The sequence below is a fragment of the Miscanthus floridulus genome, chromosome 15 (genome assembly GCF_019320115.1).
Source record: "Miscanthus floridulus cultivar M001 chromosome 15, ASM1932011v1, whole genome shotgun sequence".
In the NCBI taxonomy this organism is placed as follows: Eukaryota; Viridiplantae; Streptophyta; class Magnoliopsida; order Poales; family Poaceae; genus Miscanthus; species Miscanthus floridulus.
Window position 1 is genome coordinate 57673278 of NC_089594.1, and position 72089 is coordinate 57745366.

The 72089-nt window shown below is 43.8% G+C and overlaps 1 long non-coding RNA gene and 1 pseudogene across 3 annotated transcripts; both read left to right on the forward strand.

The window, feature by feature from the left end:
* The first annotated feature begins 36226 nt into the window (after nt 1-36226).
* Nucleotides 36227-41922, forward strand: LOC136508988 (uncharacterized). Of its 3 annotated transcripts, none has more exons than XR_010772174.1 (3): nt 36227-36524; nt 38931-40360; nt 41091-41922. It is a non-coding gene; the product is annotated as an uncharacterized lncRNA (long non-coding RNA). The 3 variants fall into 3 exon arrangements; XR_010772175.1 differs by having other exon boundaries at nt 38931-39377; XR_010772173.1 differs by lacking the exon at nt 41091-41922 and having other exon boundaries at nt 38931-39377; nt 40249-41079.
* A 7209-nt stretch (nt 41923-49131) lies between these two features.
* Nucleotides 49132-50563, forward strand: LOC136507495 (uncharacterized; annotated as a pseudogene).
* Nucleotides 50564-72089: the final 21526 nt, after the last annotated feature.

Below are 72089 nucleotides of genomic sequence, written 5' to 3' on the forward strand. Positions count from 1 at the left end.
TTTGGAATTTAGAAACTTTTTACTTGCTAGGATGCAATACAAAGGGCAAGGTTATATGATGCTAAAAGATACCACATGTAAACATCTTTGGAAACTTATCTTGTCCTTGCAAATGTCTCCATGTGGCATTATGGATTTAAGCCTCCCCCTAACTCCATAATCCACTATCCTCCCTTTCTTGAATCATTACCAATTGAAAACTATTACTATTACAACTTGTAAATTATTATGATCGGGCTTGCTTTTGGTCCTACAAATTCTCCTCCTTTGGAATCAAACACCAAAAAGGAAGACATTAGTAGCACAAGGGAGGGTCAAACTTTGTGATCCTTTGTATGTGGAGTGAAATAGGTCATAAAATTTGACTCTCACATTATATAGACTAAGCTCCCCCTAAATATATGCATACATATGTTGGAGAATGTAGTTTATGCATAATTGGCAAATTAATGCTCCTGGGAGATTAATCTATATAATGCATGGAGAAAGCATATAAATACCAAAGTGAAATCAACATGATGATATCGGTTTAGAAATACCACATGTGGAAACCAATTTGATTTATACCACTCGTAATAGGTGGGGGATATTTGAAGTATGGTGCTTAACTCCGGGGACTCTATTTTCCTTGCAATGAGACTACTATACACATAATAGGCTTGAAAAGGTGTTAGTCTCAAAGCATCCAACTTGTAGAGTAACCTCCTCCTAAATTTGTGCACACAAGTATGGAATACTTGTAGGAGACATGCACATTGATTTTTGAATAAAAAATACCACTTGAAAGATGACATCACATGAATGTGAGAATCATTTTCGAAGGTGATATTCAAGAGAAATTATTTACAATTTGGACTTTGGTACATATTAGATGAACAATTGTAAAACAAGCTATGTGCCGTGCTCCTAAACAATTTAAACCATGTAGGTTTTCTACAAGGGTTAAGAATCAAACCGAGTATGCCTACCATAAGATATACCTAGTGTATGCAAGACAAAAGATAAAACATGCAAATGCAAACCTAGGCATGAAAAGGAACTAGATGCTCATTGAAATTGCAAGAAATTAAATCTAGTTACCTAACATGGGAAACGGAATTTGGGTCCATAGTATTCACTAACCCACTTGGCAATTGACATGATCAAATGTGATGCACCCCATGAAATGCACCCATACTTTGCCAAGTCTCCAAATTCCTCGAAGTCCATCGGACTTCTCACTTCTCTTTCAGGATCCAAATCTTCTTGGTGCTCTTCATGTTAGAAATGATCTCCTTTGGCACCCAAATGCATTTGGCCCCATTGTTGGCTTGCTTGTTCACCTTGATGGCCACCACCTTGTCATTTTTCTTCTTCTTTAACAAGTATGGTGTGGAGGACTTCTTGTCCACCTTGTAGGTGTAGGTGTTGGAGAACTTGCTTGTTTGCTTTTTATTTTTCTCTATCTTCTTAGCTCCTCCCCTATTCTTCACCTTGCACTCATAGAACTTGTGACCTTCCTTGTGGCATACGTAGCAAACCATGGGTTGTCCTTCATCAAGTTTCTTCACTCACTTGACGATGTTATCTTGATGAAGTTGGGCTTGCTCCATCGTGCCTTTCACTTGAGTCAAGTCCTTGGTGAGGCGAGCCACTTCTCGCTTGAGTTGCTCATTTTCCATTACAACCTCTTGTGTGCATGTATCTACAATAACTTTCTCAACACAAACTGTAACACCCCGGTGTTACGATCCTTTTAGCGCCGCAATTTAGGCCTAGGTAAAACTTTCGAAACGAGTTTCTCAAATTTTTGATTTAAAACATACGTGAAGTGATAAGTAAATCTTGTGTGACTTAGTTTCGTGGACGCGAATTAAGCGCTCAAGTTAAACTACGACATACGTAGGAATATTATGAATGTCCGACGACGATTCTAGCAAACAGTTTGTTATATTAGATTAAGCATAAGAAGCAACTTTTATAAATAAAATAAAATCCATTAATAAATAGAACGACATGCATATATAGCGTTTGACTCAAATTTGAATTCGAGCTTTGCTGAAATTTTTCTATACCTGGACGTTACAATTGGTGTAAATTAGTAAACCGTATATATATATTATGATCGAACATGCAGTTGTTGCTCGCCCTGCTTTTGTTTGCCACCGATGCGACCGCACCCTATCGCAAGCAAATGCGTGCCGCCCTGCCCTGCTTGTCCCGCTAGCGCCATCGGAGGGCATTGCTCGGGGTTGACCACTCCATTTTTATGCGCATCATGCCAAGCCCTGCCTGCCTCCGTTGTCCTGTCGAGTTAATGCCTTGTCTCGATGCCACTACTCTCCCCCGCGTGGTCTTGTGCTTGGCTCCATGCGACCGCCCGAGACATGGCTGCTGTTTCTTTGCCGCAGTTCGCGTTCTGCCAAGGCCGAGCTGTCTCATCATTGCCCCCATGGCCGGTTCCCTCTGGGCCTCACCCGTGCAGACGCTCTCGCTTAACTAGCATAGTTGGCCATAGTTGGCCGAGCCCCGTAAGGCCACTGTCCCGTCTATTGTTGTCACCACCCGGAACCACTCGAGCCGTAGTTCCCCACCTGTGCCGGTCCTGCCTCGTAGCGCCGCACCCCACCTGGTACCGTGCTGGAGTCGCCAGTGCCAACGCCGTACTGGAGCCAGCCGCACCGCCGAGTCTCGCGCAGGAGCCGCCGGTGTTCCACGCTGCGTCCCCACGCCGGACTGCGTTTCTGAGCGTTTGCCTCGCCGTCGTCTGCTCCAGCGCCACGCCCGCTGCCCTACAGCACGCCATGGCCACGCCGAGCCTCCAGCGCCTTCCTCTTCCTTCTCCGCGAGCGAGTCCCGACCGCGTGCAGCTTTGCCCGCTGCTCCGTGGCTCTTCCCTCTGGTCGCGCCATGGCTACGCACCGAGCCGCCGCGGCACCTGCTGCCCCGTCGGGACCCGCGTCGTCCCGCCGCAGCACCCGCTGCTGCATCTTCCGATTTCCTGCGCACGCGCACGCCCTCAGTCAGTGCCGCCGCTTCTTCCTTCCTCCGGAGCCGCCCTCTCATGCTCCCAGCCACAACACCTCACCGCCCGCACCTAGTTGCGGCCACGCCGTTGCATGCCCGCAACCACCGTGGCTGCGATGTCTGCCGTCCTCATCGTGGCCGCGCCACCACAGTGGCCATCCAGTGTCGTCCCGTGTCACCACCATGCCGTACCACGGAGCCGCCCGATCACGAGCACCGACGCATGTGGCCGGAGCTCCACGCTCTGCCTCCGGCCATGCTATGCCCACCTGTGGATATGCCCGGCAGTGGTCATGCCGTGATGCCTCCTCCTCATCACCGTCGATGGTCTCACGGCCGGATTTGGTCACCGACCGGATCTCCTGGCAGTGCTCTGTTCTTGTGAAGAGGAGAAGGTGAGGACGTAGGAATGCAAATACGAGATTGTCGGAGGGTCTAGGTGTAAATTACAAGACTCATATAAATAGTGCTCTGGACCTCGGGCTGATTAGCGAATAGAGCAGGGTTGTTTTCGCATAAATCTCCAAGTCGGTCTGTGGGCAGGCCACGCTAGGCCGATAGGCTACCGTCGCGTCGGGCTGGCTTGCTGGGCTGCTGCTTCCTCGCCTGGGCCGCCAGTATGGCTGCTAGGCCACCTGCATCGCTGCCGCGCCCTGCTGGGCCGCCTGCCCCGTTGGGCTAGCTGCTTGCCCATGCGCTGGGCCGTCTGCGCCTGCCCCACTGGGCTGGTCGGCTGCTCACCCACGCGCACCCATGGGCCATCTCCACCTAGGCCGCTGCTTGTCAGTCTGCCTGGGCTGCCTTGTTGCTGGGCTAGTTTAGGGCCATCGGCCCTTTTCATTTTGAGGTAATTTCTAAATTAGCTTATAAAAGTAAACTTGTAAAATTCGTAGAAAATCACAGAAAAATCATAAAAATGTCAAAGTAGTTTTGTTGAGTTTATAAAATGGTGGTCTATCTAATAGTGTATTTTGTTCGCATAGGTTCGGTGTGTTTTTAGGATTTCTCTAATTATTTAAACATGCTTAATATTGTTAAAAGATGAACTTGTAGGAATTTCTGGGATAAATCAGCAATATTTTTTACTCTAAAAATTTGACAATAAACTACTAATATTATTATCTACTCACTATAATGTTTGTAGCTCAATAATAATTAGTTTGCTAAATAGATAATGATGTCCGATTGCGAATAAAGATTAAATTGATAAAATAGAATAAAGAAACACCTTGGTGTATATAACTAAAATTATTGTTGGGAAATAACGCCTTATCCGACAACGTGTATATGTAGCCTAAGTACGGTCATCGTTAGAACGAGCCTGTAAGCTTGAGAGGCATAAATTGTACTTTATGAGTCACGATTGCAGTCGATTATGTCTTTGCATTTGCATCGCATTGCATCTCATATAGGTACGATGATGGATCAACGAATCAATTGAAAGATGATTGGGAATCCGAAGATGGTGTAATGGTATTCTCTTTAGGAGATGATGCAATGGGCTTTCTGTTCAGTTGATGATGGATGATCTGAAGATGCAGATACTAACTTTTTAATATATCTTACCTAGGCAAGCCCCAGTGCATAACCCCTACTTTTTGTAGTTTAAATTGTATTTGTGCATTAAGTTTTAAGGAGTTGAATGAAACCTACTTGCATATATATCTTTATCCTATGAGTCTTACTAGTATGACAGGATCGTGTAGAATGCTATGCTATAGGACTCCAGTAGAAGTAGAGTGATTACCTATCACTCGCGAGAGATAGGAAATATATTATTGGATCATTATCACTTGGAATATATAAAATGGTGGAAAGGAAAAATGGTGACCGGGCAGGGATATGATTTGGGTATTGGTGGGTGTAAGAGGTTGTGTCACCGTGGATGTGGGGCATGGCTTGGTTACACTGCTTTCCCTGTCTGGTCGGTTCAGGACCGATCGTTGCATAAGATTCTAGGCAAGTCACTAACTTAATATCTCGAGCACATACTTATGTATGGGCGCTTGGAAGACTTGTTGCTCTCTTATTGTGGATCCAGCTCTTTCTGGACCGACTGTCAGGGTTTCATTTTGGTGGAGGAGGTCCTTGCACCGTACTGAGTCCAGGACTCACGGGCGGGGGCTTGGAGTCCCAGTTTGGATGTGGACCTGGACACCCAAGATAGGAGAGTGATGGGTTGGTCCTACTTGTGCCTAAGGTATAAGAGGGGCATGTGTTTTTGGGGTACCCAGCTGGGGGCATTGATTCACGAATCGCTGGGTAATCCAGTACGACTTGTCTACGGTTTAGCATCGTAGTAAGAACTGAAAGATGAAAGATGGAATGGAAAAAGAAACTCTGATTGCTTACCACCTACTTGAAAGTAGCATAGGTGCTTACATAGAATGGTTAGTTAATGAACCAATGTGGCTATTAATAAAAATCAGATATAAGGACGCACGCTTAGTAATGCTTCCTGCAAATGCAACCCACAAGCCAGATAGCCTTGCATATTCTTGGAGTCTTTTCTTTTCTCCTATCGGATAAGTCTTGCTGAGTACAATTGAGTACTCAAGGTTTTATTCCCCCTGTTGCAGGTGACAGGTGGATGCTAAAGCTGACCTTTGTGTGTGGATTCCTCCTGGTGGGCTCAGCGAGGATTTCCTTTACGATGCGATCGTAGTTGTTATTTATAACTCTCACTAAATGTTTTTATAAATGAAAGTTTCATAATCTGTTGTCATAGTTTAGATATCAATACTTTATCATGTCATGATGAGGTATTTATTTCCGCTGTAATTCTGATCACATATTTATATTCCGCTGTTAAATTAAATTATTCATAACTCTGATAATATGATTACATTCCGTTGTTATAATAAGAAATATTATACTCTGATGTTGTATTAAAAGTGATGTAAGAAATGGTTAAGAATGATGTAAGCTTTATTCTCTCCTTTGTGATCTTGATGGCAAAAATGTGGACTTTCGGGTTCTCCACTGGGGTGTGCCCGACGGAACCGAGTAATTTAGTGTTCTCCCCCGAGTGCTTAGTGTCTAATAAAAGACAAGCACTCCTGTCAGGCATTAGATTAGGTGGTTCTGCCACATGTGGTATCAGAGCCAAATATGAGAAAATAAGGCTTCAAAAACCTTTTCTAAACTAAAAATTGACAACCCATTTTTGCAAAAAGTTAGGACGTTTTTATACGAAGTTATATAAGTAGCCCTATTACTATGGTTATGTATCCAGGATAGATGGCACTCTGCTGACTTAGGTAGACTTAATCAATTTTTCTGTAGGTACACTGACTCGAGCATAGTCCAATAGTATCGACTAGCTACAGGGAGAGAACGATGTGCCAACAATCTAAGAACGGTTGCCCTATATGCGGCAACAGTGCAAGGACGTATAGGATGTGCATTCATGCATATCCTATTGTGTAGCACTCGTATTACTGGTAGATACGCCATCCATAGGTGTCACGCGCGTCGTATTGTGCATGACTAACTCATTCCTATTCTAGAGTTATGTCTGCACTATGGCTTCGTGTTTCGCGTTCGCCCGTGGTTCGCGCCGGTCGTGACCCATGTCTCCCCGTACCCCTTTCTGCGCTCTTGTCGGACCCTTGCCCTGCAGTCGTACTAGTCAGTAATGGCATCGCACGTCGCTCACCTCGAACGCGCGGAATTTGGTCGATTCATCGTAGTGATCTTGTGCGGGAACCCTGGCGAACCGCACCAGGACCACTGAACATTTTGCCTTTATAAGTAGATCCTGGCTTAGCCATTGGTACCACCACTCGGCGCACTTTAGCCCGCTTAGCTTTTCCTTTGAGCCACCATTTCGCTCAGCCTTCCTTGCAACCACCACTAGAAATGGCAGGAGCCTAGGTTAGTACCTACTGCCTGAATGTTGAGGGTTTTCCCAGAATCCTGCATGCCACCCTGCAAAAGCTCGGAGTTAGAGATCATCCCGAGTATGAGGGCCGTGAGTATGAGGAGCATGGCACCGAGTGGTGTGAGGTTACCATCTACATCGGGAAGAGTGAAGAGTTCCCCGACCTCACTAAAGCCTAGAGTGTGACCGCAACTAGGTTTCGCTTCATCGACACCTACCAGGTTGTGGCCTGCAAAGCCTTGCAGTACCTCTACCAGATCTATGAGGAGCCCATTGCTCGTACCCCCATGCAGTTCTTTCCTCCTTTGGACAAGAATCGGTGGGCATGGAGGGCCCACATGGAGGCTTTGCAAGGACGAGATGTGCAAGAGGATAGTCCCACCGTGGTGCACTTAGCCACATACCTGCTCACTTTGGATGAGCAGTACGACCGTCAAGCCTTGGAACTAGGGGCGTGCCTTCGGCGCGCTGAGGAAGCCAAGATCTTCAACTGGATGCTCCAGGTGCAGCTCGCCGAAGCGCATGCTAGTGCTACAGCTACTGAGAGCCAGGAGACTGCCATGTCGGAAGCTCTAAAGGAGGCCGAAGATTGGCATGTTCATCAGCAGCGGGTGGCCTATCTTGTCACTAGGGCCGAACGGAGGACGTTGGCTGCTGGAAGGCAGAATGTCCTGATCTTGGAAGGGATCCCTATCCACCCGCCAGAAAGAAGAAGAACTGGTGTTGCAGCACCGCCAGCACCTCCACCCTCGGAAGTGTCAAAAGTCGAGCCCTTGACTCCTCTAACACAGCCACTGCCACGAGAAGATGTAGATTAGTTGCCTTGAGATGTTGTACCCATAGTAGTAGTGTTTTTCATTGCTGTCCCCTGGTATTGTACTCTTGCCTGTTGATCGTCATCCATAGTTGTTGAGATCATCTGACCATAGGCGAATGCTATGTCGTGAATGGAGCCTGAATGCATGTATGATGTACCCGTATCAGACCGTTGGAACCTGCATGTTATTTAGTTCGTTGTGTTTATTGCGTTCATCTACTTTAGTTTCGCTAGCCATGCTTAGAGTTGTTAAGGGAGATAGTTAGTAGGTTACCAGAGAAGTTGACATTTGGATGCCAGCAGATCAGCCGTGATTGGATAATATAGGACACTATATCGACTAATTGTGAATGTCCCAGCAGAGCACTTGAATCTCTTTAAAACAAATCCACCATTGGATTTGAATTCCTTGTCCCTTGTTGTGAAGGGAACCCTTGTTGTATGAATTTTTCCCTTGCAATACTCCTCGTATTCTGTGGTCTATGACCCCACCGCCTTCATGGCGTGTAAGTTGGTAATAGTTGCCTGGTTAAAAGCTTATGGTGCCGCAATGAAACCGAAGGCTCCTGGTGGAACATCTGCCACATGTGGCGCTGCTCGGCACACGCTAGTATCAAAGTTATTAACCAAGTACCTTTACCAAATTACACCACCGTACCATTTTGTTTTAAAAAAAATCCTTGGAAATGTTCAGGTGTTCAAACGGAAGTCCACAACAGGTTGATGACATAGTGTTCTCTCAAGGTAAATGAGAGGAGATGGTGTTGGAGGAAGAAAGTATGACATGGTCTCGGTCTACATGAAAGACGAGCGTGGTCGAGTAAAGGAAAGAAAAAGAAGAGTAGTAAGGAAGGATAGTCTTGAGTAGTAGGGAGTGCTTGTAAAAGCCTAAGTGGATGTCATGTCCCAAGCCTTGTGTTTAGTTGACGACGCTATGTATACCGGGTTATTTCGCTGCATGCCCTGTGAACGCCATCGGTGTCAGGTCCATTATCGTCCTGTTTTCGTGTGGCCGCGGCATCATGCCGTGCTCGCCGTCCATGTGCACTATGTGCTTTTCCTTTTCCTGGTGTCCGGTCGGCTCTCTACCCCGCACCGTCGTTCCCCATACTAGACCCCCCATTTCCCCTTTCCTCTCCTTTCTTTCTTCTTTTGGTGACACGACCGCTCACACGCCTGCCTCATTGAGCGGACCCCTTCACCTCTCCTCTCCTTTATTTCCCCCTCTACCGCTTGTGTAGGAAGTGCACCATGTTTTCGATCTTATCTGCACCGCATGCACCATCTGTGTACCCTAGCCCCGCCACATCCGCCGTCAGTGTGTTGCTTCCCCTCTCCATCCGCCTATATAAGATACCCTTGATCCTTGCTCTTCTTCTTCATCCCCATTCCTCTCGCATTCATAGCAGAGCTACGAAATCTAGTCAACGTTGTGAAGCTAGGTTTGTCTGTCTAAGGTGATGGTGTGATCTGAGAAGAAGAAAGGATCCGGTTCGTCAAAGAAGTTCAAGTTCCCTTGGTTAGTTGGCCTTAGGATTCATGATGTTTTACTTCTCAGTCGACTATTTCTGGATCTGTTGGTGCTATGCCATGATTTGGATAATCATCTTCTTGTTGTTTCTCCATTGTCCTCGTCTATCTCGACTTCTAGGGTAAGTCTCGGTTGTATTAGTTTGCTTGTAACCATGTATCCTTAGATCCCCATGTGGTTTAGTATTCAAAGTTGTGTAATCTTTCGTGTAATCCCTGATCTATGAATGTAATCATGTTTCCCCTTTTCTGGTTCTAGCTTCGAATCTCGGGATGAGATTCTTTTTAAGGGGGGTTGGTTGTAACACCCCGGTGTTACAATCCTTTTAGCACCATGATTTAGGCCTAAGTAAAACTTTCGAAACGAGTTTCTCGAATTTTTGATTTAAAACATACGTGAAGCGATAAGCAAATCTTGTGTGACTTAGTTTCACGGACGCGAATTAAGCACTCAAGTTAAACTACACCGTACGTAGGAATATTATGAATGTCCGATGACGATTCTAGCAAACAGTTTGTTATATTAGATTAAGCATAAGAAGCAACTTTTATAAATAAAATAAAATCCATTAATAAATAGAACGATATGCGTATATAGCGTTTGACTCAAATTTGAATTCGAGCTTTGATGAAATTTTTTCTGTACCTGGACGTTATAATTGGTGTAAATTAGTAAACCGTATATATATATATATATATTATGATCGAACATGCAGTTGCTGCTCACCCTGCTTTTGTTTGCCACCGACACGACCGCACCCTATCGCAAGTAAATGCATGCCGCCCTGCCCTGCTTGTCCCGCTAGCACCATCGGAGGGCACTGCTCGGGGTTGAACACTCCATTTTTGTGCGTGTCATGCCAAGCCCTGCCTGCCTCCGTTGTCCTATCGAGTTAATGCCTTGTCTCGATGCCACTACTCTCCCCCACGTGGTCTTGTGCTTGGCTCCATGCGACCACCGAGACATGGCCGTTGTTTCTTTGCCGTAGTCCGTGTTCTGCCAAGGCCGAGCTGTCTCATCGCTGCCCCCATGGCAGGTTCCCTCTAGGCCTCACCCATGCAGACACTCTCGCTTAACTAGCATAGTTGGCCATAGTTGACCGAGCCCCATAAGGCCGTTGTCCCGTCTGTTGTTGCCACCGCCCGGAACCACCCGAGTCATAGTTCCCCACCTGTGTCGGTCCTACCTCGTAGTGCCGCGCCCCACCAGGTACCGCGCTGGAGTCGCCAGTGCCGACGCCGTACCGGAGCCAGTCGCACCGTCGAGTCTCACGCAGGAGCCGCCGGTGTTCCACACTGTGTCCCCACGCCGGACTGCGTTTTTGAGTGTTTGCCTCACCATTGTCTGCTCCAGCGCCATGCCCGCTACCCTGCAGCACACCATGGCCACGCTGAGCCTCCAGCGCCTTCCTCTTCCTTCTCCACGAGCGAGTCCTGACCACGTGCAGCTTTGCCCGCTGCTCCACGGCTCTTCCCTCCGGTCGCGCCATGGCTGCGCACTGAGCCACCACGGCACCTACTGCCCCGCTGGGACCCATGCCGTCCCGCCGCAGTGCCCACCGCTGCCTCTTCTGGTTTCCCGCGCGCGCGCACGCCCTTAGTCAGCGCCACCGCTTCTTCCTTCCCTCGAAGCCACCCTCCTATGCTCCTAGCCATAGCACCTCACCGCCCACACCTAGCTATGGCCACGCTGCTGCACGCCCGCAACCACCGTGGCTGCGATGTCCGCCATCCTCGTTGTGGCTGCGCCACCACAGTGGCCATCCAGCGTCGTCCCGCCTCACCACCATGCTGCACCACGGAGCCGCCCGGTCAGGAGTGCCGACGCACGTGGCCGGAGCTACACGCTCTGCCTCCGGCCGTGCTGTGCCCACCTGTGGATATGGCCAGCAGCGGTCATGCCGCGATGCATCCTCCTCATCGTCGTCGATGGTCTCACGGCCGGATTTGGTCACCGACCGGATCTCCTGGCAGTGCTCTGTTCTTGTGAAGAGGACAAGGTGAGGACGTAGGAATGCAAATACGAGATTGTCCAAGGGTCTAGGTGTAAATTACAAGACTCATATAAATAGTGCTCTAGACCTCGGGCTAATTAGCGAATAGAGCAGGGTCATTTTCGCATAAATCGCTAGGCCGGTCTGTGGGCAGGCCACGCTGGGCCGATAGGCTACCGTCGCATTAGGCCGGCTTGTTGGGCTGCTGCTTCCCCGCCTGGGCCACCAGTACGGCTGCTGGGCCACCTACACCGCTGTCGCGCCCTGCTGGGCCGCCTACCACGTTGGGCCACCGCTTGCCCCGTTGGGCTGGCTGCTTGCCTACGCGTTGGGTCGTTCGCGCCTACCCTGCTAGGCTGGTCGGCTGCTCACCCGCGCGCGCCCATGGGTCATCTTCGCCTGGGGCACCGCTCGTCTGTCTGCCTAGGCTGCCTTGTTGCTGGGCCAGTTTAGGGCCATCGGCCCTTTTCATTTTGAGGTAATTTCTAAATTAGCTTATAAAAGTAAACTTGTAAAATTCGTAGAAAATCACAGAAAAATCATAAAATGCCAAACTAGTTTTGTTGAGTTTATAAAATCGTGGTCTATCTAATAGTGTATTTTGTTCGCATAGGTTCGGTGTGTTGTTAGGATTTCTCTAATTATTTTAACATGCTTAATATTGTTAAAAGATGAACTTGTAGGAATTTTCGGGATAAATTGGTAATAGTGTTGACTCTAAAAATTTGACAGTAAACTACTAATATTATTATCTACTCACTGTAATTTTTGTAGCTCAATAATAATTAGTTTGCTAAATAGATAATGATGTCCGATTGCGAATAAAGATTAAATTGATAAAATAGAATAAAGAAACACCTTGGTGTATATAACTAAAATTATTGTTGGGAAATAACACCTTATCCGACAATGTGTATATGTAGCCTAAGTACGATCGTCGTTAGAATGAGCCCATTAGCTTGAGAGGCGTAAATTGTACTTTACGAGTCACGATTGCAGTCGATTAATTATGTCTTTGCATTTGCATCGCATTGCATCTCATATAGGTACGATGATGGATCAACGGATCAATTGAAAGATGATTGGGAATCCGAAGATGGTGTAATGGTATTCTCTTCAGGAGATGATGCAATGGGCTTTCTGTTCAGTTGATGATGGATGATCTGAAGATGCAGATACTAACTTTTTAATATATCTTACCCAGGCAAGCCCTAGTGCATAACCCATACTTTCTGCAGTTTAAATTATATTTGTGCATTAGGTTTTAAGGAGTTGAATGAAACCCACTTGCATATATATCTTTATCCTATGAGTCTTACTAGTATGATAGGATCGTGTAGAATGCTATGCTACAGGACTCCGATAGAAGTCGAGTGATTGCCTGTCACTCGCGAGAGATAGGAAATATATTATTGGATCATTATCACTTGGAATATATAAAATGGTGGAAAGGAAAAATGGTGACCGAGCAGGGATATGATTTGGGTATTGGTGGGTGTAAGAGGTTGTGTCGCCGTGGATGCGGGGCATGGCTTGGTTACACTGCTTTCCCTATCTGGTCGGTTAAGGACCGATTGTTGCATAAGATTCTAGGTAAGTCACAGACTTATTATCCCGAGCACATACTTGTGTATGGGCGCTTGGAAGACTTGTTGCTCTCTTATCACGGATCTGGCTCTTTTCGGACTGACTATTAGGGTTTTATTTTGGTGGAGGAGGTCCTTGCACCGCACTGAGTCCAGGGCTCAGGGGCGAGGGCTTGGAGACCTAGTTTGGATGGGGACTTGGACACCTAGGATAGGAGAGTGATGGGTTGGTCCTGCTTGTGCCTAGGGTATAAGCGGGGTATGTGTTTTTGGGGTACCCAGCTGGGGGCATTGATTCATGAATCACCGGGCGATCCGATACGGCTTGTCTACGGTTTAGCATCGTAGTAAGAACTGAAAGATGAAAGATGGAGTGTAAAAAGAAACTCTAATTGCTTACCACCTGCTTGAAAGTAGCACATGTGCTTACATAGAATGGTCAGTTAATGAACCAATGCGGCTATTAATAAAAATTAGATATAAGGATGCACGCTTAGTAATGCTTCCTGCAAATGCAACCCACAAGCCAGATAGCCTTGCATATCCTTGGAGTCTTTTCTTTTCTCCTATTGCGTAAGTCTTGCTGGGTACAATTGAGTACTTAGGGTTTTATTCACCCTGTTGCAGGTGACAGGTGGATGCTAAAGCTGACCTTTGTGTGTGGATTCCTCCTGGTGGGCTCAGCGAGGATTTCCTTTACGTTGCGATCGTAGTTGTTATTTATAACTCTCACCAAATGTTTTTATAAATGAAAGTTTCATAATCCGTTGTCATAGTTTAGATATCAATACTTCATCATGTCATGGTGAGGTAATTATTTCCGCTGTAATTCTAATCACATGTTTATATTCTGCTGTTAAATTAAATTATTCATAACTCTGATAATATGATTACATTCTGCTGTTATAATAATAAATATTATACTCTAATGTTGTATTAAAAGTGATGTAAGAAATGGTTAAGAATGATGTAAGCTTTATTCTCTCCTTTGTGATCCTGATGGCAAAAATTTGGACTTTCGGGTTCTCCACTGGGGTGTGCCCGACAGAACCGAGTAATTTAGTGTTCTCCCTCGAGTGCTTAGTGTCTAATGGAAGACAAGCACTCCTATGAGGCATTAGATTAGGCAGTTCTGCCACACAAACTTGGTTGCACAAGGGTGAGTCTAAATATAAATCATTGCAAGAAGTAGAGGCATCCTTTTTAGGCATGTCAAAGATAGAACTTTTCTTTTTAGGTGCCTCCATGGGGGTAGAACAGATGGCTTCAAGATTAGTAACTTTATTAGTTAGCTCATCACAATGTTTGTACATAGTTTCTATTTTAGCAAGCAAACTTTTAAAAGCATCTTATGAGTTAGCTAACTTTTTCTTTAATTTTTTATTTTTCTTTACAAGTTGCTCATCATTGATTGTGCAATTATTTGTATTTGCACTAGTCTCAAGTTGCTCAATTTTAGTAGATAGCTCCATATTAAGATTGGCAAAAGTTTCATATTGTTCAAGCAAAGTAGCATAAGCTTGTTATGAGCTATCTAGTTTTTCTTTTAATTTTTCAAGATTCTTTTGTTGACTTGTGTAAACTTTAGCAAAGTTAAGATTTTCTTACACAATTTCATCATAAGAAGGTAGCTCATCATCACTATCACTATTATTATCTCTATCACTTGGGATAGACTTTTTGTTACCTCATGCCATAAGGCACACACGTGAGGTGCTTGATGATGAGTGCTTGTGCCCTCGTCTCTTGTAATGGTCTTCTTCTTCACTTGAAGAATCATCCCATGACCTTATTGATGTGTGGACTTTGTCCTTGCACGCCTTCTTCTTTGTCTTGGGCGTGGGCTTGTTTGGACAAACTTCCACATAGTGCCCCATCTCGCCACATCCATAGCATCCTTTCTTTCTTTGCTCATTTCTTTGATTTATGAAGATGAAATCTTGAATTTGGATGGGCACACCCTTGACATTAAGCCGTTGGATCATCTTCTCCACCTTGTTGATAAGCTTGACTGATTCTTCATCAAGGTCGGAGGTGGAGGAGGAGGATTGATCATCATCACTTCAATCATCATCATCTTCTTCTTCTTCTTCTTCACTTGAGGAGTTTGAGCTTGAGCTTGTCTCAACTTGCTTGCCCTTCATCTTCTTTTTCTCACAACATGTGAGAGCTTTGCCTTTGCTTGATGAAGATGCTTCTTCTTGACCCATCTTGCGTGACATTTCAAATGCTACTATCTTGCCAATGACTATGGCCGGGGTCATGGTGCTCAAGTCTTCCATGTTGTGAAGGATGGTGATGATGCTTGCATATTTCTTTTGTGGTAGCATGGAGATGATCTTCCTCATGATGTCCACATTATCTAGCTTCGTTAATCCTATTGAATGGAGCTCATTGATAATTAGATTCAATCGTGAATACATATCACGAACAAGCTCATCATCATTCATTTTAAAGGAATCATAATTTTATTTAGCTAGACAATGTTTTTGCTCACAGACATTAGTTGTGCCATCATGGAGCTCTTGGAGTTTTAACCAAATTTTATGTGTCGTATTTAAAGTGAACACTTGATTAAACACATCCATGCTAAAAGATTCAAACAAGCAATTTTTAGCTCTAGCATTAAAATGAATTTCTTTTTCTTCACTCTTTGTGAGTTTATTGAGATTCTTAATGGGTTTCATCCTATCACGAGTGACTCTCCAAATACCCAAATCTACCACCTCAAGGTGACAAGCCATTCTAGCTTTATAGTAGGGGAAGTTAGTGTAGTCAAAGTACGGAGGCCTAGAGGCATCCATCCCAACCACTCTAAATAGCATTAGCTCAACGACGGTGAAGCCAAAAGTCCAAATTGAGCCAACTGGCTCTGATACCAGTTGAAAAGGGGGACCGTGACACCTAAGAGGGGGGGTGAATTAGGCAACTTAAAACTCTAAACTATGGCCTCTTTTTCTAACCTTAGCAAAACCTATGTAAAAGATAAAATATCTAAATGCGAAACTAAGGTTTTGCTAGTGTGTTGCTATCTCTACCACAAAAGGAATTATGCAAGCAATGTAAATGCAGAAGCTAAAGAGTAAGGTAGAGATATGCAAATTCCCATCGACGACTTTGATATTTTTACCGAGGTATCGAGAAGCACGCAAGCTTCCCCTCAGTCCTCGTTGGAGCCCCTCGCAAGGAATCCCTCGCAAAGGCCAAGCTCCCGGTCGGGTAACTCTATGGATAGCCCCAGGCCTTCTTCACATGCAAGTGGGCCTCTGGTGTGCCTTCCGACAAGCCTTTCCTAGACCGCTCCCCGCCGTCTTCACTATCAAGCTTTCAATAGAACCGCCGTAGGCCTTGTTCCCTCTGGTATACGGTGGTGGCCACACCACAAACGCGGTTGGTGTGATCTCACAAGACTACAAGCCCCTCTGATGTACAACAATGGTGCGCGCAAGCACTGAGTGGTAAGAGGTATCCAAACCTCACTAAACACTAGGCCTAAACCTAGAGCAAGCGCATAAGCGGTGGTCTAATCAACCTAAGCATTTCGCAAAGCACCTACGCTAATCACATAATGAAACACTAAGCACAATACAAGTGGATATTACTAAAATAGTGTATCAACACCCTTGGTATGTTTCATCAGCTCCACATATCTCAAATGGCTGGTTGGAGGGTCTATTTATAAGCCCCACTAAGAAAGTAGCGGTTAGGGGTGAAACCTGTAACACCCTCGGTGTTATATTGTACAGTTTTTGCTAAAACATTGCATGAGCATCATACTTGTGTGTAAATGTGTGTAATATAGGGTATAAATCAATATACGACACTTGAAATGTTCATCTGAAAAAAGAAACGAATCTTACATTTCATGACGCGTTGTATCACTTAAGGTTCCAAACGAATTTTTATTGATCGGAAATGCTATGGAACACATATGCGGAACATTATAAAGTTTGTAGCACGAACTTCGTAGGCGACGATGAAATACATGCGGTCGAGGATGGGGTTCGCTAGCTAGTGTATCAAGTAGCTTGGAAATGGAATTCAACGCGAAACCATTTGAAGCTTAGTCAAATCTCGTAAGTCTGAAAATGGGTCTACAAAGCCATGTTCGACAATTTTTGTAGAACGATCAGGTTAAGTAGTGGCAAGACGTTTTGTCTTAGTTTGATAGCCCTATGTACCCTCTTGAGTATAGAATAACTAGTTTGGCGTTTGGATCATCAGGTTTGAGTTTTTGAGCCGCTTTAAAAAGCGTGTGTGTCACGTTTTGAGCAATGCCAGCGCCTGGGCACGGTCACCCTACCGGCTCTCGATGTGCTGTGCTGGACCGCCCGTCGTGCTTGCGTGTGCATGCCTGTGTGCATGGCCACGCTGCTAGCCATGGCTCCTACTACCACACCCTAGCTCATGCTCATGCTTACACACGCACACGTCCAGTCGCGTGGACCCACCATCGTTGTTGCGCTCTAGCCGTTCGGCCACCACTACCGCTCGGACCGCTTCACTGTCGCCGTGCTTGGCATGCGACTCATGCACACACACATGTGCTGGGGTCCAGTGGTCCTAGCTGCTCTGCCTCCTCCATCAGGTCCGTCTACGCTCGCTTCCCGTCGTCGCGTCTACCTACGCTTTTGGCTCACCACGCTGCACCCACCCCGAACCGGTGTCGCCGCTCACCCAAGCGCGCTCACGTGCCTTGCCTACATGGCTACTACTCCTGTTGATGCTTTGGCTGCACACGCATGGGCTGGCCCCATCAGTCCTTGCCTTCACGATTACGCGCGTGGACACGCCATGTTTCCCGTCGTGTCATCTAGAGGGTCACCGGCCGGCCATGCCACACCAAGGCCTAACTCACTAAGCCGGTCCCCTCTTGCAATTGCCCACATTTGGAGGATGAGTGGGGGTACAACTTCATGCCTAACTTGCCCCTGGGCGGTGGTACGATGTTGGGCGCCAATTTAAGTTTTCGCTGTTGCCGTCGACCCCATTAAGCCGAATGTCGTCGCCCATCAATTGGTCGTGCGTAGTCCATCTCTTTCCAATTCACCATGCACCCAACTAGCTAGGGTAGTTAGCTTTCAATTGGAGTCATCCCGATGAGCTTCCTTCCTATGGTGAGGTAATGTGGAGAGTTTTCCCCGCAGAGGTTCGCCATGGCCAGCGAGGCGAGTGCTCGGCCGGGGCAATGCTCCATGCTCTTTTGTCTCAATCGAGCAGGGCTTTTGCCTCTCCTTGACTTGTTTGCCTCACCCATGTAGTGGCTCCACCGACGGAGCAGCATGGCACTGGGAACGCCTCCACCATGACCGGTGTGAACCGGAGCAACCTCATGCACATGGCCAACCCATTGCCAAGCCTCGTGACTTCATCTAGCCCATCCATCACATCTCTAGTGAGGCCCTCTTGCTCCTAGGATAGGCGATTGAGCCAATTAGGGGCTAGGTCATCCTCGACGCATTGGCTGCCACCGGCGAACTGGCTTAGATGTTGTTCCTGTGGCCAGTGAGATTGGGAGTGGTAGTGATTCAATTAGGGCTTCGATGTTGTTGCTCTTAGCCTATAGATGGATACCAGGTAGCAGTAGAGGCATGGTGTTTGGTGATTTCACCAGTGTCAGGTTGCCATGGCCAGACCCTGCCATGACGGATGGCCACGCCTTCGTGCTGCGCCATTCTTGGCGTTTGTTACCTTGATTTGTTGCGCATTGCACGTAGAGGCTCATGGTGGTGCTGGTTGGTGCCGGAGAGGTCTATGCTCGCCGGCGTTTGGCAGCCAAGGCCGCGACCTCTGTTAGTCTGGCCAGGGACTTTGAAAAGCATGAATTCAAATAGAAGTAGGGTGCTAGACGCGAAGACATTGACTCATTTAAATAGTGCTCGGGTGAGCTTTGCGAATAGGAGAAAGAACGGGGACTCATTTGCAAAAGTGCCAGCCACGCGTGGGTCTCCCCACGTTGGGCCGCTATCGCAGGAGCGGGCTGCCACATGGTCCACGCTGGTGTGCGCGCGCGGGTCGCGGTAGTGGGCCGAGCCACGTCGCGATTTGGGCCGTGCAGTAGAATTCATTTTTCAATTCTCTAGTGAATTACAAATGTTTATTCAATATAATTTTTAGCTAAACTTTGATAAATTGTAGTAAAATTTGTATTTGTCCAAAAATAGTGAAACCAAGTTTGTTAGGTTCACAAAAATGACATCTATCTGTTAGTATAGTTAGATTACAGTTAGCTGTGATAGTGATGAGGTCATAAATCCAAACTAGAAAGCTTAGTATTATATAGATTAATATTTGTAGGAATTTTTGTGATAAATTGGTGATAGCTATAGCTATGAAAATTTTTTAGTAGGCTCACTGGATTATTCTGTACTTGCTATAAATTTTGTAGCCCTAGAGTAGGTTGATAAATAGAGTAACTATTAGCCTTGTTTTATCATATATAGCGTAAATCAACATTAGGAGTAAGAATACATGTAGTTACTATGATAATGTATGTCATGCTTCATACTTGTTATTGGTAACAATAGATAACTTAGTACCTAGGTCGGTAGCACTTGCTTAGTAGTTAGATAGATGTATTTTGATTTTTAGAGTTGCTGTTGCCGTATTACTAAGCATTGCACCACCATTTCATGCATGTAGATCACAAGTTGGTAGAGTTCATGCCCATGGATGAACAGGAGTATGAAGATGTCATTGAGGAGTATAAGGAGGAGATCCTCATGCAGGAGGGAGCCCTAGAGCCTTTTGGTGCTGACTTTGCTGACCCGTCGCCTGCCCAAGGCAAGCCCCGGTGCATAACCCCTATTTTATGATAAAAATATATACATATGATGTGCATTTAAGTTACAGGCATTTTATGGAAACTACATGCATAAATATATCTACCTATGAGTCCTACTAGTATAGGTCGAGTAGTCGCTATGCTCAGGATATCGGTAGCGTGAGTAACCTGCCGTTACTCGCAAATAGGTGATAAATATGATCACTCATGATAAAATGGTGGAAAGGAAAATGGTAACCGGGTAGGGATATGGTTTGGGTACTGGTGGGTGTAAGGGGTTGTGTCCTGCAGCCAACAGGGCATAGCTCGGTTACACTTTTTTCCTGTCTACGTCAATTAAGGACCGGTCGTTGCATATGGCTCTAGGCAAGTCACAGACTTATTATCCCAAGCACATACTTGGGTATGGGCATAGGAAAGACTCATTGCTCTCTTGTCATGGATCCGGCTCTTTCTAGACCGACTGATTGGAGGCGGGGATGGTGGAGGTCCTTGCACCACACTAAGTCTAGGACTCAGGAGTGGGGGCTCGGAGTCCAAGTTTGGATGGGGACCTGGACACCTAGGACAGGAGGGTGATGGGTTAGTCCTGCTTGTGCCTGGGGTACAAGCGGGGCATGTGTTTTTGGGTACCCAGTTGGGGGCATTGATTCATGAATCGCCAGGAAATCTGGTATGGCTTGTCTACGGTTTAGCACCGTAGTAAGAACTGAAAGATGGAAGACGATGAAATAGAACTGATTGCTCAACTCTTGCTTGAAAGTAGAACATGTGCTTATATAGACTGGCTAGATAATAGCTTAATACAGCTGATAATAATAACGTAAATAAGGACTCACTAATAGTATTGCTTTCTACCAAAAGAAAACCAGCAACCCATAAAGCTTATCATATTCCTTGGAGTCAGGAAATTATTACCACTAGTCGGATAAGTCTTGCGAGTACATTGTGTACTCAGGGTTTATTTACCCCTATTGTAGGTAATGCTTGAGAAGTACCTTTGTGTGGAGGATTCTTCTGGTGGGCTCAAATGGATCCTCATCCTTTATCGCTAGATGTTTATTTTTAAATTCTACTATTTATTATTCCACACTCTGACATTTGGTAATGTAATAATGTAATTTTTAAGAACTTCTGATATATGAAATGGATAAGTATTGTAACTCGTTCTCATTATTGGATCATTGGGAAAAATGTGGATCTTTCGGGTTCTCCCCTAGGGTGTGCCTGACAGATAGCGCCCGCTATATCTTGCTTTTGGGGTGCTTAGTGTCTGGTGAAAGACGAGCACCTCTATAAGCGTGTTATTTCGGGCGGTTCTACCATAAAACCCAGCTCTTTGCTACTGACCAGACGCTGATCACATCTTGACCGGATGTGTCCAGTCGTCCCGATCGTTGGAGCGCGTGCATTGATTAGACTCTAGGCTGAGTCCGGTCATCATCGACCGGACGCGTCCGGTCATGCTGGCACCGCTCTAGAACCTCTCTGGACTCAATCAGACACTGCACTTCATGCATCCGGTCATCTTGTCTGCTGTGTCCGGTCACGCTAAAAAAACTAGCATGATGATGAACAGTGTCACCAGTGCATCCGGTCACTGCTTCACTCAGCGTTCGGTCACTGCTGCTCAGCGTCCGGTCACAGGTGTCAACGCTCGGTGTTGCTAAGCACCGATGCGTCCGGTCACTCATAGAGCCACGTCCGGTCACCTCTGCTAGGCTCGTTTCTTTGCGATCTTGTGTCCGGCTTGGTTCTAATCTTCGTGCTTGGACTTTGCTTGATCTTGTATGTCTTCTATGCATCTTCACATGTCCTTCTTGAGGTGTTGATCATCGGATCATCACGTCGCCTTCGTCCAAGTCACGTTTTGCATCCTATTGAACTACAAAACAAACACTTACAAATTCATTAGTCCAATTTGGTTGTGTTGGTCATCAAACACCAAAATCCAAAGTAAATGGACCTAGGGTCCATTTTCCATACAATCTTTCCCTTTTTGGTAATTGATGACAACACGACCAAAATAAGCAAATAATAAAATTTTGGAATTTAGAAACTATTTACTTGCTAGGATGCAATGCAAAGGGCAAGGTTATATGATGCTAAAAGATACCACATGTAAACATCTTTGGAAACTTATCTTGCTCTTGCAAATGTCCCCATGTGGCATTATGGATTTAAGCCTCCTCCTAATTCCATAATCCACTATCCTCCCTTTCTCAGACCATTACCAATTGAAAACTGTTACTATTACGACTTGTAAATTATTATGATCGGACTTGCTTTTGGTCCTACAAATTCTCCTCTTTGGAATCAAACACCGAAAAAGAAGACATTTGTAGCGCAAGGGAGGGTCAAACTTTGTGATACTTTGTATGTGGAGTGGAATAGGTCACAAAATTAGACTCTCACATTATATAGACTAAGCTCCCCCTAAATATATGCATACATATGTTGGAGAATGTAGTTTATGCATAATTGGTAAATTAATGCTCAAGGGAGATTAATCTATATAATGTATGGAGAAAGCATATAAATACCAAAGTGAAATCAACATGATGATATCGGTTTAGAAATACCACATGTTGAAACCAATTTGATTTATACCACTCGTAATAGGTGGTGGATATTTGAAGTATGATGCTTAACTCTAGGGACTCCATTTTCCTTGCAATGAGACTACTATACATATAATAGGCTTGAAAAGGTGTTAGTCTCAAAGCATCCAACTTGTAGAGTAACCTCCCCCTAAATTTGCGCACACAAGTATGGAATACTTGTAGGAGACATGCACATTGATTTTAGAATCAAAATACCACTTGAAAGATGACATCACATGAATGTGAGAATCATTTTCTAAGGTGATATTCAAGAGAAATTGTCTACAATTTGGACTTTGGTACATATTAGATGAACAATTGTAAAACAAGCTATGTGTCGTGCTCCTAAACAATTTAAACCATGTAGGTTTGCTCCAAGGGTTAAGAATGAAACCGAGTAAGCCTACCATAAGATATACCTAGTGTATGCAAGATAAAAGATTAAACATGCAAATACAAACCTAGGCATGAAAAGGAACTAGATGCTCATTGAAATTGCAAGAAATTAAATCTAGTTACCTAATATGGGAAGGGGAATTTAGGTCCATAGTATTCACTATCCCACTTGGCAATTGACATGATCCAACATGATGCACCCCATGAAATGCACCCATACTTTGCCAAGTCTCAAAATTCCTTGAAGTCCATCGGATTTCTCACTTCCCTTTCGGGATCCAAACCTTCTTGGTGCTCTTCATGTTGGAAATGATCTCCTTTGGCACCCAAATGCGTTTGGCCCCATTATTGGCTTGCTTGTTCACCTTGATGGCCACCACCTTGTCATTTTTCTTCTTCTTTAACAAGTATGGTGTGGAGGACTTCTTGTCCACCTTGTTGCTATAGGTGTTGGAGAACTGGCTTGTTTGCTTTTTGTTTTTCTCTTTCTTTTTAGCTCCTCCCCTATTCTTCACCTTGCACCCATAAGACTTGTGACCTTCCTTGTGGCATACGTAGCAAACCACGGGTTGTCCTTCATCGAGCTTCTTTACTCCGTTGATGGTGTTATCTTGATGAAGTTGGTCTTGCTCCATCTAGCCTTTCACTTGAGTCAAGTCCTTGGTGAGGCGAGCCACTTCTTGCTTGAGTTACTCATTTTCCATTGCAACCTCTTGTGTGCATGTATCTACAACAACTTTCTCAACACAAACTTGGTTGCACAAGGGTGAGTCTAAACATAAATCATTGCAAGAAGTAGAGGCATCCTTTTTAGGCATGTCAAAGATAGAACTTTTCTTTTTAGGTACCTCTGTGGAGGTAGAACAGATGGCTTCAAGATTAGTAACTTTATTAGTTAGCTCATCACAATGTTTGCACATAGTTTCTATTTTAGCAAGCAAACTTTTAAAAGCATCTTATGAGTTAGCTAACTTTTTCTTTAATTTTTTATTTTTCTTTACAAGTTGCTCATCATTGATTGTGCAATTATTTGTATTTGCACTAGTCTCAAGTTGCTCAATTTTAGTAGATAGCTCCATATTAAGATTGGCAAAAGTTTCATATTGTTCAAGCAAAGTAGCATAAGCTTGTTATGAGCTATCTAGTTTTTCTTTTAATTTTTCAAGATTCTTTTGTTGACTAGTGTAAACTTTAGCAAAGTTAAGATTTTCTTGCACAATTTCATCATAAGGTAGCTCATCATCACTATCACTATTATTGTCTCTATCACTAGGGATAGACTTTTTGTTATCTCATGCCATAAGGCACACACGTGAGGTGCTTGATGATGAGTGCTTGTGCCCTCATCTCTAGTAATGGTCTTCTTCTTCACTTGAAGAATCATCCCATGACCTTATTGATGTGTGGACTTTGTCCTTACACGCCTTCTTCTTTGTCTTGGGCGTGGGCTTGTTTGGACAAACTTCCACAAAGTGCCCCATCTCATCGCATCCATAGCATCCTTTCTTTCTTTGCTCATTTCTTTGATTTATGAAGATGAAATCTTGAATTTAGATGGGCACACCCTTGACATTGAGCCTTTAGATCATCTTCTCCACCTTGTTGATAAGCTTGACTGATTCTTCATCAAGGTCGGAGGTGGAGGAGGAGGATTGATCATCATCACTTCAATCATCATCATCATCATCATCATCATCATTATCATCATCATCATCATCTTCTTCTTCTTCTTCACTTGAGGAGTTTGAGCTTGAGCTTGTCTCAACTTGCTTGCCCTTCATCTTCTTTTTCTCACAACATGTGAGAGCTTTGCCTTTGCTTGATGAAGATGCTTCTTCTTGACCCATCTTGCGTGACATTTTAAATGCCACTATCTTACCAATGACTATGGCCGGGGTCATGGTGCTCAAGTCCTCCATGTTGTGAAGGATGGTGATGATGCTTGCATATTTCTTTTGTGGTAGCATGGAGATGATCTTCCTCATGATGTCCACATTATCTAGCTTTGTTAATCCTATTAAATGGAGCTTATTGATAATTAGATTCAACCGTGAATAAATATCACGAACAAGCTCATCATCATTCATTTTAAAGAAATCATAATTTTATTTAGCTAGACAATGTTTTTGCTCACGGACATTAGTTGTGCTGTCATGGAGCTCTTGGAGTTTTAACCAAATTTCATGTGCCATATTTAAAGTGAACACTTGATTAAACACATCCATGCTAAAAGATTCAAACAAGCAATTTTTAGCTCTAGCATTAAAATGAATTTCTTTTTCTTCACTCTTTGTGGGTTTATCGGGATTCCTAATTGGTTTCATCCCATCACGAGTGACTCTCCAAACACCTAAATCTACCGCCTCAAGGTGACAAGCTATTCTAGCTTTATAGTAGGGGAAGTTAGTACCGTCAAAGTACGGAGGCCTAGAGGTATCCATCCCAACCACTCTAAATAGCATTAGCTCAATGATGGTGAAGCCAAAGGTCCAAATTGAGCCAACTGGCTCTGATACCAATTGAAAAGGGGGACCATGACATCTAAGAGGGGGTGAATTAAGCAACTTAAAACTCTAAACTATGGCCTCTTTTTCCAACCTTAGCAAAACCTATGCAAAAGATAAAATATTTAAATGTGGAACTAAGGTTTTGCTAGTGTGTTGCTATCTCTACCGCAAAAGGAGTTATGCAAGCAATGTAAATGCAGAAACTAAAGAGTAAGGTAGAGATATGCAAACTCCCATCGACGACTCTGATATTTTTACTGAGGTACCAAGAAGGGTGTAAGTTTCCCCCTAGTCCTCGTTGGAGCTCCTCGCAAGGGCCAAGCTCCCGGTCGGGTAACTCCGTGGATAGCCCCAGGCCTTCTCCACGTGCAAGGGGGTCTCTGGTGTGCCTTCCGACAAGCCTTTCCCAGACCGCTCTCCGCCGTCTTCACTATCAAGCTTTTGGTATAACCGCCACGGGCCTTATTCCCTCCGGTACACGGTGGCAGCCACACCACAAATGCGGTTGGTGTGATCTCACAAGACTACAAGCCCCTCCGATGTACAATAATGGTACGTGCAAGCACCGAGTGGTAAGAGGTATGCAAACCTCACTAAACACTAGGCCTAAACCTAGAGCAAGGGCATAAGCGGTGGTCTAATCAACCTAAGCACTTCGCAAAGCACCTACGCTAATCACCTAATGAAACACTAAGCACTATGCAAGTGGAGATCACTAAAATAGTGTATCAACACCCTTGGTATGTTTCCTCAGCTCCACATATCTCAAATGGCTAGTTGGAGGGTCTATTTATAAGCCCCACTGAGAAAGTAGCCGTTGGGGGCAAAACCTGTAACACCCTCAGTGTTACATTGCACAGTTTTTGCTAAAATATTGCATGAGCATCATACTTGTGTGTAAATGTGTGTAATATAGGGTATAAATCAATATACGACACTTGAAACGTTCATCTGAAACAAGAAACGAATGTTATATTTCATGACGCGTTGTATCACTAAAGGTTCCAAACGAATTTTTGTTGATCGGAAATGCTATGGAACGCATATGCGGAACGTTATAAAGTTTGTAGCACGAACTTTGTAGGCGACGATGAAATACATGCGGTCGAGGATGGGGTTCGCTAGCTAGTGTATCAAGTAGCTTGGAAATGGAATTCGATGCGAAATCGTTTGAAGCTTAGTCAAATCTCGTAAGTCTGGAAATGGGTCGACGAAGCCATGTTCGACAATTTTTGTAGAACGATCGGGTTAAGTAGTGGCAAGACGTTTTGGCTTAGTTTGATAGCCCTATGTACCCTCTTGAGTATAGAATAACTGGTTTGGCGTTTGGATCATCGGTTTTGAGTTTTTGAGCTGCTTTAAAAAGCATGCGGGTCATGTTTTGAGCAATGCCAGCGCCTAGGCGCGGTCACCCTGCCGGCTCTCGGTGCGCTGCGCTGGACCTCCCGTCGTGCCTACATGTGCACGCCCGCACGCATGGACACGCTGCTGGCCATGGCTCCTGCTACCACACCCTAGCTCGTGCTCATGCTTGCGTATGCATGCATCCTGTCGTGTGGACCCACCGTCGTCACTGCGCACTGGCCATTCGACCACCACTGCCGCCCAGACCGCTCCGCTGTTGCCGCGCCTAGCGCGCGACTCGCGCACACACGCATGCGCTGGGGTCCAGCGGGCCTGGCTAAACAACCTAAGCACAGGCCTAAACCTAGAGCAAGCGCATAAGCGGTGGTCTAATCAACCTAAGCTCTTTGTAAAGCACCTACGCTAATCACCTAATGAAACACTAAGCACTATACAAGTGGAGATCACTAAAATGGTGTATCAACACCCTTGGTATGTTTCCTCAGCTCCACATATCTCAAATGGCTGGTTGGGGATTTATAAGCCCCACTGAGAAAGTAGCCGTTGGGGGTGAAACCCAGCTCTCTGCTACTGACCGAACGCTGATCATGTCTTGACCGGACACGTCCGGTCGTCTCGACCGTTGGAGCGCGCGCGTTGATCGGACTCTAGGATGAGTCCGATCATCATCGACCGAACGCGTGCGGTCGCGCTGGCACCTCTCTAGAACCTCTCTGGACTCGATCGGACACTGCACTTCGTGCGTTAGGTCGTCCAGTCTACTGCGTTCGGTCACACTGAAAAAATTGCCATGATGATGAACAGTACCTCCGGTGCATCCGGTCACTGCTTCACTCAGCGTCCGGTCACTGCTGCTCTGCGTCCGGTGACTGGTGCCGACGCCTGGTGTTGCCAAGCACCGGTGCGTCCCGTCACTCATAGAGCCGCGTCCGGTCACCTCTGTCGGGCTGGTTTCTTCGTGATATCGTGTCCGGCTTGGTTCCAATCTTCGTGCTTGGACTTTGCTTGACCTTGTATGTCTTCTATGCATCTTCACATGTCTTTCTTAAGGTGTTGATCATCGGATCATCACGTCGCCTTCGTCCAAGTCACGTTTTGCATCCTATTGAACTACAAAATAAACACTTACAAATTCATTAGTCCAATTTGGTTGTGTTGGTCATCAAACTCCAAAATCTAAAGTAAATGAGCCTAGAGTCCATTTTCCTTACAGGCAGGAGGCCAGCGAGTCGTGCGCGAGGCAAGGCAGTGCGACGGCATGGGGCCTGGCAAGCCACGATAAGGGAGAAGTCCTAGCAGGGCCTGGCTCATGGAGGACCTACCGGCGAAGTCCTCGCGGAGGCAGCGGTGCAACATGGGCTACCAGGTGCGGTGGTGGCGGCACGGCCGGGCAGGGGAGCCACAGGGCGCATGCAGCGGTCAAATCCAGGCCTAGCAGCAGCAGCGGGCTATGGAGGAGGAGCTACGGCCACGCCGGAGCAGCTGCGAAGTAGGAGCTAGCTACGGCGTGGCTATGCGGGCGAGATCCAGGCGAGTAGCAATTTCAGATGCTGGAGGTAGAAGAAGGGATGTGAAGCTGCCATGTGGGACCCACGAGTCCATGTCTGATCCCACTCTTTCAAATCCTAGAAACCAAACATGAAACTGGGTTCAACCCAACCTTTCCAGCCAAATGCAGAACTTGGTTGAACCCGTCCCTAAAATCTGGGTTAGGTCCAACCCTGATGGCCCCCAAACCATACACATGATTAGGCTCTTAGCTTGCACATGGTGCTTTAATTTGGACCCACGCCAAAAGCAGCACGTGTCATGTAACGTATGCGTTGGCTCAGCGACGCAGTGTCCCACATTTCCATGCATGTTATTTAGCGGCAAATGTGCATGGCTCGCACTAAAATATATACGATAATTGTTTAATCTGAGCGTCCAACCTTTACTCGAGTATCAGATAGACACGGAGTGTAAGGCCATGTGACACGACCTTTGTTTATTAATATCTAGTCAATTTATCATCACCTAGCCATCTCCCACTCCACCGCTCGCTCCGCTCCTCCTACCGATGCTTTGGGTGCCCGCTCCGTTCCTCCTGCTGACGTTCTGCGTGCCCGCCCGCTCCTCCTGCCGCGGTTCCTTCCGATGCTCTGCGCGCGCCATGCTGCTCTATGTGCTCGCCCCGCTGCTGCTCCACGTGCCCACCCTACTGCTCGTGCTGTTGCTCCTACTCCGCTGACCGCCCACCCGATGATGCTGCCGGTGCAAGGAGAAGTGCTGGGCCTTGGTGCGGTAGCCCTCCGGCCTCGTCTCCTGCTACGGCTGCGGCGCCCTGATACAGATGGCGGAGGAGGCTGCACCAGGATATGATGCATGTTGTAAGTATTCATTTGAAATATTTCCGATGCTTTAGAGGTATATTTCAGTTGTTTCATCTGGATGTTGCAAAAGTAGATGGGGATGTTGCATCTGTTGCAACTGTTGTACACGTATGTTGCAAGCTTTATGTCCCTAATGTTTCATCTGTTTTTTTTCAGATGGATGTTGCAAGTGTGTTTATCTGGATGTTGTATATGTTTCACACATATCTTGCTTTATCTTGATGTTTGCAATGGTTTTCAATTGTTTCTGTAAGTGTTTCATATGCATGTTTTAAGTGTTTCATCTGTCCTTTTTATATGTTGTAAGTGTTGCATCTGGATATTTCAAAAACAGATCGGGTGTTGCACATGAGATGCGCGTGAGAAGTGGGAGGAGGCGCGAGCAGTCCCCACGCGTGTGACTTTCGGGCGGCATGGGCCCCGCATGGGTGCGGGTGACGTAGGCGTGGTCTAGCGAAGTCCGAGCGACACAGACCCACGCGTGGACGCGTGAAACGGAGGGGAAACCGACTGTAGCTGCGGGCGTCCATCCAGATATCCGGGCGCTAGTCGTGCCTAAATATGTGCTCCACTCGTGTAAATATTGGATAATATAATAATGATGATAAGGACATAGCCAACGACGACCAAAGTATATACCCACCGAGTCAGAATGGCCCCCATTTGTTTCGCTGAAAAAACGAGTTGAAATACTGTTCCGACTGATTTTATTGTAAGATAAAAATACTGCTCCGACTAAAAAAAACAAGCCGAAAGATACCAATGATAAGACAAAACGAAACAGGGCCGATACTCTTGCCGTGTCGACGACGTTCTCTTGCGATCCAGAAGCAGAAGTTAACTAGATCACGAGCGTGATCGCTCGAGTGTCGAGTGGCACATTGTCAAAGCACGTGCCGCCTTAATTCTTGCATTTTCTTTTCGTCATGGAGCTCTAGGCACTACACTATCTACCATACAGAGGATCGGGACACTCCCTAAAGTCCAACAACCGTGAGGAAATACAGGAAAACCGTCAGGAATCCTGCTCCCGTTGGGGCTGATAGAAACACGTCGTTTAACCACGAACGAGAAACTTTTGAACGATATTTTATTTATAATATACTTAAATGGATATTGGAAGCACGTACGGTGTACATATCCTAACGTAGTTACCTGCATCCTGCTTGAAAAGAAGGTCACTATATATGTATTGTTGTAGCTTTTTATGTTCTTCTTGATAAAACACGTGTACAAAAGAGAGAAATAATAGACGCTGGAACCAATGGAGGATCATATGACTTGAATGTACTAGTACTACAAGTTAACCACCTCAAACATTCTATCTCCACTCTACCAAACGACTTTTTCCCATTTTGAGTTGTGATGTCGAGCTCAATCAGAAAAGGTCAGTCAGCCACTTACTGCAGTAGCGGTGGTGTGTTGTATGTTTCCGGTTTCCCCCTTTGGACGTATCTCGAGAGTCGAGATGTAGACACAGGATCGAGTATTTAAATTGTAAAACAGAATATATATATATATATATATATATATATATATATATATATATATATATATATATATATATATATATATATAGGGAGAGGCTATTCAGTAGCCGGCTACAAAATAAGTTATTCTGTAGCCACCTCCATTTACTATAATTTTATATACTAATTTACCATAATGTCAATACATATTTACGATAGTTGGGTTACTATAACACATGGGGATATTTACCATAACGTTATATTAAACCACTTAGTAAGGAGTTACTATAATCTCGTAAATTAACATAGTAATTATCATAACTCAAAGTGGCTACAGAATAAGTTATTCTGTAGCCAGCTACAGGATAGTAGTTCTATATATATATATATATATATATATATGCACACGAAAAATGTCTTGCGCTTCAAATGGCTTCCTGCGAGCCCTTCGTTTTTTTTTTTGAGAGGAACGAGCCTTTCATTTTCGTGGCCCCGTCAGTGTGAAGTTGGGCCGTATTGACGTGGCCTGGACTGGGCTCATCACACAATTCTGCTGGGCTCGCTCACAGTCCTACATCCGTGGAATGATAGTGAGTCACAAGGATTATGTTGTGCTAAAAAAAACTAGGATTACCTAAAAAAAAACTAGGATTATGCCGCTACGTTGTAACGAAAAAAAGGAGAAAGGTATTTGAGATTTGAATATGTCGTGTAGTACTACCAAAAATGATAGACAATCAGACAAGTCACCGATAATAAGATAAGCGGAAATGCTCCGCCACGCACGTCCGTCCGTTCGTTCGTTCGTTCGGACGCAGCTCCCAATCCTACGCAGCGGACCGCCCTCTCAAAAAAAAATTATTCCCCACTCCGCGTCATGGCTGAGCATTTTCAGACCGCTCATCCCCCGTTGCGGCATCGCGCCCCTTTCCCCACCGCGCCGCGTCCCCCGTCGCGGCGTCACGTCGTGCCCTTCCCCCTACCGCCGCACCCCATCCCCGGCTGCGCCACGCCCCATCGACGGCCGGGCCGGGAGCAGGCGTTGGAGAATCGCAGGAGGGCCGCACCGCTACCGACCTCCGCGCTGGCGTTGAGCTCCACAACGACGAGTGTCCATTCGTCCAAGCAACAAGGTGACATTATGCTGAAAAGCATGTTGCTAGCATATGTTTCAGGTGTTTCAGATATTTCATCTGGATGTTGCAGTTGTTTAATCTGGATGTTGCAAAAGTATATCAGAATATTACACATGTTGCATATGTTGTAAGTGTTTCAAAGGTATGTTGCAAGCATCTTTTCCTAATGTTTCATCTATTTTAGACATATGTTGCAAGCGTTATATGTGGATGTTACGTATGTTTTCACACATATGTTGCAAGAGTTTTATGTGTATATGTTGTTTATGTTTGCAATGATTTTCAAATGTTTTCAGGTGTTTTTGCAAGTGTTTCAAACACATGTTTTATGTGTTTCATCTGTCATTTTTTTTTGTATGTTGCAAATGTTGCATATAAATGTTTCAAAAGTAGATCAGGTGCTGCACATGAGATACGCGTGGGAATCGGGAGGGGGCACGCGGTGTAGGCCCCTGCGTGGGCATGCGAAACGTAGGCGCGTGTGGACGACGTTTAGGCGGCATATGACCCTGCGTGGACACGAAAAGGAGGGGGGGGGGGGGGGGGGGGGGGGGGTTGCAGAAGAACTGCAGCCCGTGAGCGGTAGCAGTGCTGTAAGGCAAGTCACCGATTCCAAATGCTCGACAATATTTCTTTAAATCATTATTGGGAGTGCCAGCCAGATGCTCAAAAGTTAAATGGCAATGGGGGAACAGGTCATCAACCCCTGCAATAGGCGTCTTTATTTATTTTTAAATAAAATGTGATAGGTCCCACATATATAAACTGGGAGGACATGAACAAATACAGCAGGAAAGCTTGGCTTTCAAGCATCACTCACTCTAATGAAAAAAAAAAATCAAACACAAAGGCCTTCTTTGCTTACATAAGTTACTTTATATGCCAGCTTATAGACCTATAGTTCTTTACAATCATACAGACCCAGACCCAATTAGGCACTCACTCTCAGGTAGGAGAGAAATGACCAATAGTCAAAGAAGAAAAACCAAAACCTTATGTGTCCAGGTTGTGTTTATTTCCTCTTCCTAAACTTTAGTCCCTGTCACATTGGATGTTTAGACACATGCATGGAGTATTAAATATAGACTAATTACGAAACTAAATGCACAGATTGAGACTAATTTGCGAGATGATTTTTTTAATCCTAATTAGTCCATGATTTGATAATGTAGTGCTACAGTAAACATATGCTAATGACAGATTAAGTAGGCTTAATAATTATCCGAACACTTGATGTGACACCCCGTGTGACACCTGAGTGACACCCCTAAACTTTAGCTCTGGCCTGACCCAACGTCTGCTACAGCCAACCAATTAGCGATAGGTTGCATCCGGCGAGCCTAGATGATGACATGCGTACAGGCAACCAATCGCCCCCTAAGGCTAAGTTTGTGATTGCTTCGGAAGGCTACTAAGAGGGTGTTTAGTTCTTTAGTCGCTCCTAAAATTCATGTCACGTCGAATATTTAGATACTAATAAGGAGCATTAAATATAGATTAATTACAAAACCAATTACATAGATGGAGGCTAATTTGCGAGACGAATTTTGTAAGCCTAATTAATCTGCCATTAGCACATGCTTACTGTAGCACCACGTTGTCAAATCATGGACTAATTAGGCTTAAAAGATTCGTCTCGTAAATTAGTCGCAAGTTGTGCAATTAATTTCGTAATTAGTCTATATTTAATACTCCATGCATGCGTCCAAACATTCGATGTGACATGAATTTTAGGAGCGACTGTAGGAACAGGGCCTAAAGCCATTGAGGTTGAATATTCAGATAGACCATTTCTCCTATTCGAAACTACCTCTCAAATCTATTCTTATCCGCTTGGTTTTTCATTCTTTATTGTGCTCTCTTCTTTGCTGCTGAATCAGCTTTGTCAACAGTTGTCTCTCTGTCAACCATACCGCTAGATACGTAATAGTGGCAGCCTGAGGGTCAGTAATACCCAATTGACATCCTGATTTGTAACCTAGGTTGCTGCTAGTTTCGTCAAAATATAAAACACAATCTTTGTAACTGCTCTCATGGGCCGTTTTGGGGCCACATATATAATACACCAGGTGGGGAGCAATCCCCCCGTAGACATGGCTTTTGTGAGTGTCCATACAACACCTCAAATGGTGTAGTGTCGAGAGATGGCTGCTATGCAGTGCTGTACTAGAATTAAGCTAATGGCAGCATTTATTCCACTTTTTGGGACATGAATGCACTGCACAACGCAAGAAAGCCTCCAAACACCGATTAATCGTTTCTGTTTGACCATTACTCTGAGGATGGTAAGAAGTCATCAGGAGTTGAGTATCAGAGGGACTGAATAGTTCCTTCCACAAAGAGCTGGTGCTCGCTGTCTGAAGTAATAGCACTAGATAGGCCATGCAATTTGTATATGTGAGTGAAGTACTGCTGAGCCACTTGCAAAGCAGTATAAGTAGAAATGTTCATACTTAGTTAATTTGTCCACCACAGCCAAAATGGTATCCCATTTCCCTTACGTTGGAAGGACTTCTATGAAATCCAATCTAATAGTGCTTCAGGCTAGATCTGGTAATTTTAGCTGTTAACATACTGACTGACACATGCCATGTTTGTTTATTATATCATCGGCCTTAGATGAAAATTGGCTAATAATAAATTGACCTTGTTTATAATAGAATATTTTTTTGTCATAATAACCAAAAGATAAGAGTTTGGGCCTTGAGGATAGTTAGGCTTAATGTATTGGTTCATATATGATCATCTGCCTATTGACGGAAATTTCTTAGATTACCATTCCGGCCGGCGAATCAAGACACCACTTTTTCCACCAGGAACAATCGAGTGACATCGTTCATTTGTTCCCCATCCGGAAGGAAGAAGTAGGTGTTCCCCACGCAGAACAGGGCTGTGGTGGGTCCTTGATGAGGTCTGGCCTGGGATATATATGCCAATACTTAAAAAACCAAACACACCATAAATCTCTCTTTGCCTGGCTCTTCTCTCTCAGGTACGTTTGGACGGAGAATGTTGAGCATGCAATTTGGACATTCCTTCCTTCCGGCATTTGGTTCCCTCTTCCTCTTACCTCTTTGGAATGGGCAACTAGCTGATTCTCAATGTTCCCCATGTTGTTCGGTTCCTTATCCTGTGCTCCCACACTCCTATCCATATGGGCCACCATGCCTGTGATATGTGGATGTTTTTGGTTGCGTTCCACGCATGCTACACAAGAATCTCCCTTTTTGCTAATCATAAGTAATAGTGGAGAATCATTACTCCTAATCTGTCTTCTCCGAAAGCTCTCGTTGGATTCCTCATGTGACTTTTAGTGTTCTGTATTTGAATTCTTATTTTTTATTACACAAATGCAGCTTAGTACGTTTTTTTTACATTCAATAATCAATCACATAAGGAGTGTATGGTTTGGAATCGCGTCATCCTAATCCTAAATGAGGTAGTCCATCATCATGAATTCACTCCCTAAATTTTGATGACATGGCTTCAGTAGTATTACTAATTGGACACACCACCAAAGCAACTATGTTAATCCTCGTGAGTCGTGACATGTTAGAAAAAAAAAAGATGAATCTAAGAAATTCTAAAAAAAAAAGAGTCATTAAATTGGTAGACTATATAATCATGATTGGTAATAATAGCCAACAGATCTATTTTGTTTAGTAAAAAAATTAGGCATTCTACCGATACAGAAAACAATATAAAATAACTCCTTATTTTGCATCTAAATTACTCAACCATAATCCATAATCTAAGGTACCCTTCCAAATTTATATTTAAATTACCTACCTGCTCTATATTTTTAAGAAGATTACCTCTGCTTATACTGAAAGCCATACGAGTTTTACAAATCCGCGGTTAATTGGGGTTGCTAAAACAAAAAAGCCAAGTGTTTCCATCCACCTCAATTCAGCATATTGTGGATGAGGAATTGCATCATTTCTTGCTCCTCCTTCAGCAACATGGCCGGCTCTATAGATTTTATGGCCTTGGGCAAGGAAGGTAAGGGCCCATTAGACTAGAATTAGACAACCTTAACATTCTTACTACTGGTATTAAGTAGATCAGAAATTAGAGATAGATTGTAAGACTAAGATATATAGAATTATCTGAATATGATAGTGTCGAGGATCGCCGCGCGCCGCATGCTATGATCGATTGGTGATTTGCAATGAGCCACTTACGGCCACATGCAGTGGCGCGGTGCCACGGCGAGTGCAATTGTGCAAGGGGCAGAGCCACAGAGGGCGATAAGCGGAGAAGGTGAGAATGTGAAGACCCTGGCTACGACGGCGTGACGTTTCAGCTCCTCATATTCCAATCACGTTCCTTTTCTCCGTGGGCTTAGGCTATCTTCAACAACAATATCCAAAATACAAAACATATTTGTCTTTTGGGTAGCGCTACAGACAAAAGGTTCAGTACCTATTCGACATCTTCTCCAACAACAAGACCCAAAATAGAATTCTTTCTGCAAATGGGTTTCAGGAGAGAGGATGTTCTCAAACAACTCAAAATAGGTCTCCCGTATCCCCACCATTCACTTCTGAAAAAAAAAGATAGGGGATTTCTATTTATCTCTCGGTTGTAATTGTGTTTCTTAAACAATCAGTTTTTTATGGCGGTGATTTTGTTGAGATCCGTGCTATTCTGAGTGTGTGTATTTGTTTTTGGGTCGCTTCCCTGCGAACGGGTCGTTTTTTGGTTTTACATAGGCCCATTTCAGTCCATCTTTCATCGTTCATTTTTTTATTCTCCTGCTCGATACAGACACTCGACGGAGGAGAGACAGTGCGCTTGTCCTTCAAAAAAAAAAAAAAAAAAAGAGAGAGCGTGCTTGTTGCTCGCCGGAGGCGGAGGCTTAGGTGCCGACGCCAGCGCCGGCTCAGGCGTCGCCGGAGGCGGAGGCAGAGGCGGGGGTGGCGGCGGCGGACACGGACGCAGAGGCGGCTGCGGCTGCGGCTGCAGAGGCGAACGCGGAGGTGCTGACGCCAGCTCCGGCTCTTGCGTCACCGTCGTGCGAAGGACTGTGCTTCTCTCGTCGTCTCGTCTTCTCGTTGGAGGCGGAGTCCGAAGGTGCGTGCTGTCATTTGTGTCTTCCGGATGATTTTGGATTTCATTAAATTTTGTTCATGAACATTTTGGTGTGCGTGGACGCACGGGGGGTCAAAAGGTGTACCAACGGAAGGTGGATGAGTTGGATTTGGTGGCCACGAATTTTCGGGCATAAGGAGAGGAGGAGGGTTGTTTGGTGTAGGATCTTCCTGAATTTGTTTGGTTCGGCAGTTGAGCTTGTACCCACAGGGCTGTTACGTATGATGTATACTGGATTTTCGTTGCTAATTGGTTTATTAGTGGACATTCCAAAGCTATGCTACAGTTTTTTTTTTTTTTTTTCCTCCCCCATGTTCCCATGTGTACTTCTGTCAGTTCAGTGTAACTAATTAGTTCTGCATTCTGTCAGAGGAGGGGGGGGGGGGGGGGGGGGGGGGGGGGGGGGGGGCTCAAAATCAAGGTCATACACATATACGTCGTCAAAGGGGGATTTGTACCTGAGTACCTCACTTGTTTTAGACCAACTTATTCATATTTTTGAAATAAAAAATCATGGTCCATTATTTGCCCGATTAGTAAACATATGTGGTCAACAATCTGTGTATGAGTTTTGCTGATATGTGTGTCTTGGTGACCCAATTATTAGCTAACCTCATGTACAGCCACTGCTGCTATGATACTGCCTTATTGTCTTCTTTTTCTTTCTTGGTGATTTTAGGCAATCAAAGTGTATATACCATGGTATAATTGTCTGAAGTAGTTGATCAAGATGCCTGATATCCTAGTTGAGTTTGTGGTAAAAGCAAGAAACGACTCCAGTTATTGATACACATAATATCGAGTAGGCGGTAAAACAGATTATAGAAGAGGCCATATTGTAATTATGTGTTTTTAAATCTGTGAATTTATCATATCCATAATCCAGCGCACAATGCCTCTTGGTTAGTTTGTTTTGTGGCATCACTAACTGATAATTGGCATTGATCTGATAAAACCGATCATAAGTGATTTTGCTTAATTAATATCTGTTTCATTCTGGAAAGTAATTTGTTGTTTGTAATTATGATCACGGTCGTTGGCCTATTGTTTATTTATTTGGTTTTTGCTTGTTTTGATCACGGACATTGGCCTGGAACACCAGTAGGCTCTGGGCATTGTCATGGACGTAGCATGGCATGTGTGGGTGTAATATTACATTCCAGGGGTCGCAATGAAGTGCATGATACAGTTTTGATTGATGGTCATCTAATTGCCTGTGCTGGTTCTTTACTTTTGAGGTCTATATGTAGGGATGTTGTGCATTGTTCTATTTTTGCTTTTGAGCTGTGGTTAGGGGCTTAACTCCAAGTGTTGGATGATACCATATGTGCTTCATTTTCTTAGTTTAGTTTCAAGTTTAGGATTGTTATTAGTTCAATTTTTAGTTAACTCTAGTTTTGTATTAGTTTATTTTTTCAGCTTTAGTAACTCACCTCCATCGTGATTCAAGTATTCAGTTACTAAGGTTCATTATATTCGTGCAGCAGCAGTTCAGTATATTCGGTGTTGTGTTTTTAGTTTTCGTGATTTAGCAGTCAGGGATGCTTGCTTGTTTGTAGCAAACCATCAAAGGTTTTTTTTTCTGTTGCCATGAAAACTGATTTTTCGTTCACATGTTACTGCAATATTTGCTTGATTGTTAGTCTACTCAGATTATATTTGCTCATGTAGCAATTTGAAGATAACCATGTTGCAATGGTGGTCTGATTTCAATTTGGGAGCTGGATGATAATTGGTCTGTCCATTCTGTATAATAATATTAGGTCATTAGTTCTCTATAGGATTTTACATTGGTTTCAGATTTGGATTAGTTTAATTTCAGGTTTCCGAAGCTGTATACGTTAGTTTCAGTTTCAGTTATGTTATTAGTTTAGTATTGTGTACTTTCAGTTTAAGTATTTCAGTCGCATTTTATAAGTTTTAATTGACTCCTTAGTTTTTTTTGTTGGCATGGAGTTTCTGTAATCCAGCCTGGTGCATGTTTTTTAATTTTTTTTTCATTATTATTTAGTTTCAGTTGTAGATATTTTAGTCCCATTGTGATTCAGGTACTAAATCTAAGTTTCTAGTTTGTCAGTTTCAGTCTTAGGTATGTTTCACATTGGTTATGATGTTTACTGAATCTAGTTCAGTTCGCTGTACATTTTCAGTTGAGTTTCAGTTAACTGAATCTAGTTCAGTTCAGGTTTAGTGTTTTTTTCATACATCTTTCAGTGCTTTTATTCATACATGACGTAGTGAGTTTTCAGTGTCTCTTTTCATACATGTTTCAGTTTTTTTTTCGTACATGACAAAGTGAGTTTTCAGTGTCTTTTTTGATACATGTTTCAACGCTTTTTTTTACATGATGTAGTGAGTTTTCAGTGTCTTTTTTCATACATGTTTCAGTGCTGTTCCATAAAGAGGAAGGTACACAGGGAGCAGCAAGCTAGCGCAATGACATCCTCTTCTTCTTCGCCGCATAAATCCGGCGCCCAGTTCACACCACGAACAAGCTTCTCTTCAAAAGGCGATTCCTTCTGATCCTCTTCTTTGTCGCATTTTATAAGTTTTAATTGACTCCTTAGTTTTTTTGTTGGCGTGGAGTTTCTGAAATCTAGCCTAGTGCATGTTTGTTTTTTCATTATTATTTAGTTTCAGTTTTAGTATTTCAGTCCCATTGTGATTCACGTATTAAATCTCAGTTTCTAGTCTTCTCAATTATATTGCAAGTCTTCCATAAAGCCCAAGACATCCTTGCAAATCCAATGTGGAGCTTTACACTTGTCGTAAAGTCATCTTCTTCCCTGAAAATGAGCCCGTGAGATGGGAAGGACTCCTAACAAAGAATGACAGGTATACAACCGTACCCTAAATGTATTTCGCAGGATGACAAGTAAAGAATATGTGGTCAATTGTTTCCACATTCTCACACAGAAGACATTTAATAACGCCACCATTTGAACCCCTGTGCTGTAAAATAGATGCAGCAGGAAAGCTTTTGATTATGCATCTACCAAAGAAATTTTTTGATTTTTAAGGGTATCATCTTGTTCTTCCAAATGTGTTCACTATCTTTGTAAAAAACACCCCCTTGTGTTTAAAATATATGTTGTGATTTGGTAGTAAAATCATTTAAGTTTGGTGTGGACTTCAGTGGACTTAGGCCTGAGGTGCCACTGGCTTGTCAGTATAGCAAGTCGAGCTGGATTTATTGTGCACTCTAACAAGTTGTATTAGAGCCCATGGTTGAAAAACCTGGAACATCTTGGCAGCACATGGTGACGGGGGAGCCCATGAACATCTCCACAGGGTCACACGGGTTGTGTGTGATATAAAGAGTCAGACTTAGAGCCTAGGATGACGTATTCCGGAGATCACACAGGGTGCATGTGATGAGACAAAAGAGTTGGGCTTGATGCATGATGAGGAGATTGTTAGGTTTAGTCACATTGAAAATTGATGGTGGTGGAGCACATATAAGGAAGGGAAACCCTCAACCTTTCAGTCTTTCAGACTAGTCTTTTAGGTTTAATTTTTTGTGCTTCATATTTTATTTTATATATTTGCATTAATATAAGTAAATTATTCCAGACCTGTGTTGTTTAATTTTTGGCCTTCATATTTTATTTTATATATGTCTTTTGATTCTGGCATTCATTATCAAATGAGGTGCTGATGTGTGGGAACTGACCTTGTGTAATTTGCGACGTTGCACTGTTGGCAGGTCTGAAGCCTTCTCAACATTCTTCAGTTCATATGTCACAGAAAGAATGTCCTCTCTTCTTTCTCCTGAGTTGTAATGCAAAGCAAGCTCGTATCTTCTGTTAATATATGCGGTGAAAGTTCAATTACTTTGGCATGGCTTAATGCCCTGACGTGCTGATGCACTTTGTCTTTAGACTTCCCGTGTAAAAGAAATTGATTTGGCTAAACTTTAATTAATGAACTATATGGTGTGTTTAGATGCTTAAGCTTTAATTAATTAACACATGCATTAGCTGGCTTATGCTCAAAAATAATTTTAAATACAATTTTTTCCTATTTGTTTTAAATACACAAGGTGATGTTGTCAGGTTGTGCGAAAAATGTCGTTGTTTGGTTGTTTTCAAGTACAACCCTGAAATGAAGCTATGACGTTAGCACGGGCACTATACTAGTAGTCCTAAGGCATTGGTTGGTTGTGGGCTCTGGTTAACCTGGGCCTAGTGTGGCGTTGACTCATGGGTATAATGAGCTGGGTTAGATCTGTTGTGCACTAGAGACCCATAGAAAAAGGTTGTTGGCCCAGATGCCTCAACAAATGAAATATACTAGTCTGATAACTATTGTTGTAGTAGTGCTATTTGAGGAAAAGAAATAAAAATATTGTTCCTTACTCTGTACATCATATATGTAGGCTTAGCAAGGATATTCTCAATCATTACACACACACTCTCTCTCTTGGCTTGGTTCCTAATTCCCACTGCAAAAAGGATTAGGGTATCAAGCACAATTTAGATTTCCTGCCAAAACACCTTCACCTTCACTGCAAAAATGTTTCTAACCCCCATGGTGAAATTTTTGCAGCAAATGAACGACGATTGGGTTAAGTCGGACGGCCTACAAGCCGAAGGAATCCCACTGCTCCTGTGGGAGGCGCACCAGCGACTTGCTACACCGAGACACCGATGTACTACGGACATGAGTACATCGAGGATGATGCACTTGACTCTCTCTATGAAGACCAGCAGCAGGAATTGTCAAGATGGATTACCAAGGCAAAGGAGATTGGAGACGAGTTACGCGACACCAACTTGGAGCTATTTCTAGTAAGACAAGAGAGAACAATTCTGAAAAACAAGTTAGACTCCAGCCGCCAGGAGTTGAAGGAAGCCCTACAACAGTCACGTGCCAGGAAGCGTGCGAAGAGGACGAAGAAAGGAAGAAGGACCGTGACCATGCGCCCCGTAACAGCAGGCACACGAGATGGAGTACCAGCATATGACCCACAGGACCCACACTTCGATCTGAATGGATACTTTTCAAGGGAGTCACCCTCTGACCGAGAGACAGTTGAGACTGAGGAGTCCATGGCAGACAATTTCACGAAGGCCGAGCCATCACGAGTCGTTTGTGGGCAGGATGATGATGGATATGCACAAGAGCTTTATACGCTGCGAGACGAGCGGTTGGCCTAGGAAAAGGGCAATGTTGCACACCGGGACCTTCGCAAGATGCAGTTCAAGTAGAAAATAAGTTAGAGTTGTAGCATACAGTTCATGTAAAATAAATAATATAAGCTGTAGTAGCTAGTAGTAGTGTCTAGTATCCTGAGTAGTAGTAGTACGCCTAGTGTCGCTTCGATGTCATTAGAAGTGTGAGTTGTCGTGCAGTAATCACCCTAGTAGTTGTTATAGATGCACCCTTGTATCATATATGTATGACTGTTCGTGTGATGTATATATTGTGTGCTTGTTTATGCATGTGTGTCTTTACTTGCTTGTTATTTTATTTTCTTTCGCCCAAATCCTAGAGGATGTCTTCTCATCCTTGCTGCTCCATAGCAACAGATGGAAAGGAGGTCCGATAGGATTCGAGATCGCTGTGAAAGGGCCGCCGAAAGGCAGGTTCATGAAGAACAGGAACTAGTTGCACCACAACCTAGAAGCTGGCATAACAGATGCAATCGCGAACATTGTAACCGTAGGCATGGGCACGAGCAACCACAGGAAGATAATATCCCGATTGTAGAAGAAGTACATGAAGGAGGTGAAGAAGAAGTTGAGCAAAATGTTGGAAATGACCCAGTACAAGGGGAGGAACCCCTGCCACCCCCACCAACATTGGCAGAAGTAATGGATCGACATACACGATTATTGGAAAATCTTGCAAGAAGACAAGATAATGGAAATGGACAAGAAAAAATGGCAGCATTCATGAGGCTTCACCCACCAACATTCAATAGTGCGGACGATGACCCATTGCCAGTAGATGATTGGTTACATACCATCACCAAGAAATTAAATGCAGTACGAGCCACCGAGGAAGAAAAGGTTATTTTAGCCACCCACCAACTGGTAGGAGCCACTGGTGAATGGTGGGAAACTATCAAGATGCAGCTAATGAGCCAGAAGCTATCACATGGCAAGAATTTGTGGAGGAATTCCGTGAATATCACATCCCCGAAGGAATCATGGAGATAAAAGCAGAAGAATTTCGCTCCCTGAGACAGGGCCCAATGACAGTGAATCAGTACATCAGGAAGTTTATGAAGCTGGCACGCTATGCACCAGAGGATGTTAATTCTGACAAGAAGAAGCAGAGATGTTTTAGGAGAGGACTCAGTGCATCTCTAAGAGAATAAATGGTCACTCACATCTACCCTGATTTCAACATGCTAATAAACCACACTATCTTGCTGGAAGAAGAATGTGTCAGAGGTGAAGGAGAACGAAAGCGTAAGTTCCTGATACAACGTGCTCGCCAACAAGAAAGGACACAACAAGTCTGCATCAACAACACCGCACCCACAAGGTATCAGCTGACCATGCAGTATAGGACATCCGAACCCAGCACTTCATAGACCACATCCAACTACAAGAACAACAACAACAGCAATAGCAACAACAACAATCAGCCCAAGAGTACCAACAATACAGCAGTGGAGACATGTTTTGGATGCCGATAGCCAGGACACCGCGTAGCCCAATGCCCATATAAAGCCGCAAACTCTGCCCCTACTCAGTCTGTAGCTAGCAATAAGACATTCGCCTCAGGAGTCAGACGCACAACACCTCAGAACTCTGGACCACCAAGGAGGAATGCCCCGAACTTTGGGCAAGGCCGTGTGAACCACGTGAACGCAGAGGAAGTACAGGCAGCACCTGATGTCGTGTATGGTGAGTTTTTAGTAAACTCCACTTCTGCAACCGTGTTGTTTGATTCCGGTGCCTCGCATTCATTTATTTCTGCTTGTTTTGTACTTAAAAATAGTTTAAGAACAGTGTTACTCCCCACCCCTCTCTTGATTCGAACCCCTGGAGCAATCCTCAAATGCACCCTCAAATGCCCTCAAGTGAAGATAATGATAGACATAGTAGAATTTCAAGTAGATTTGGTAGTACTGAAGATAGAAGGTTTGGACATAATACTAGGAATGGATTGGTTAGAGAGACACCATGGGACTATATTCTGCAGTGATAGAGCCGTAACCCTGGTAAATCACAATGGAATAAAGGTAGAATGTCACCCCCAAGCTCCCAATGCAGAACCAATGGTTTGCAACATACATGCAACAAGCATTGAAGAAGTATCAGTCGTATGTGAGTACCCCGATGTATTTCCTAAAGAGTTACCCGGAATGCCACCTAATAGAGACTTGGAGTTTATTATTGACCTAATACCCAGAACTGCACCAATCGCAAAGAGGCCCTACCGAATGGCAGCCAATGAGTTGGAAGAATTGAAGAAGCAACTACGAGAGTAACAAGAGAAATGATACATTAGACCAAGCTCATCACCTTAGGGATCACCAATTTTGTTCGTAAAGAAGAAAGATGATAGCCTCTGAATGTGTATTGATTATCGGTCTTTAAATGAAGTCACCATCAAGAATAAGTACCCTCTACCCAGAATTGATGACCTATTTGATCAACTAAAAGGTGCCAAGTATTTCTCCAAGGTAGATCTAAAATTAGGCTACTATCAACTAAAGATTTGGCTCAGCGATGTACCAAAGACCGCGTTTGTGACCCGCTATGGACAGTATGAGTTCACCGTAATGCCATTTGGACTAACCAATGCCCCAACATATTTCATGAATCTGATGAATAAAGTCTTTATGGAGGAATTTGATAAATTCATAGTAGTATTCATCGATGACATTCTTATCTATTCAAGAAGTGCTGAAGAACATGAGCAACATTTGAGAGTAATATTGAACAAGTTATAGGAACGTGAGCTATATGCTAAGTTTAGCAAATGTGAATTTTAGCGACAAGAAATCGCCTTCTTAGGACACATTATCACCGTAGAAGGAGTAAAGGTAGACCCAGAGAAAGTTAAGGCCGTATCAGAATGGAAGCAACCAACAAATGTGACAGAGATTCACAGTTTCTCGGACTAGCAGGCTACTACAGAAGATTTATTGAAGGATTTTCAAAGATCGCAAGACCCATAACCGCCCTAACACAGAAAGGAAAGGAATTCAAGTGGACGAAAACATGCATGAAGAGTTTCCAAGAGTTGAAGACCCGGTTAACCACAACCCTAATACTCACACTACCAGACATGCACAGGAGCTTTATAATATACTATGGTGCCTCTTGACATGGATTAGGGTGTGTCCTAATGCAAGATGATAAAGTGGTCGCATACGCCTCTCGATAATTGAAGAAACATGAAGAAAATTATCCGACACACGATTTGGAACTAGCAGCCGTGGTGCACGCACTGAAGATATGGAGACACTATCTCATTGGAAACAAATGTGATATATTTACGTACCACAAGAGTTTGAAGTACATTTTCACTCAGCCCAATTTGAACCTATGACAAAGGAGATGGTTGCAATTGATCAAGGACTACGATCTAAGCATAAAATACCACCCGAAAAAAGCCAATGTAGTTGCAGACGCATTAAGTAGGAAGGCATATTGTCACTACATGATGACTCTAAACCGAAGACCAGAGTTAGCACAAGGAGTCCACCTATTGAATTTGCAAATTATACCTCAAGGCACCCTAAATGTCTTGCATATATGACCAACCTAGGAAGATCGGATAAAGGAAACCCAAGACAAGGATGAAGAAATATAATATTTCAATGAGCAAAGTAGTAAGAAGGAACTCCGAGGATTCAGGTTCAACGAACAAGGGAAATTATGGTATGAAGACCGGATATGCATACCAAAGGATGAAGCACTCTAAAGGTTAATATTGGATGAAGCACACCATTCAGCCTACTCTATCCACCTAGGATCAACCAAGATGTACATGAACCTTAAACAAAAATACTAGTGGACCGGAATGAAAGGAGATATCGCAAAATATGTCGCCAGATGTGATATGTGTCGATGAGTCAAGGCAAGAACATCAACAACCAGTGGGACTACTTCAGCTATTGCACAAACTAGTATGGAAATGGGACGAAATCAGCATGGACTTCAGAGTTGGACTGCTCAAGACGCCAAATGGACACGACTCAATATGGGTTATAGTAGATCGATTGACAAAGGTGACACACTTTATTCCAGTAAGGACTGATTACAAGGGTAATAAGTTGGCACAGTTATACATCGACAACATCCTTAGATTACATGGGGTACCAAGCCAAATAGTTTTAGATAGAGGAACAAAATTCACCGCCCAATTCTGGAAGAGCTTACATAAAGCTCTGGGAACACGCCTTGATTATAACTCAGCCTATCATCCACAAACCGACAAACAGATAGAATGAGTAAACTAGATATTGGAAGACATGTTGCGAGCCTACGTACTCACCTATGGAAAAGACTAGGAAAAGAGCATGTCATTCGCAGAATTCTCTTACAACAATAGTTATCAAGTAAGCTTGAAGATGGCACCATTCGAAACCTTGTATGGAATGAAATGCCAAACACCATTAATGTGGTCCGAGGTGCCAAAGAGCAAGTTGCCAAAGTCTGAGAGAACTTGAAGGCTACACAAAGTAGACAGAAGAGCTATGCAGATACCCAACGAAGACCGCTAGAATTCCAACCCAGAGAATTCACCTGAAGATTTCAAGTCAGACGAAAGTTAGCTGTTTACACCAAAATTTGGAGAGAAAAATGCAGGAACTCAAAACTTCCAAAATCGTGCTAATCAAGGAATCGATTGCATAAGGATCGATATCAGCTGATTCAGATACGACTCTGGAATCAGATCTCTTAGGATGATGTCAGCAGATAGCGATGATGAGCTACGGTTGGCGCTAGGAAACTACATATCGGACTCTACAAAAAGAGAAAGATTAGGGTCCAAATTATCTTAAATTAGGAATATTTTCTTCTATGCTAAAGATTGTAATGAGTCATGCTCGAGTAGGGTTCATGTTTAGGTTCCGGGTATAAATATTGGACCCCAGCTATTGTAAAGGACACACAATCAATCCAATATAAGTTACTTACTTTTTTCGGCTCTGGCCACCCCTTAGGAGTAGGAGTAGAGTAGATCTCAGCGAGTTCTTTAGTGAGCAGGGCTGCATTAGTCTGGCCGACCTCTGGCTTGTCTGTAAGTACCGTCATGGCTTATACTTCTATTCGTACGGCTGCATCGATCTGGTCAACATCCACTATGACTCTGGTATAAGCTAGTTATCGACTCTTGTTTTGTTTAAGTACGGCTGCATCGATTCGGTTGACCTCCACTGCTCGAACTAGATTAAGGTCAAGTTATCGGCTCTATCTAAGGGTGGCGTTCCTTCAGATAGATTCATTAAGTTACCGATATTGCTTATTGCTTCCATTATCTATTTAATTACAACAATATCACTTCACCCGATTGGGATTAATCTAGATTGACCTTATATCCTGTTTAACCCATCGTTTGTTAATCTAAACTAATCTAATCTGCATCTTAAATGATGAGTTATGTTTTATCGACTATTTTATGTCAATCTTGATCATGCATAGTGTGTGGTTAAGGCATGTTTTGTCTTGAATAGATCTATTGGCTAACAAAAACCGTTCCATGGCCTGTTATCATAGCCTGTGTGATTCTGCCTCACACTCCACTGTTAGCACCGTGGAGTGGGGATCATTATCTGGTAGATCTATTTCTGATAGGGCATGACCTTAACTATGCGCTATGCCTGAATCGGCTGTTTTAGCCAATATCGAGTGCTTTCACTTACGCAGTTTGCGTCACGAGATCATTGAAGTAGATATAGGTTGAAAGATGTGTTAGCCCCATGATCTTATTATTGTATTACGGCCTGCATGATTCTGTCTCATGCCCCACTGATATTAGTAATAAGTTAGGGTCATCAAATCTATTGTTGTTTCTATGGCCTGCATGATTCTGCCTCATGCCCCACTGGTCATAGCGATAGATGAGATCTAATATGTTCATTAGATTTATCTTTATTAAATGGTTAAATGATGATGGGCTGCTTCTTTTATAAAAAGGGATTTGGTTACTTGCAGTCATTGGCTTAGCATAAACTGATTATTGTTGATATCCTATTGCCATTGATTAATATTTGTCTAAATAACGAGATTCATCCTGAACGATAACCGATTTACCTTCCATAATTCCATGAGCTTCAACTAATTTATTCTTATGAATATGTTGAAATCGACTATTTAGTCGATCTCTTTCCATATCGGCTCTCAGAGCCACACATTCGGGACTGTCTGACAACACCGGCATGTTTGAGACAAGATACCTCTTTGTGGCCGGCCTATCGAGCGCCGCCCACCCACCCATCGCCGCCCCTGCCCGTCGAGCGCTGCCCACCCACCCATCATTGCTCCGCTCATGAGACCACTCGCTCGTGTCTTAGGGGACCGCCACCGGCCGCCCGATGGCCCGTAGGTTTTCGCCACCTACTTTTGAGCCGCAGATTTGCGCGTGTTGGTCCGAGGTTGGAGCAACTGCAACCATTTGAGGAGGTGGAGGGGGTAGAACCAATGTGTACTCCGATGAGCAATGGTGACGGACTAGCGGGTCATCGGTGCGGTTTCGTAGGCACCTTTGGTAATTTCTCATTCCTCTGCTTTTGTGACGTGAGTTGTGGTCACGGTGGTGAGAACAGTCCAGAAGGTTGAGCGTAGATTTGGTGCATCATTCATGAGGAATCGTAGGCTTACTCTAGCATATCCGCCATACTTGATTTCTCCACAGAGTTCTCAGAGGGCAGGCACACACAGTCGAAAAGAGTTAGAGGTGGATTTGGAGGATTGGTTGAGTTTTGATCGATTTCCTCCATTGAGTTCTAAGCAGAAATCTCCAAAAGTAGCGTTCGAGTTACCTAAGCATTCGCAATTGAGTGATTTGGATAGAGTTGAGCGCCTTCGTCATGGCAATTTACCTCCAGTTGTTGTGGTGGATTTGAATTCGATTGCAATTGGGAATTTGCCAATCCATTTCTCATGGAGCAGTAAATCGGATACTGCTTTGGGTGGTGGGGAGGTACAGAAGTCAATAGAGCAAATTGTTCAGGAGTTGTAGCCGCCAGTGAAGCACACAAAAGTGAGTCTACCACCATTGTTGAGGTCTGAAGCTCGAAGAAATATTGAGGGTGCTGTCCGAGTGAAGAATGTGGGGAAGAAAATGAAATGGGCCAAGGCTAAGGAAAAGGAAAATTTAGTTGGGCCGGCCCAGTTAGGCCCATCTATTGAGGACCTATTCGCTCATTCTTATTCCCCTCCACCTAGTCGTAGCCGTAGCCGTAGCCGCATTGTTAAGTCCGCCTCATCTTGGGTCTGGGTTGCCTCCGCTAGGTTTTGGGATCCAGCCACAAATAGTTTTCCAGCGAGTGTGAGGGACATCAGGAAATTTGGGGCTCAGGCGAAGGTTCTCCATTGTGTCCGTCCTAACACGACGGACGAAAGGTCGTTCGTTGAGGTCACCATGGACAAGAGGCAACAAAGTCGTGAAGTTAGAGATGGTGATAGATTTAGAGATACTAAAGATGGGGAGAGATTTTGAGATGGGCGTAGTAGCCATGATGGATTTTAGGGATCTAGGTGTGAAGGTTGGGATTCCTAGGCTCGAGATGGGCGCCATCCGTGATTTGCTCGAGATCAAGGGTACTAGGATCCAAAGTAGGGGCATCAGCAGTTTTGAGGTTAGGAGCAGTGGGAGGCCTAGAATCACAAGAGGATGGGAGATTAGTCTGAAGAGCAAGATGTGTGTCAGATGACTGAAGAAGATCTCCACCACAAGATTGAAGATCGGAGGAAGGGGTATAATGTTCAGCAGAATTGGGGTTCGGGTGTAGGTCAGTCTTTAGGTCTTTCTATGACATGTTTTAATTGCAATGATTATGGTCACCATCATTCTACCTACAAGAAACCACCATTTTGTTATAGTTGTCGAGAGTCAGGTCATAAGTCCAATCAATGCCCTTTGATGAAATCTAACAAGGGTTTGCGACTTTGTGCGTATGGTATGCCTGGTCAGATTTTTTATGCTCTAGATTTACCTAAGCCTAAGGTTGAAGCTAAACCTGAAACTGAGGGACCAATTAGAGCTATTGTGTCGATTTTGGAAGGAAGGGGTACTAAGTTTAGAGTTAAGACTGAATTGCAATATCTGATGGATTCGAATTGGGATTGGGATGTCAAGCGCATTTCAGAGAGTTAATTTCTGGTGAATGTACCATCCAAAGTGGCTTTGAATCTGCTAATCAAGATGAAAAAATCAAGTTTATCACGTCTGACATTATGGCTATGGTTGAGGAGTTAGATATGGATCCAGAGGTGTTTCAGGTTCTTCAGTCTGTGTGGGTTAGAGCTATTGGCATTCCAAAATTTACTAGAACTGAGTTTGCTGTTATGGAGCTTGCCAGGTTGGTGGGTGATCCAGAGGAGGTGCATTTACCATCTTTGCAATGGAAAGTGGTGTGGGTAAAGGTGTCATGCCGAAATCCTAACAAGATAGGTGGGACATCTGAAGTGTTTATTAACAAGAAGGGTAGGAAGATAACTTGGTATTTTTTAGACAAACTCCAAAATTATCCACCATCCAAGCTAGATGATGATCTTGATGATGAAGAAGATGATGTTACTGATGAAGAACACCCAGAATCACAGGAGAGCCATGGATGGCTGGAATTGGGCAAACCTACACCTGGTGATACTAGTCAGAAATATGGGTCTGGTTCTTCTAGTCATCAAAGGCAAGTTGCTATGGGTAGTTCTAAAAGTACTGGTCCACTTGCTGAAGAATTAGAGATGAATTCTCAGGGACATAATGTTGATACAAATGATTATCAGAAGTTGATGGCAAAATCTGACATTTTTCAAGATATGCATTATTTAGCTGCTAGTCTAAATCCGCAGGGTGATCTGGAACTTGAAAATGGTGTCATCTGATGGGGTTCAGACATCTCTTTTGGAAGGTGTAGTATCTGATGGGGTGCTAGTCCACAATGATGAGGACAAAGTAGCAGTTCCTGTAGCGATGAAGACTTTGGAGTCGATCTTGACTTATCAAGAGGAATCATGTGGGGTTTTGAAACTTAAGCCAGTCAAGAGTGCCCTGGTTCATTTCAATACCAGACACTATTTGAGAATTCAAGAGGAGGGAGCAATGCAAGATAAACTAAATGCCAGGACAACTGATGCAAAAGGTATTAAATTCATTCCCTCATCTTCTTGTTCTACTGATACTTGCTCCTTAGATTCTATGGCTAGAGTATATGGTTTCTCATTGGGGCAAGATGAGGTTTCTAGAATTGCTAACATTTCTTTGATACAAGCTAAGGAAGATGCTTTCATTGCTTTGCAAAAAACTAAGCAAAAGATTGAGTCGAGTTCTGTTATCCCAAATGATACAATTATTAGAGTTCCTTTGGAGATTGAGAGTTCTATGGATTTGAGCCCCCAGGCGTAAGAGTTGATGGGGGTGGTGCTAATACAAAGAATAATTTATCTCATAGAGATCAAGGATGAAGTTTCTGTATTGGAATATTAGAGGACTGGGAAATGTAGGGAGGAGGAAGTTGCTTTTAGAATTAGTTAATAAACATTCTTTTGATTGCATATGTTTATAGGAAACCATTAAGTCTTCTTTTAGATATAGAGAGTTAGAGAGGTTCGCTGGTTAGAAGGATATGTCTTGGTCCTGGTTGCCTTGTTCTGGGCATTCAGGTGGTTTTCTCATGGGTGTGGATAAAGAGTTGGCTATAGTTACAGCTAAAGATGTGGATAATTTTTACCAATGTTTCAATCTTACCATGAAGGCAGATGGTTTTCAGTGGATGATTTTCAATGTATATGGCCCTGCTCATGATGATAGGAAGTTAGAGTTCTTGGAATAGATTCAATCTAAAGTTCAGTCGGTGGAATGCCCTATGATTCTAGGTGGAGATTTTAATTTGGTGAGAAGAATTGAGGAAAAATCTAATGGAAATGTGAATGTCTAGATGATGGAGGCATTTAATGAAATGATCAATAATACAGCTCTCAGGGAACTACATAGGACTGGAAGTTGTTTTACTTGGACAAACAAACAAAATCCTCCGATTATGTGTGTTCTTGATAGAGTTTTGGTGTCAAATTCCTGGGAAGATAAGTTTAGTCTGACGTCGGTGGTAACTGGTCCGCTGCTAGGATCAGATCATAATCCTCTTATAGTGGACACGGGAGGTAGTGTGCCAGGTCAGCAGTATTATTTCAGATTTAGTGCTCATTGGCTCCAACAGGAGGGTTTCAGAGAATGGGTGAGAGATAAATGGCCTTCAAGGTTTAAATATGATCCTTTAGATCATTGGCATGTGATTTCATGTTAGTTGAGGAGAGCTATAAAGGGCTGGGGTTAGAATATGGATAGCTAGAGAAGAAAATAGAAGGAAGAAATTATTAGAAGAATTGCCATATTGGATGATTGGAGTGATGAAAGAGAACTATCTCATTTGGAGTGGGAGGAAAGATATGCTTTAGATCATACCTTTAACTAGATGCTGTTAGATGAGGAGTTACAATGGCAAAGAAGAGGTGGTGAGAAATGGCTGTTGGCTGGTGACTCAAATTCTAGTTATTTTCACAAATGTGCTAATGGCAGGAGAAGGAAAAATGCATATTTCAATGCTGGAGGTGAATGGTCAAGAAGTGGTTGAGCCTGACAGCCTTAGAGATCACATTACAGATTACTATAAGAGATTGTTTGGGAGTGAAGATGTGGCTGATATGGATTTGGACAGGGATCTTTGGCCGAGTTATCAGCAAATTTAGCAAGAAGAGAATGAGTTTTTGACTAGACCCTTCTCCTTAGAAGAACTTGATGTGGTGATTAAGGAGATGAAAAATAATATGGCTCCAGGTCCGGATGTTTTTTCAATAGAATTTTTCAAAGCTTTCTAGAATATGATAAGAGGGGATATGAAAGAAATGCTAGATAGATTATATGATGGGTAGTTGGAGCTATGTAGATTAAACTATGGAGTTATTATTCTGTTACCCAAGATTAAACCAGCGACTAGTGTCAAACAATTTAGACCGATTTGCCTTTTAAATATAATATACAAGATTATCACCAAAACACTCACTATAAGGCTCTCAACAGTGGTTGGCAGGGTGGTGAGTAATTTTCAAAGAGCTTTTATACCTGGAAGAAATATTTTAGAGGGAGTGGTGATCCTGCAGGAGGTGATGCATGAACTTAAGGATACAAAAACAAGTGGGGTTATCATCAAGTTGGATTTTGAAAAAGCGTATGATAGAGTTAATTGGAATTTTTTAGAGGAAGTACTTCATAGAAAAGGGTTTGATATGAAATGGATTCAATGGATGAATAAAGTTTTTAGAGGGGGAAAGGTGTGCATTGATTTGAATGGTGAAAGAGGGGACTATTTTAGAAACTTTAAAGGACTCAGACAGGGTGATCCTTTGTCTCCACTGTTGTTTAATCTTGTAGCAGATGCCCTTTCTGCTATGCTATCGAGAGCCTGTGCTACTGGGATGATTAAGGGGCTTGTACCATACTTAGTTGAAGGAGGGTTAACACACTTACAATATGCTGATGATACTATTCTACTCCTGCAATTTGATTTGCAAACCTTGCGAAATGTTAGAGTGATTCTTTCTTGCTATGAGGTTATGTCAGTAATGAAGATAAACTTTGAGAAAAGTGAGATTTTCTCAGTAGGACTGTCTGCTATGGAGATGAATGTTGTAGCATAGATGTTGGGATGTAAAAGTGGAGTTCTCTCGATGAAATATCTAGGAATGCCGGTTAGTTTTCATAAGATATCAAAAGCGCAAATGAGCTATGTTTGTGAGAAGACAGAGAACAGACTGGGAACTTGGCAATGTGAGTATCTTTCATCAGGGGGAAATCCATTTTGATTGATTCTTGTCTGTCTAGCATACCCATGTACACGATGGGCATGTATTAGTTATATGAAGGAAAATTTCAGAGGTTGGACTCTATTAGAGCTAGATTCTTCTGGGAAGGTACAAGTAAGAAAAGGAAGTATCATATGGTTAAGTGGGAAGCTCTAAACAGGCCAAAACAGTTTGGAGGTCTTGGTTTTATGGATGTCAGAGTTATGAATACTTGTTTACTTGGCAAATGGATTGACAAGCTTGAAAGAGGAGATAATAGTTTATGTTGTAACATATTGAGAAACAAATATTTGGGCCATAAAAGTATTTTTCAAGTCAAAAATAGGAAGGGCTCGCAATTCTAGAAATCTTTGTTAGATGTAAGAAAGTGGTTTCAAATGGGAAGGTGTATTAGGATAAAATCAGGGATGCAAACAAGGTTTTGGCATGATTGTTGGTTAGGAGATAGTGTACTGAAAGTAACCTTCCCTAATCTATTCCACATTGCTGTTCGCCAAGATTTAGAGGTGGTAGAGGCATGGGCGGAAGGACAGTGGTTTTTAGAGTTTAGAAGACAGTTGAATGGAATCTTGTGGGAAGAATGGAGCAATCTGATGTTGTTATTAGATGAAGTTTCTTTGTCAGATGGTAGAGATGAGGTGTTTTGGGCTTTAGAGAGATCTCAACAATATTTAGTAAAGTCACTTTATAACTTGATGACCTTTGGAGGGGTTCAAGATGTGTAGATGATGCTTATCTAGAAATGTAATATTCCTTTGAAGGTTAAAATTTTCTTATGGATGGCCATACATGATAGAATCCAATGTGGGGTCCAATTGAAGAAGAAGAAATGGTCTAGACCGAAGGAATGTTTCAGCTGTGATAGACTTGAAACGTCGGACCATATTTTGTTCCAATGCCCCATTGCTGTATTCTTATGGTCCTTTTTCCGTTGTTGCCAACAAGTTGTTCATCGCTATTTTTAGCGATCTTGACCAAACTTAGAGGAAAAAACAGCAGGTAACATTGTTCCTATGTGCAGGTGCGTTATGGACTATCTGGAAGGCGCGCAATGATGTGGTGTTTAACAAGAAGACGATGACTTCCCCGGTGGCAATCATTTACAAGACGTTGATGGTGGTGAAATCCTGGCGTCCGCTTTTGAAGCCCAATCTGAAGCTTGTGGCGAACGATATGATAAATCTAGTTGCTTCTAATGCCACTGTGGCAATGTAGCTTTGGCGAGTGTTTGTCTTCTGTCTACTTATGTTTGTCCTAATGTTGGTGGATTCAAACTTGATGTTTTGGTTTAGAGGTCTGGTGGTAGATCTTTTGCTGTGTAGTTAGTAGAGTTCTTTAAAGGGTTTAGTGCTGAATCTGTAAGCTGGTATTCCCAGCAGGATCTTGGGCTTTCGTTAAGCTTTCAATAAAAGCTAGGTGAATGCCTTTGATCTAAAAAAACACTGACATATTCCACCTTAAAATTACTGATTAGCTTTCTCTCCTTGTCATTTGTAGGGTCAAATTGACTGGCATGTCTCGGGAGGAGTACGCAGGACCGACCACCCTTGCGCTGAAGCTAGGCGGATCTCTAGCTCCATCGAGCGGACCCTTCCAGCTTGCTCATGTGCCCTCGGCATGGGACGAATTTCCATGTCGACACACGTTCTTGGCACGCTCGGTGGGACCCCACAATCATCATGGCGGTTTACAACAACAACGACATCCTTATGGTACATTACGAAGACCTACCTGATGGAGATAAAGGTGTCATCAGCAAAGCTATAGAAGAATTTCAGAACAAGTGTTTGTTGTCCTACACCAAAACACTTGACAATACAATTGTTCAGAAATATCCACTACCAAGAGTTCTATTGCATGGATAGACATATGCAGATGAAGCTGAAGACATGCATTTCTTCACGGAAGCTATAAACAAATCTGTTCATGATGCCATATCAAGCCATAATGAAGCTTTCTTGGACACATTCCACAACGCCATGAAAGAAGTGTTTCATGGGTTTCCAGTTGGTCAGGTTGGGCCGGCTTATTACAACATTCTACATCCGTCGACCCAAGGGAATAATCAAGTTAGTACCAGCCATCAAGAAGCAGCACCAGCTGGTAATGATGATGTCCAGGCAGTTCAAAGTTCATCTGAACAAGCTCAAGGCACTACTACAAATAAGATACAATATAATCCTAGATCATCAGTGCAGCATGTGTAATAGCCGGTGGGGCAAGGTTAGAACTAGGTGATTAATTTTGGCACATCGGGCCAGATATCATCGTTGGCTCAAAAAATAGCACCATCAATTCAAAGGATCCATAGAGATATAGATCCTCATGTCTATAACCAGAGACTTCAAGCAGCAAACCAGCAAAGGACCCAGCAGATAGAGATTCCACAGGGGTATCATTATGGCACAGATTATAACACTCTTCACATGATTCTGAATCCAGGGTATCAAGGCACACGGGATTTCAATCCACAGATGGGTTAGCAGGTGTAGAGAAATCCAAATCCGCATGCTGATGAGTTGTTACTGAAGGTGACCGAGATGATGAAGAATTAGTTTGGTCTGAAGCCAAAAGGGCTGACCTTTTTGTACAAACGCCCATATCCAGAATGGTATGATTTGGTCGCTCTTCCTACAAATTACAGGCTTCTAGAGTTTGCTAAGTTCACTGACCAAGACAGTACAAGCACAATAGAACATGTTAGTTGGTATCTTACACAATTAGGTGAGGCATCAGTTGAGGATGCCCATCAAGTTCGTTTCTTCTCCCTGTCACTGTCAGGCCTAGCCTTCACTTGGTTTTCATCACTGCCAGCCAACTCCATTACCAATTGGGCTGACCTAGAAAAGAAATTTCATACATATTTCTATACTGGGATAGGAGAAAAGAAGATTACCAATTTGACAACTATAAGGTAGAAAACTAACGAATCAGGCACTAAGTTTCTTCAGAGGTTCTAAGAGACTAGAAACTTATGCTTCTCATTAAACTTGGCTGATGATCAGCTAGCTGCTTTGGTCGTTCAAGGAATGCTGCCAACATGGAAGGAAAAACTGCTGGGACAAGAATTTGACAACCCAAGTCAATTGGCTCAACAAGTGGCGGTGCTCAATAGCCAATTCCAGAGTATGCGTAGAGATACCCGATTCTAGAAGAGTACCACAGTGGCCAAAGCTTATATAATCCATACTCAGTCGATGACCTCTATGAAGATGAAGAAGAAGAGGTTGTTGCAGCTAAATGGAATTGGGGCAAAAAGGCAGTAATGGTGCCAAATCCTTGGGGAAGAGGAGTCGAGGAGAGCTATGACTTTGATGTCACAAAATCAGACAAGCTCTTTGATTTCTTGCTTGAGAAGGGACAACTCAAGTTGCCTGATAATCATGTTATGTTGCCCCCCTGATCAATTGAGGAATAAGAAGTTCTGCAAGTTTCATAACGCTACTTCTCATTCCACTAATGAATGCACAATTTTCTGGCAGCATATACAAAGGGCTATTCAGCAAGGAAGGCTCAAATTTGATACGCCTCAGAAAATGAAAGTTGATGATAATCCTTTCCTAGGAGATCAAAACATGGTCGATGCTAGGCTGCTCAAAGGAAATACTAAGGTCCTAACATCAACCAAATTAAGAGAAGCTAGAACAGTCGATCTCAAGAGGCAAATATTGGCCGACGAATACAGGGAAATTAAAAGACGTCGTAACAAGCGAAAGAGCCGATATGAGCAGGGAGAAACATCAAAAGAAGGGGCGACAAAGTCGTGAGTTACATCTCGAATTCTATTGAATAAATGGAAGCGATAGAAGGAAAAGGATTATCAGCGTTTGTTAGAAAAGCAAGAATACCAACATCAGTAGGAAAAAGAGAGGTATGAAAGAAAGCAGGCTGAATTGCATTGGAATTGTCCTTTCTTCAGACATTGTTGGAATAAAGGTTTGAAATTGCCTACTAGGAATAGCTGTCCAGAGTGCAGTGATCAGTATTGAGAGTTTAGGCAATCTCAAGCCAACCGCCAGTCTATCCATGCTCAAGATGCATATCATCATGATAACATGGATCAGCGCTTAAAAATGGAAATGTTCATAATCGACTTGGAAAAAGAGTTGTTGATCAAGACTGGGCTGATTATGAAGAAGAAAGCAATGAGAGAAAATATGTTTGGCAAGAAGGCCAATGGTGTCCAGGAGGTTTGACAAGAAGCCAAAAGAGAAGGGTGCAACGCCTAAGGAATGAGAGTTGGAACAAGCTTAGGCATCCGGTAAACGTCAAGTATGGCGTACTAAGCAAACAACCGATAGAAAGCAATCATCGGCTAATATTCAAATGGCTTTTCTGTTGCAATCAGAATTTAGAGCTTCACACATCAAGAAGTTTATTTGGATTTTGATGAATAGGAGTATGAGGAGATAGTTGACAAGTTGACTATTATATAGCAAGCAATATTTGATAAACCAGTCAAGCATCGGCACCTAAAATCTTTATATGTAAAAGGTTTAGTTGATGGGAAGCTGATGAATAAGATGTTGGTGGACGGAGGTGCTTCTGTTAATCTCATGCCTTATACCACTTTTCGTAAACTTGGCAAGAGACCAAAAGATCTGATTGGGACTGACATGATGCTTAAGGACTTTGGAGGTAATGCGTCTAAGACCCGGGTGGCAATGAATGTCGAACTAACAATCAGGAGTAAGACTCTACTCACCACGTTCTTTGTCATCGATGGAAAAGGGTCATATAGTTTACTCCTTGGTCGTGATTGGATTCATGCTAACTGTTGCGTGCCATTGACCATGCATCAGTGTTTGATTCAATGGCATGGAGATGATGTTGAGCTAGTTCGTGCTGTTGAGTCTGTGAGTATCGCAACAGCCGATCTAGCCTTTTGGGAACTAGGAGACTTCAAATGTTTTTCTAGCAAGTTATGGGAAGGAGGCTTTATTAAAATCAGTAATGAAAGCCAACAGCCAATGCAAGTAATTGGCTCTGAGAGTTTGTTTTAGTAAATAGTCACGGCTTTACATCGCCCATTAGATTAAGGAAGAACAAGCATTGGTCCTGGAGATAGGCTTAGGCCGACGTATGTGAACGCTAAGCTAAATCATAAGTGCTATTCAGAGTTGATAGATCTATTAAAGGAAGTTTTGTTTTGCTTGGCCTGGATCGGTCGATCATTTAACCTTTGGTCTGAAAAGTTCTGGTGCAACCCATCAATAGTGATTGGCGAAAAATATTTAAAGGGATGTTATACTAGCATTTGATCAACACTTGATAGCCAATTAGTTTAGTCATTGGCTCTAATAGCTGGTACCAGAAAGGTATCGCCTCTAGTTGAAAAAAAATGAAAAGTCTTCAAAGACATAAAAGCCGATACGATATGTATCGCCTCCAGAGCAAGAAATAAAAAACAAAGACATTCATGACACATACAGGGGCATTGCACTAAGATACATTCATGAAAGAACAAAAGTTTTCATTCATCAGTTTGCCCTAAGTATAGACTAATCAAACACCTTGTTCACCACATCCTGAGCAGATGTGATGTCCATAATGGCCTCTGCCGCTACGATGAATTCTTCCATCAGTTCCTCATGCTCCTTGGGGCCGTTGCCCATTGGGAAGCCAGTCTCCATGGCATGGACCTCATACCCTATCTGGACTTGCGCCGCAGTCAGTGCCACTAACGCGCCATGATGAACGCCGTGGAGGGCGATCTCCTGAATGTGGGCCGAAATGTCTTGGAGGCGAGCATTGATGGCGTCCGAGGCCACGTTCGTCGCTAGTTGGAGAGACTCCAACTGCACCGTCAGGGCTAGCGATCGTAGAAAACAGAAGAACTATCTAGATAAAGACAGTGGAAACTAGAATAGAAGCATTCTTGGAACTCATCTTACCCGCCACAATGGCATTAGATTTAGCCAGCCGTGCTCGAACGGCACTGGCCTCCTCCTTGGCCGCATGAAGGGCCGCTTGGAAGACCCCGAGACATATCTCAAGCTGGCCATTTTTCCAAATCGCCTTGGAATAGCGGTCCGGCATCATCACTGTTATACGAGTTGGAAGACTCCAACGATGAAGTCGGCGCGGAAGATGCAGCGTTAGAGGGCTCGCTGGCCCTAGAGAGGGGATGAAGACTATCATTCACGACAAACCTATTGGTGAGTTAGAATAGATCATTGTCATGAACAGAGGATGTCAATCTTACCTCATGTGTAGGAGGCGCTGGTTCATCGACATGTTCTCCTTCGGGATCTCCTCCACCACACGCTTGTCGCGGTTCTCCTCGCTGGCCATGAAGTTGATTGGATCTACAAGGAGGAAGAATGCTATAGAGTATGTGGGGGTGGAAGAGTGCAAAGGAACAGGATCGGTTGCAAGCGTAGATGTGTTTGAGGCTGAAGCCCTCGGCCGGTATTTGAAGCCACGGAGCGAAGAGGTGGATGCCTTGGGACGTGCAAAAGGCAACCGCAATTAATAGAAGGCGAAGTGTCACCTCACTAATACCGAAGAGAATACAGTGCCGACTGACTAATGATAGAAGATCGAAGGGTTCTCTTAATAAAGGCTGTGTTTTCAGACCTACATGGGATTAAGATCGGGAGTCTAGAATCGGCTATTTTCAAAATTGGCTCTTTAGCCGAAACAAAGAAAAACACAGTGTGACCATTGGTTCTACACAAGACATATGTTGATACATGAATTACAAGTCTTGAACATCCTGGATTGCTTTCAACACTTCTGGCCAAATAGCATCAGCTTCTGCGATCTATTGTTTATCTTCTTTGGTTGATCTAGGAATGCTCTCGAGGCTACTTCGGATGGCTCTGCCTTCTTTGACTTTGGCCAGCAGCTCCTATTTCTTTTGTTGAATGGCATCAGGTATTTGAGCCAGGATGAACTTATGATGATCAATGGTAGCCTTCATGTTTTCTAGCTCCTTCTCAAGCTCTGCACACCTAGCTTCTAGTTGAGACAATTCTGGATCAATACTGAAGGAGGAGTTCTTCAAGTGATCAATCGACTGTGACAGTTCTTTATCCTCTTGCCTGTTAGAGTTCTCCTTGGCCAATAAAGTTTCATGATCAAACAGATTCCTCTGAGCCTGGTTCACCTTCAGGACCTGATCTTCAAAGACAAAAAAAGGAGACAAGACTCTAGAGAGAGCTGTGGATGGATTACCCTTGATGGCCAAGAAGACTCTATTCATTGGATCAATGTCTTGGACCAAATCGTCTATATTCTTCTCAAACATTGGCAAAACATCTCTTAGCTGATTTTTGGTCTCTTCTAGCATGGTTTCCTTGGAGGAAGTGGCTAATGAACTGATTTCATCTTTATCAAAATACTCCTCAAGATTGAAAGAGTAACTCAGGGCTGGAAGATTGAGTTCCTGTGTATAAGGAAATCTTGATTAGGAGGTTTGAATCAGTTTATAATAAATGAATCGCAAAGAGGATACAATACCTTCTCTGCAGTAGCCTCTATCTGAAAAGAAGGAATAGCTGATGATGCACCAATAGCATCTGGTTGAATTGGCTCTGAGCTTTCAACATTGGTATTTGCAATGTCAAATTTTAGTTCATAATTATTGCAGAAGAATAAATGGGATGTTTAACTTCCTTACCATCAGTTGCATGCTGAGCTGGGGAATCAATAGGATCACCTTCAATGCTGATAGGATCCTTAAGTGGACTATCAGGCTCCTGCTCTTACGTGGGTGTTTCCTCAGGAAGTATCTAGCATGGTAAAAAGCTAGATGAAGAATGGAAGCCGAATAGATCAAAAGTTAAAGAAAATGCTCTAACAAGCATCAAGGATAAAACTCACATTTTTTGCTGTTATGGAAGCATCAGTTATTTCAACTGAAATTGGCTCCTCTTGAGGATCAGCCGATGGGGGTTTAGTTGGTGCTGAGTCAAACGCCTAGGATAGCAGTCCTGCACCTAGATCAGGTTGGGACGCAATGCTCGATAGCTGTGAAAGAACGGGATCAGTAGTTGAATAACAATTTTGAGAAGAAGATAAATTGTTTACCTGAGTAGCTAATGGTCTCGTTCTATGGAGTCTCTTCCCAGTAGTGGTTTTCTAGGTTGTCCCTTGAGCTGCCTTGCACTTTGAAGATTGATATGTCATGATAGTGGAGGCTGCATGAGTTTTCATCAACTTCTTTAGTGAGGGTGTAGCCGATCCCATTGTTGAAACTAGGCACGGTGACTGGTAATCTATAGGACGCCCCTTCCTATCCAAGCTCGGAGGATCAAATTCAGCATCCTAAAAAGGTCAATTAGAATAGTTGGTAGATGAATTCATCGAGTAGTTTTCTTGAAAAGAAATGGCAAGTTACCTCTCCGTTAGAAGCAAATTCTCCATCCAGGGATGTACGCAAAGGATGGACCAACCCGTAGAAAAGATGGGAGTGCCATTCTTGCCACTAGGAATCGAAGAGAGTGGAAGAGGAGTTGACTCTAATCTAGTCGTGCACACAAAGGGAAGGAAGGTCCGATCCCAATTAAAAAACCCTAGAGGCTTCCATCACCTCACTGATGTCATCTCTTGGCTTCAATATGTTTCTGAAGAACAATTGAGGGGGGAGCTTGCCAAAGACAAACTGATGGGCTATGAAAGATGAATTGTAGAACTCATAAGTTGGGAGGTTTCCTGGAAGGGAGGAGCCTGTAGCCATTTTGCCACGACCATGACAAAATTCAGTGGGGAGAATGCAGGGCTTGATGAAGGAATTAAAAATTGCAGCCGCCGCCTCGTCCGAATAGCCTGACTCAAATCGAAATTTGAATGGGAAGGTCAGCTCATCATTCTCATCATCATCATATGGTAACCAAGTCAGGATGCCTACATCAAACCCTCTATAAAACTTCTTGAAGAGATGGCCAATGTCAAAATCAATTATTATGGCCGATGCAGCCTCACCATAGCTCATGCACTACCGAGTTCTTCCTTCTTCACCTCTATATTCCTCATCAAAGTTAGAGGAAGAGAAACTCAGGCTTCTGAGATCAGGCCTTACAATCTTATGCATATACAGGTTGATCCACATTTGTATCAACCACCAAGGGCCATTGTGGTATGCACTGGTTCATTCTTTAATAATTGTGCGGCTACCTGGTACATCAGATGATAAGCAGCTCCTAGCAGATACTTTTCAAGAGGGATGTCCTTGCCTACTGCTAGATGCTCTGCCATGAGCTTGTGATTATAAGTCGGACCACAAGATGACCCACAAAAGACGAATCTCTCCAACCACATATTCAGAAAGGCCACATATTCCCTTTCACTAACAGTCGATTCGTCTCCGATATGGTTCAGAATATAACTTGCCCATCCTATGTAGTCTGATATTTTGGCTAATTTCTTGGAACCAGCACTCAAGTACTCATAAGGATGCACTGACCCAGTTATCCTAAGGTCGATCAACATGTAAACATTGGCCAGGGTAATAGTCATCGGGCCATGACCAAAGACAAAAGCATTCAGGGCATTGGACCAGAAATAGGATGCGGAAATCAAGAGTGAATCATTCCTCTCCATCCCGGACAATGAAAACAATGATTCAAATCATACACCTCCGAATCTTTGCCCTTTTTCTTGGATACCCTGCGAAACCAATTTCTCCACACCCTAGGCATTTTAGGCCAGTTTCTGAAGGGGGTTTTGATAGTCCAGGAGGACAAATCCACTACAGACCATTTGAAGGGGATTTGGTTGGTTTCTTGACAAATGAAATCAGATGGATCAGGATCACCCATAGGCCCAAGAAAATAAACATTGGAAGTAACAACTGATGGAATCAAGATTTTGTTCCTCATTTCCTAGAAATCGAATAAAATAAATTTGAGGACAAAGGAAATGCAGGGTAGCCACCAACATTTTGAGAATGGGAATTTGAAAGCATACCTCGGGGACATGGTCGCTGGTCGCCATTACCACCAAAATAGATGTGAGTCTGAGGGAGATCGCTTGAATAAGAGCTTGACGGGGCGGAAGATTTGCTAGGGTTGAAGCTTTGGCGATGGCGGCGTCAGCTGTTGAGATTTGCTCGAGAAAGAAGGGGAAAGCAAATAGGCCAATGAAAGGATCAAGATGCCCAAGAGGGGGGGGGGTGAATTGGGCTAATTCTAAATTTCTTTGCAATAATTAAATCCAATGGTTAGCCCAATTAACCCCTTGTGCCTAGAAAGTGTTTCTAATTGTTCTACTGCACAAAAGACTTGCAACCTAAGTTCCAATCCTACTCTAGCATGGCAATTCTATGGATGTAAAGACAAGTATTGAATTTATCAAAGTAAATGCTCAAAGTAAATAGAGAAGGAGGAACGCGGTGATGTTTTGCCGAGGTATCAGAGAGTCACCACTCCCCACTAGTCCTTGTTGGAGCACCCGCGCATGGGTGTATCTCCCCCTTGATCCATGCAAGGATCAAGTGCTCTCTACGGGTTGATTCTTCGACACTCCGTCACGGTGAATCACCCACAATCGCTCACAACTTGAGTTGGGTCATCCACAAACTCTCCGAATGATCACCAAGCTCCCAATCACCACCAAGCCATCTAGGTGATGGTGATCACCAAGAGTAACAAGCATGAACTCTCACTTGACCATGACAAGCCTAATGAGAAGGGTGGATGCACACTTTGCTACTCTTGATCTCACTAATGAGGTCTCTCTTTGGGATTCTCAAATCTCAATCAGCTCACTAGGATCTTGCTCTTCTTGGCACTCTCTAAGGTGTTTCTTAGCTATTAGAATGAGCAAAAGTACCCCCACACATGAGTGGAGGTTGTATTTATAACATCGGCTAAAAAATGAATCGTTATGTGCCTCTACGGGGTGACTGGATGCTCCGGTCATGTTGACCGGATGCTCCAGTCAGTACACCCTGAACTCCAGTGGTTAAGTGTTGATCGAGCGCTGGACAGCGTCTGGTTAGCACTGACCAGACGCATCCGGTCACATTTTCCCTTCACTGGAATCTTACTGATGTCGACCGGATGCTGGACCCCCAGCATCCGGTCACTTGCTGAGCAGCGTCCGGTCAACAGCCGGAACCTGATCAGCGTCCGGTCAGCATTGACCAGACACATCCGATCAGGATTCTCCCTCTCTGGGACCTAACTGGAGTCGATCGGACGCTGGCCCTCAGCTTCCAATCACTTGACCTCTTAGCGTCCGATCACTTCCAGATGCTTTCACCTTGGTGAAATGAACTGACCGGACCCTGATCTAGCATTCGGTCACACCAGAGCCAGCGTCCGGTCAGTATTTGACCCTCCATTTACTTCTAACTCTTGATCATATGTGAATGAAGATTGCTCCATTGGATCTAAGGGTTGTTTTGGAGCTACCTAGTGCTAGTTTCAACAAGTGTGCACCACACCTAACTCACTAGACTCACTTAGGTCAAGCTACCCGTCCATACCCCCCTTTATAGTATGGCCAAAGGAAAAATAAAGTCCTAAACTACTCTAATTGTCTCTCCAACTCCAATCGACACTTAGAACTAGTCTATCCTTAACCATGTCATCCATCCTTTGAAAACTAAAATGATTTCCATCGTAGGGGCATAACCACCTTGATTGCCCAATCGATCTCCATTACCGTGACCTAACTTAATTGCCTCTGCAAAACACATGTTAGTCGTAGTAATCACGTATTGTCATTAATCACCGAAACCCAACTAGGGGCCTAGATGCTTTCAATCTCCCCCTTTTTGGTGATTGATGACAATACTACCTCGAGTATGTGAAAGAGATGAGGTTTTTAACATGCTTGGTTCATATAAGCTTTTAGCAATAAGAACAAAAGTGTTAGGCAAGCTTATTTGACCCAGGCCAACCTGATGTACTCAAAAGATATGAAATAAGCGTGAGTACAAGTAATGAAGCTCATTTGCATCGGAGTAAAACATGGAAGCAAAAGCAAATGAGCATTGCACAAGTGATATGACATATAAATAATTCAAAGTAGAGAGCACACATGTCATATATCACAATCACGTAGCTATCACTATCACATATATATAGTTCAATGCATGAAAGTAAACACATGATGAATGCATAATAGTGTATCACACATAAAAACTCCAAATGTAATAGATAAGCTAATATAATAACTAAGCTCCCCTAGATATGTCGCTCCCTCTAAGGCTAACATACTCGAACCCTCTCCCCCTTTGGCGTCAAACACCAAAACCTAAGGGTCGGTCGGCGGGGCTGCAGCGGATGAGCTAGGTGCTGAGGTACGAGGAGCAAGCTGGAACTGGTCACCATCATCATCTGACCCTGAGCTCTAAGCTATTTGACCCTCTATAGCTAGTAGTGAAGCTGAAGCAGTCTAGGTCAGATTAGGAACTGGAGCTGCTATAGGCTGTGCTGGTATAACTGAAGCAGCCGGCTCTGATGATGCCACTGAGGAAGGGAGCATCTCTGTAGTCCCAGTAATAGGTGCAACTGCAGAAGGACCTAGGACATGTAGATATGGAGGAGTAGGCTGTCCTATCAACTCACTGAAGGAGGCACCAAGACTCCTAGAGACTGAAGTGTCTGGCACTAGCAGCGACGACGTCTGTGCCAGTTTGAAGCCCATCTAGAGTGGTGTGAACTGCGGGGCTATCACTGGCAAAGCAAACCACTGGGACACCTGCTCTATTGGTGAAGCATACTGTGCTGGTGGCTGTCCTTGACTCTAAAGCCCACTAGACTGCAATGCTGGAGTCATCGAAGTGGTGGCAGGCTGACCAAGCTGGGGCGTAGGCTGTGGCGGTGGAGCCCCAATCGCTGTCACTACATGCTGCATGAATCCAAGAAGCTACTATTGCATGAGAAGCTGCTGCTAATGCATGGCCTACTGTTGCTGCTGCTGGATAGCTTGCTGCTGGCACTATAACTTGTCCTACCAAGTCTGAAACTGAGCAAATGTAGTAGCTGTCTCCTAAGCCTGGCGTGTCTAGTTCTGCCTCATCTGCTCAAGTATAGCAAGGAGAGCGGGGTCTATCTATGGGGCAGGTGGCATTAAACTAGAGTTGTCGGCCTCATGATCATGTCATCGTGCAGGCATCTAAGGAATTTCGCGGTAGTCCTCGTCTGAGCTATCACTGGGGTCGCTCTCGACCATCCCCTCTTGCTGAGCAAGCTCCTCCTCCTCTGTAGCTACAATACCCCTAATAATATCATCCTGCTGGGCTATAGACTCTGGCACATCAAGACAACAACGCTGCTGGCTAGGTGCCTGCGGTGTGCTGTGATGGATCATCTAAGTCATGTTATAAGTAGGAAACTCTATAGTGGCACCACTGTACTCAGCAAGCATCTCTGATGGCCTCACAGTAACTACCCTATGAATAAGAAAAGTGATCTAGTGGGCATATGGTAGCTGCCTGTGACCTCTGAAGCCCTTAGCTATAGTGTCCTCCATCTCTAACAGAAGAAGATCCCAAATATAAAAAACTGTCTGCTGCATTAGAGAGTTGATAAGACACAACTGTATGCGAGTCAAGCCCTCGCGATACCCCATCCTTGGTAGCAATGTCCTCCTCATGATAGCCTCAAGCACACGAGCAGTAGGAGTAAGATCACTGGGGTTCCTGCGTGACCCCTCGCCAAAGGGCTCTGTGAAGTAGTGGCGAACCAAGTCTATAGGGGGCACCATACCACCATGAGGGCGTCTAGGGGGCGTGGTCCGTCCATAGCAAACCTCATGTAATCTGACAGGCTGCTCCTGAAGCCTGAGTATCTCCCTGACCCTAGTGCTCGTCAACCGGTAGTCTCTGCCTCTGAATGCAAAGTGAATATAGTTATGCTGTGGATCAATCTAGAGAAGCATAGAACTAACGAACCCAAGATGGAACATATAATCCGGTCCATCCAATCAAGTCTGTCAGCCTTGGTAGATATGGAAGGTAGAGGCGAATGTGCTCTCCAGCTGCTGCAACTATAGAATCAATGTGGCACACCCTCTGAGATCTAAATACAGCACCACTGTTAAGGTATGCATTGTAGAAATCCTCCTAGAGTGGTGTGTAGAAGCTCTCTGATGCTCTCTCATCCCTCCTGGGTGGAAACCACACCTCAAAGTCCACGAACCTTAGCTGCTGCACCTGCTTGGCCGTGGTGGCCCTCAGGTCAACATGGGTCACTAGAGACAGACCCTGTGGTCTAGGCAGTGGACGAGAACCCCTCCACTAAGTGTCTAGCCTCGGTGTAACTGGAGCACGGGTATGACCAGAGTGGCATAACAGTGGCTGATGTGCCAGCTCTGTCTCCTCGGCCTACTCACCCTCCTAGGTCTACTGTGCTAGCTGTGCCTCCTGAGTCTACTCTACTGGCGGTGCTTGCTGCTATGACTCCCCCTGAGGCTAACCCTCATCAATAGCATGACACCATCCACCAATCATGAGAGTCCTAGCTAGACCACCATGAAGGCGCTCAACTTCCTCAAGTGTAGCCCTCGTGTCTAGTGAAATATGATCAGCAATCCAGACTCTGCTGCGAGCACCTCCTCTCTTGGCACGCTCTGTGGCCTCTACAACTGTGGTGGCTCTCGCTGTTTTTGCATCTGGATACTTGCGCTTCCTTACTGCCATCTTCTTTGTCGCCTTGTCTTTTAGATCTATAGGCTGGCGAGGCGGGGGCCTCGGATCCTCATCATCGGGACCACCTCCGACATTCATCATACAAGCCATCTGATGTATCAAAGAAGAATCAACTGCCGCTGACATAGATCAACTGTCACATTCGAGGCTTGGCCTCGTTCCGTACTCATGAGCTTGGCCCTGAGTTAACTGACAACTACCACTGACACCTCAATAGAACTGACTCGCTGCACGATGGAATAGATAGGATATACAAATAAATACAATATTTCTAAAGATGTGAAATCCTAGGAAGCAAGCAATTTAGATACAAAATTGAAACGACTGGCTTGCTACCTGACGAACCAGCGATCCGAAGAAAAGAGAAGCGACACGCGGGGAACCACCGGAAGACCTAGGGTTGCTGGTCGGTGAGGATCGGCAATGCAATGCGGTGAAGCGGTGACCAAGGATTTGCTATGCTGAAGCTAGGGCAGCTAGGGTTCTGGAGGCGGAGTTGACGCACAGCGCGAGGGAAGCTAGACAGCAGCGAGGAAGTGGCATGAGAGTGCTGTGGCGTGTGGGACCAATGGTGAGCGGGCACGGTGGCACTGGATAATGCGGTGGCTGTGCAGCTATGGTGAGCGGGGTGAGCAGTGGCATGTGAAGCTAGCACTGGAGGATACGACGGCGCTGGAAAGCGGCTCGGGAGTGCGGCGAGATGCAGTGCGGGCATAGGAGGAGCAGCGAGGAGGCACAGGCATGGGCTAGTGCATGGGCATGATGGTGTGGAACAACGGTGGTGGAGGTGAGCTTGGCGGCGGTTCGAGCGATGTCAGCGTGGCATGGGAGAGGAATAGAATTAGGTCAACTCGCATCCAGATTATATGGTGGCCCCCCATGGAGTAGAAAAGGAAATAGAGAAAGGAACCTCATGCCACACGATTTCTACTGACCAGACGCTCTAGTGGCAGCGACCGGACGCTGCCACCCAGCGTCTGGTCGATTCCAGAGAGGTCCAATTCCTCTGGAATCGCGACCAGACGTGTCCGGTGGACACCGACCAGATGTAGCCAGAGTCTGGTCACCTAGCCTTGATGTCTTTATGATCGACCAGACGCTGAACCTCCTTCTGACCGGACGCTGGGAAAACACTATTTCAGCGTCTGGTCACTCCTTCTCGGCAACTGTTCACCTCCTGTGAACTGACTGGACGCTGGACATCAGAGTCCGGTGCAGCGTCTGGTCACTCTTTCTTTAGTGAATCTTCAATGTCTTCACGCTGCCTGTTCCCAATCAAGTCCCAACTCCAATAAGATTCAAATAAACACCAATTGGGACTGATGAGAGTGACCTCTCTCAAACCCTCAAGTTTTTTCAAAAATATTTTGCCTTAGGCTATAATTCTTTTCAAGAAAATAGGCAATAAGAGGGCAATTTAAGATAAACGACAAAACAACATTCATGCATATGCAATACTTGTAAGTAAATCTAGTTACTTGTCAAGTTTGATCCAAGGTTAAGCTTCTTCACACACTTTTCGACGGTTATCTTAACCATGTTAGACAAGCCCTATATGCATTATCAAAGACTAAACATGTTGTATTTTACAATGTAATGCAAGGGACAACACAAGCTCAATTTTTAGTGAAGTTACTAAAATCAAGCACATTGAGCTCATTCCATAATCTACAAAATGTTTCCTCATCTAGTGGTTTAGTGAAGATATCCGCCAATTGATCCTCGGTCCTTACACCTTCTAGTGATATATCATTTTTAGCAACATGATCTCTAAGAAAGTGATGGCGAATATCTATGTGCTTGGTGCGAGAGTGTTGAACCAGATTATTTGCAAATTTTACCGCACTTTCATTGTCGCACAAAAGAGGTACTTTATCTAGAACTACACCATAGTCTAGCAAAGTTTGTTTTATGTAAAGTATTTGTGCGCAACAAGCACCCGCGGCAATGTATTCTGATTCAGCGGTGGACAACACCACACTATTTTGTTTCTTGGAGGACTAAGATACAAGTGATCTACCAAGCAAATGGCGCCCTCCGGATGTGCTTTTTCTATCAACTTTGCATCCGGCATAATCCGAGTCGGAATAGCCAACTAATTCAAATATAGCTTCTTTGGGATACCAAAGGCCAATGCTTGGTGTGTGCTTAAGATACCTAAGGATTCTTTTTACGGCAATTAAATGAGTTTCCTTAGGATTAGCTTGAAATCTAGCACACATACACACACTAAACAAGATGTCAGGCCTAGATGCGGTCAAATATAACAAGCTACCAATCATAGAGTGGTAGAGAGTTTGATCAACCGGGTTACCTCCCTCATCTAGGTCGAGATGTCCATTGGTTGGCATTGGTGTCTTGATTGTCTTACATTCATCCATCTTGAATCTCTTGAGAAGATCATTAGTACATTTCTCTTGAGAGATGAAAATCCCTTCTCTCATTTACTTGACTTGAAAACCAAGAAAGAATGTAAGCTCTCCAATCATTGACATCTCGAACTCCTTCGACATCAATTTACCAAACTCTTTGCATGAATCTTCATTTGATGATCCAAAGATGATATCATCAACATACACTTGACAAATGAAGATATGCCCATCAAGCTTCTTGGTGAATAGTGTGGTGTCAACCTTCCTAATGGTGAAGCCCTTCTCAATAAGGAAGTCCTGAAGGCGCTCATACCAAGCTCTTGGGGCTTGCTTAAGCCCATATAATGCCTTAGACAACCTATAAACATGATTAGGATATCTAGGGTCTTCAAACCCGGGAGGTTGATCAACATAGACTAGTTCATTAATAAAGCCATTTAAAAATGCACTTTTCACATCCATTTGATAAAGTTTTATTTCATGATGTGATGCATATGCAAGGAGGATACGAATGACTTCTAATCTTGCAACCGGTGCAAAGGTCTCTCCAAAATACAAACCTTCAACTTGAGAGAACTCCTTTGCCACTAGTCTTTCCTTGTTCCTCACAACAACACCTGATCATCTTGCTTGTTTTGGAACACCCACTTTGTTCCAATGACTCTTGCACCTTTTGGTCGCTCTTCAAGAGTCCAAACTTCATTGCGGGTGAAGTTGTTCAACTCTTCATGCATAGAATTTATCCAATCCAGATGTTGAAGAGCTTCTTCTACCTTAGTAGGCTCAAAGCAAGAGATAAAAGAGTGATGAGCAATAAATGAAGTAAGTTTTTATGATCGAGTCATTACACCCTTTGATGGACTCCCTATGATGAGATCTTGTGGATGATCTTGAAGTAGAGGTGTGTTTCTTCTATTGACCACTTAAGGGGGAGGTTGTCGAGCAACAACATCTTGTGCTTGTACCACCATTTGTTCATGGGAGACATCAGTATCTTCATTTTCTACTCTCCCATCTTTATCACCATCTTGTGGCACACTTGATGAAGAAGGTGGATCAATCACTTGTACATCATCTTCATCATCTTTAGGCTTGATGTCTCCAACCGGAATGTTCTTCATAGCCTCCCTCAATGGTTCATCACCTACATCATCAAGATTCTCATGTGCTCCTTGGGAGCCGTTAGATTCATCAAATTCCACATCATATGTTTCTTCAACCAAGCCAGTGGCATGATTAAATACTCTATATGCTTTGGACTTTGATGAGTAACCAACAAGAAAACCAATATCACAATGTCTTTGGAACTTCCCTAGGTGTTGCTGCTTCTTGTAGATGTAGCATTTGCAACCAAACACCCTAAAGAAGGAAACGTCCGGCTTCTTCCCATTGAGCAACTCATAAGGTGTCTTGCCAAGGAACTTTTGAAGGAATAGGCGGTTGGATGCATAGCATGCGGTGTTGATTGCTTCCGCCCATAGAGGTTCGGGGGTGTTGTACTCATCAAGCATTGTTTTTGCAAGAGTGATCAATGTTTGGTTCTTCCTCTCAACTACACCATTTTGTTGAGGAGTAT